The sequence below is a fragment of the Engraulis encrasicolus genome, chromosome 7, assembly GCF_034702125.1.
Source record: "Engraulis encrasicolus isolate BLACKSEA-1 chromosome 7, IST_EnEncr_1.0, whole genome shotgun sequence".
Classification (NCBI taxonomy): domain Eukaryota; kingdom Metazoa; phylum Chordata; class Actinopteri; order Clupeiformes; family Engraulidae; genus Engraulis; species Engraulis encrasicolus.
The window spans coordinates 52,088,412-52,158,986 of record NC_085863.1 but is presented as its reverse complement, the minus strand read 5'-3'; the positions used below and the strand labels follow the sequence as shown (position 1 = coordinate 52,158,986).

Here is a 70,575-nt window from a genome sequence, read left to right as displayed (position 1 = left end):
TGAGAGGGGCGCGATGTGTCATAAGAAGGTATCATTAAAAGCCATCAGAATGACCTGTAGTTCTTGTTATGCAACAGTCAAACAGTCACCGTTCTAAAGTATACTGGAGGCAAAGGTGAGGAGCATGCAAATACAGCTGAAAATACACGTCAGCACGCCTTCTCCTCTCCTCCGCTCTGCGCACCACACGTGCCTCCCAGGAACGTCCCAGTGACGTGATCGAACGGCCCATTGCGACACAGTTTCGCCGGCGTATGGCAGCGTCTGAGTACAGAACTCGCAGAACATTTTCTACCGGCAACAATGACACTTTCACTTCCAACAATTAGACAGCGGGTTTTATAGCAATGTTATAACAATACGCTACCATACCATTAAGTTAAGATGCGTACATAATTTTAATTACAGGTAAACACACACCAATTTGAATATGCAACGATGGCTCTTAGAATAAACTTGTGCAATCAACTGTAAAGAAAAGAAAAAAAGAATACAAAAAAGTCGATGCATGCCAAGTCATGCCAAGATTTTTTCTAGTCTTTGAACAAAATACACCCTACACAACAATAAATGCAATGATATTAAGTCAGCTCGATCAGAAGCTTCCATCAGAGGTCGTTGTTTACTGTGTAATAAGTGTATGTGAGTTCATCAACAATCAGATCACACATGGCAAGACCGACTACTACTTGTATAAGTATTCTAATCAGATACTGTACAAGTCAGATAGCCAAAGCTCAAAAGGAGTTCAAACTTCATTTTGAACGCCAACGTTGAAATCAACCCAAAATTGCACATTTCAAATTGCGTTTCCCCCATAACTCTCCGAATGCATAGTGCGAATGTATACCGTAAGGTCGCCAACTCCATACAAGTTTAACACTTCTCAGTTAACATATTTTTCGGTGCTTTAGCTATCTCGAAAACTAGTTCTAGAGCTGGGCTAATGCTTGCAGGGCTTCGACTGGGTGTCAACTCAAAAGCTGGCTACGAACATTTACTGTCTGCAAACGATACATCTACACACCATCGGTATTCGTTACACACCCAATGACACCACAGTGTATCGTCGTAGTGCCTTATGGTATGATTACTACATATTAATGACAGTTCACAACATAACCAGTAAGAGCGAGGGCCACATACTCAACATTACTGAAATGGTCTCTACGTGTCACAGAGGAGCCAAGCTGTCGCTAACTAGCAACGCCGACACTAGCCTGCTGAGTTGTGACATCCTATGTTTGTAGTCATTTTTAGAAAACGCCAAAACTCAAGTTAAATGCTACCGTACACAGACAATTCAGAGCAACACAAAAACGACATCTATGTATTCCCGTGTACGTGTTCAAAAAACAAAATTACAACTAACTGTATGCTAGTTGGCTAACTATCGCCGTTAGAGAAATCAAAGACCATTGGCTACCAACGTTATACAATTAACTAGCTCGGGTTAGCTTGAGCAAAGCTTCCTCTCCAAAACTTAGCAACTCGATTAGCCTTCCACACAGTCACCAAAGAATGATACCACAAGATCGTTGTTCAGTGTGATTCTTACCTGTTATCTAAGAGTAAAAAATACCTAGATATGTGCGTTTAAAACGACAAAAAATGTCTCCTGAAAACACGGTAGCTTCAACCCAGTGCCCCTTTTCTGTCTTCGTGTTTTGTTCGGCTACAGAGCCACGACACAGCTATGGCTGACAACTTGCGACCTGCCCAGCCGCTTCCGGTTTCTGTAGCTTCGTTATCTGTCCGATTACAATAAAGTTAGATTCACGGTTGATTACAGTGGATTCATGTCAAATATACCGGCCGTGTTCAGAGACAGCAACAAAGGGGAACATTAAGCTATCCGAATTTCGTGAAAATTACATCTAGTTCTCGAAATTAACCGACTAAGTGAATTTTAAGTGAGCCTGTTTTATTTACACAGGTCTTTAGAGTATCACTGTATAGAAAAGCCACTACATGTGAAAAGTGGGTTTCATACCGACTCCGGGGGTAACAGTGTTTTTAAAAATGAGTTTGTAATGACCAGAGAAATGACTTACTTTAGGAAACCACTCTAGGAAAAAACTGAAATTGCTAAATATTTCCCCCCGGCTGGTAAAAGTTTTGCACAGGAAATGCCACGTGTACCAACTGCGCATGCTTCAATTAGGATTACGTTTCCTGGTAATGTGATGTCGACTTCCTGTGGAAGAACCGAAGAAACTCACGGCTGCCTTCTTGACAGGGCCTGAACCCTAGTAAGACAGGGATCGGCCTCAGCCATGGTCCTTTAGTAGGAATTTGTGAAGTTAGCGAAATAACGCTTTTAATAATTTAGCTGAGGGAATAAGCTCTATATGAGACGATTGTTAATCATCCGTCAGGAAGTCGATTGACCAGGTTGCTTGCCAGGCAGGTAACTTCGCACTTTACTCTGTGAGGGTAGTTAACGTTAGCCATTCAACGAAGCACCTCTACAATTTGATCCTGGTGTCTATTTCAAGATGTCAAATGCTGGGTTCAGTTCTCAGAACGGGGCAGGTGGACAGCCGTACGCAAATGGTAAGTAATTCTAAAGATTTGACAATTTGCTAAAGTTCAAGTGTATGTGCTCCCCAAGTAGCTAACGCTACGTTATCTTTATAGGGTTAATGTAACCCGTTTAGCATAGCGTTAGCTAGCTAGCTGTGGATAGCGAAACTTTTCTCAGGGTTGTTGTGGATCTACCCTATCTAGGCTGACTGTTGTTAGCATGATAGGCGGTTCTTTAATCACGGACATTTCTCTGATTTGCCCAGTAGATGTGGCAGAAAGAACAGAAGTGATTTAGGCATGTGTTATGGAGTAGAGACGCTGTTGTTATTAGTGGATGGGCTACGTAGTTCAGAAATACACAACAGTTGTTAGCTGACGTAGCGGTAGCTTTCTACTTGGCTGGTTTACGTAAAGCTAATCAACTCATGAACGGCGAATGTGCATCTACAACTCATCCGCCGGTGAGATATTGATGCAATTTCATGGGCAATTTATAATGTGAATTTCGGGCTCTTGTGTTAAAGCATCTACAAGTCAAATGCACCTGTTGTTGATTTAATTAAATGATAACGTTCTGTGGTCAGAGTCCTCAAATCTTGAATGATTCCTCATTGACCATGCTAGCTGTCTATCACCTAGTCTTGTTTTTTCTGAACTATCGTTCGTGTGTATAATCTGCCTATAAATCAGTTGACGTTTGTCAACATGGGTATAGCGTAATCTTCTCTGATTGATGGTGATCAGTTTCGATCATACGCGAAAAGTTTTGGGTCATGTGTCATTGGACGATACCCACCAAACTGTTCCTCTAATCTTGTCGCTACCATTAAATCCACCCATGAAATCGCTACGTTTGCATTTTACCAAACTGATGCCAATATACTCGTTTACTTGCCAAGGCTAGCTAGCCGAATTTGTTAAGATGTTGTTTTTGATAGTAACTGTTGCACTTTAGTGTTAACATGAATTACAATTGTTGCCACTAACAACAACAATGACCTCTTCAGTCTTGCCGGTAAATGTTAAAACCTGAAGATGAATCTGAAAATCTCTTGAGCAATGCCATCAACGGGAGATCCCAGATTCCCCCCGCATTTCAATACCTTTCCCTGACGCTCTTGGCGCACTTCAGCAGTGTACATGTGGCACATTTTTGATCCAGTTGTTTTGAAATCTTTCCAAAGGTTAGGCAGGCAGCACCAACTCCATGCTTATTTCTCTCTCTCTCTCTCTCTCTCTCTCTCTCTCTCTCTCTCTCTCTCTCTCTCTCTCTCTCTCTCTCTCTCTCTCTCTCTGTTGTAGGTTAAATTTAGCAACATTTATGGGCCCATTCAGTTTAAGTTGCCAATGGAACTAAAATGTCTTTTGTTTGTCAGCTCGGTCTTCTTTCCACACTGGTCCCTCTGCCGGTGATACCATGGCTTTGGTGATCTTATGCCCTTTTATCTATGGACCTAATTATGACTTTAGGGTTTTAACTGACCTTTGAACTCTGCAGCCACATAGGGCTTTGCCGCACACAGCACTGATCACTGGCAAATAAATGAAAATGTGGGGAAAAATAAAGTTGTCTTTTCTCTGTATGTCAGGATCAGCCACTATTAAGCTTCCAGTGAGTGTGAAGTACTGACAAAACAAGTGTCATTGGAAAAATAGAGTCAATAGATTTCAAGTGCGTTGCTCTCCATAACTTGAATCCATTTTCTTTATTGCCCTCACGTTCTGCGCCAAAGCCACAGTGTGCCATGCTAAAGGTGGTTGGTCGGTCAGCCCGGGCGGCTACCACTACGCCCAGCCCACGACGGAGGCAAGGCCCACTTGGCTCTAGTGAATGAGATGAAGCTTAAGCCTTGGAGATTTTCCCGCAGGCCCGGAAGTGCAAGGATTACAGCCTTTGGCAAAGAGAGTTGTCTGATAATCTCACCGTACCCCTTGCCTGAGCTCATCTCCTTAGCCGGTCATATCAGAGTACATAAGGACGCCTTTAAGTCAATTATTGCCACAGAAGAACATTGACTGCCAGACTGGAGATTTCTTGATTTGCATGGTTCTGTGCACAGTTGTGCACATGTTTTGGGTTTATTAGAGCTGTCGCTTGTCTTGTTGGTCACAAAGTTTGGCAGTGGCTCTGGTGTGGTAGACAAGTTGCACTGGTGCAATTATTGAGGCAGACATAAGTTGCATCACTTATGTCTGCAACCTACCTAGCCTATGACACACTTTCATATGTTTTACCATCCAAATACGCATGTTGTGTACCTTTATTCGCAGTATCTCCGATGGAAAAGCAGTGTGTGCTTTTCGCTGTGTGCCTGTGCCTTCTAGTCATTTTCGACTCTGAATGACACGTGTTCATCTTTTCACTTTGAACTCAGATAGTGAAGAAAAGGAGCGTGGAAGGAGAATATCTTACTTTTCTCTGTGTGCCGTTTCCATCCCTGTCTGGAGAGGTGTGCATTTTGGAGCACCTGTTCACAGGTGTGCTGATGCCGCGTTTGCAGTGCCCTCTGGGGATGTGGTCATGCGGTGTCCGAACTCAGTCACTAGTCATACTGTTCTTGCTCAGGGAATAGAGTGGCAGTGTCGTAGTCCACAGATGGGGCCTGGACAAGTGAGGCGGATACATGCGATCCAGAAGGGAAGTTGGTGCTTCATCGTGGTCTGGACTCGTTTCATGTTTCCACGTTTTGGGAAAATTACACTGTTCATCTGAAGCTCACTTTGGGTACTGTAGTGTAGACACCGAGCTTGCGAGTTAGGACTGTAAGATATGAATGAATCCAAAGAATAGCATGGTACAGCAATCCAAAATGCAATATTGTATATTGCCTTGTAGTAAAATAATACACAATGCATATACGCTGAAAAATGAGTTTCTTCAGGGCTGGTATAAATAGCATGTGCAAATCAGTGCATCAAATCTCATTTGAATGCAGGTATTGGATGACTCATTGCAAAAGTCAAATGCAAACATGAACGGCACAGCTGGGAAAGCTGCTGAGGTGTAGGCCAACAACTACATTTTTAACTTTTAATTCAGTTGTAATGAAGCTCCTTTTAATATTTTGTTGTCTTTTATTCTCCTCTCTCCATCTCTAAGGTCCAACACAAGGCGCGTTTCCAGTGCAGCCGGTGAGCCAAGGTTACGGCTTACCTGGCCAACTGGGTTACCATAACCAGGTGCCCGCCAAGGGCCCCATGCCACCCGGCCCGGGCCTCTACAATGCTGCCCCCCCGGTCAGCGCCTACCAGGGTAGCCTCATGCCCCCCACCATGCCTGTCAGACCGCCCATGGGAGGGCCACTACCACCCCCCATGCAGCCCGGGCAGACGCCCCCTCCCTCCCAGAACTCTGTGCCACCCCCCATGGCAACGACAAACAGCTACTATCCCAATGCCCAGAACCCCCCGGTGTCCAGCTGGAACTATGGGCCGCGCCCGCCTCCACCCATGGGCATGGCGACGCCTCCGCCTGGGAACCACGTGACGTCGTCCCCCAGCCCTGTGCCCAATCCGGCCTCCCAGGGCTTCAGTGCTCCTCCCCCGGGCCCCAACACGTCAATGGCACCCGGTCCCCCGCTGCCTCCCTCATCACTCAGCAGCTGGTCTCAGCCAGGTAAGCAGGGGATGGGCCTTGTTTTCCTGACTTCAAGCTCCTTTGGTTCAGTGCATTGGAAGCAGGTGTAAATTGCATCCGGTGGCATAGGCATGAACATATGAAAACTGAAAGTAATGTCTGATGAAGGACATGCTGCACGAAACAGAGAAAGGGGAGATTGGTTTGTGGACTTTATTTTCCGTTTTCATGTGACTTTGCTTAGTCCTGCACCCAAAACTTTTTTGAGACGGATGTGCGTGTTTTTTCTTTGTTAAACATAGGGATAAACATACACACCACTGTTTTCTATGGTTTTGTGCGTGAAATCAACAGTCATTTGTACCTGTATTGCTTCAAAACTTTTTTTTTATGTCATAGCAAAAAAAGGCGATTTGACCCACGTCCGATGCTGTGATGTGCTGTCTTTTGCTCTCTTTCAGTCTGTCTTTGTGAAACTGAAACTGAAGCTCAGTGAAACCCTTATACTCACACCTGTAGATGAATCCTCTTAATAAAAATGTACTGAACTTCTTCTGTGGCCTTCTGGAAGAATGAGCGGAAAAGTATTTTGATAGACAAGGCATTCTTGCAGCGTATTAACTTACTGCTAACACCTCCCTTGAGGGAATACTCCCTCAGTAACCTACGGTACCAAACAACCACAACCTCAACACAGACCACAGCCTTAATAGATTCGCTATAGTACACACTACATGTGCGCAAAGCAAACCCTTTCTTGCTGTGGGCACTAAATGAAGATGGGCCAGTGTGTATAGTCGGCTCTAAGTCTGTAGGTGATCATGTGGCCGCGGTGGTGACTGGAGCAGCACCCTCATCTCCCTCTCTCCCGCTCATTCGTCTTCCTGCTTGGCATTCCCGCTCACCGAGTCAGCAGTGTTAGCACCTCAGCACCCATGAGGCTATAAGGTTACTGGGGCTTGGGTTGCTCTTTCCCAAGGTTGGGTTAACCATGTTAAATAGGGATAAACCTGGAGGGCTGCCATGTCGGGGGTGGGGGTGGGGTGTGGGGGGGTATCCTCAAGCATGACTGGAAGTGCTGCTAAAACAAGCCTGAGATGGAAAGGTCTTTGCATGCTAGCTGTAATGTGTGTCATGACTGTGTTTATGTGCAATCAAACATTAGTGGAAAGATTTATTGCAAGTAAATTAATTATTAGTAGAAAGAAAAAGCTTGGAAACCCAACCTAATGAGAAGCAGCTGTGGCTTTAACCAATCTTGCACAGTATCTCGTACCAAGAGCCAACATACCCAGAATCAACACATGTAATTTGGACTTTGTTGTAAACAGTGAGATAATGTTAAGAAAACGGATTAATTTAATACGTAAGACATTACATTACACTTAGCTGACCCTTTTCTCCAAAGCAACATACAGAGATATTTTCAGGGTATTGGTTACAGGCCCTGGAGCAATGTGGGGTTGGGTGCCTTGCTCTGGGCACTTCAAGCATGGAGGGAGGAAGAAGGGATTGGTAAGGGTGGGGATTGAACTTGCAACCCTGTGATCTAAGGTCCATGCCCCTAACCATTGCACCTCGACAATTGGATCAGGTTTACAATTGACTTTTCCGAAAGTAGAGAGATTGAGAAGCCTGGAAAAACTGTTCCTTGCTTGGTGTCTTGGTGTCTCTGTCTCTCCTTCCACTGCGGTCGTCTGTAATGGAGAACGCACTAAAGCGTAAAAACTAAAACATACAGGTCATAGTTCAGATAAGTGGTAACTCTTGTCTGAGAAAAAAATGGGGGAGATGTCTCCTCCTGGTACAGATGTCACATAATTCACTGGCAAGAAGAGCTCACACAGAAATAGAGTTTAACCAGAAATGGAGAGAAAGAACTTTACTTTTTACTACAGATTATAATTATTCGTACAGATTAGGATAAGGATGAAATAAGACAGAAAAGAGATGCAGATTGGCAAAGACATCTTAATCAGCTGTATGTATTGTGTTAAATCAAGTTTTTACAGAGATTTATTCACCGAAAGTTTGTGGCTGAAAACATAACTAAGCATAAAAAAGTGAGTTTAGTGAAAGTAAATTTAAAAGAGATTGGCGTAAAGGTCCAAAGCATCCACACTGTGGTAAAGGTTTAGGTCACAGTTTGATTTTACTCCAAGTGAACCTTAGCCATAGTAGAACTCCACATCATAGCCCTCTTGATGACACATCACACTGTGCATTGTGTGTAATCATTCAGTCATCAAAGTAATGAATGTGATTAGACTATGAGTGTGTTGGCAGCGAATGTCAGAAGTGCTGACCTTGATGGCCTTGGAGAATTGCGTCATACAGTGGAAGTAGCTGTAGTGCTCATCGGTATCAAACCACTTGTAAGATTAATTCACTTTCTGGTCCCTATCCATCAAGATGAAACTGCACACACCTTTACAAGTGCAACCATCATATAATAATGAAGTCAAGCCTTGAATCATGAAATCATGCCTACAGTAGTTCAGGAAAGCTGCAGCTGCAGTATCCCATCGTGCCGGTGCCACACTGACCCTGAAAAGTCCATCCTTTTATCAGAAGTAACAGCACTTATAAGGAATTATGAATATGGTAGTAATATGGTATAAAACTGTTATGGTACTGTTATAAGATTATTTTGGTGCCCCCAAGATTCAATCCAGGGCAGCGGCTGACATTCCTCCCGGGTTCAGACAGTAACATCTCTGCCACAATTTTTTCTTGCCAATTCAATGAACCAGCTGTTCGAAATGACCACAACCTTCATCCAGATTCGATTGATTAGCTAGTTCTAATTGGTTAAATTAGCTGTGTGAAGAGAAATCTGGCAGGGCTTTTACTTTCTCAATACAGTGTGTCCACCCCTGCTCCTGAGCAACAAGCAAGACCCCATGTGACAAATACAGCCTTTGGTCGGTAGACCCTTCCAACTTCTTCACGTAACATGTGATCGGGAGAGATGATGAATATACCACGTTTTGTCTTCCAGGCTCTGTTCCACCTCCACCCATGAACGCCATGAGCCCACAGCCCTACCAGTACGGACCCCCGCCCACAGGGCCACCGCCACCAGCCATGAGACCAACACCACCCCCCACCATGCCCCCTGGCACCGCCACCCCTCCCCCTGCCATGCCACCCCAAAATGAAGGTAATCTCACACTCCCATGATGCTCTTTGGTGTGCTCTCATTGCTACATTGAAACTAGGGATGCCTAAAACCTTAGCTCTGTGAAACTTGTAGAGAAGGGGACTAGAATTGCCTTGCCACGACTTGAACCCAGGTTTCCTAGGAGACATGGGTTTGAATCCAGGCAGGGCAACTGTTCTCCCAGTTGTTACAATTATAATGTTATATTATAAAAAGCATTATAATGTTATAATTATAAAGCGGTACACTCAACCCAATATGGACATTGTTAAAAAATAGACCTTTTCTTTCCTTCACCACGCCAGCCGGCCAAAGCGCACCGGCCTTCACTGACGTAGAGAACTTGGAGTGGAATGGTGATTCGTCAGGTGTGGTTTGGTGGATATACTACGTACTAGCGGTTCTGTGATCTAGTGCTCGTCCAGTGGCTAGCGGTCTCGTGATTTTAGTTTGTGTCGTAGTAGTCCGTGACGTATCGTATTGTACCGGTGTTTCATTTCTGTTTCATCTCCATGTCCCTCTGCATGACTCCCATCTTCCCTGTTGCATCACGTTATCATCAAGTCTCTCACTCAACGCATTCTTATCACACTCAACGCATTCTTATCTTGGGGACTATTTGTCATCTCTGGAGCCATCGGGTTTTCCCTCTCTCTTGTCTTCTGTTCATTGGTGTACAGTAGTGCGTATTCTATGGTTTCAGTGAGTTGGGATTGAGGTTGTTTTCCTGTGCTCAATATGGTTTCTGTTTTTTTTTTTAACCAGGAATGAGACAAACCCACACGCCCACCTCCCAAGTTCCCAACAGCTTTGAGGGTGGCGAAGGAGGCTACAGTAAGTAGTAATATTAGTAATAATACATTTTGCAGAATATTAAACCCCAAGGACCCACTCACAAAATAGAATGCTAAAATGGCAGTAAAAAAATGACAACACAAAATGTCAACACAGAACAAAGGTAAAACGCAGGAGGATGATGCTTTTTCCTGTTGTCTTCTGCCCTGTGTCCTGGAGATTGTAACCCCTTCTGTCTTCCGCAGCGCACCCCCCCACTTCTCAGCCCGGCCCACCACTGGGGAGGCCAGGGGGCCACGCCTACCCTTCACTACCACCAGGCTACCAGAACACGGCCGCGCCCTCCGGCATGCCCCCCTCACACCTCGCACCGCCTTACAGCGCCGGGCCCTCCGCTTACCAACAGGTAAACACACCCCCACTCATGCTGCTGGTGTTGTGCATATACAGTGCCCTCCATAATTATTGGCACCCCTGGTTGAGATGTGTTAAAAGCCTTAAAATAAATTCAGTGTTTATTGCAGAAGAATATTGTCACACTGAAAATTGTAGGAAAATGTAGCCTTCAACTCAAATGAATTGTAGGAAAAAAAAAAAAATCCCTGACTAAAAAATAATTATTTTTCATTAAATCACCTGTTCCACAATTATTGGCACCCTTAACAATTCCCAGGAAATAAATATAATTGAAGCATTTCTGTCATTTCTACAGTAGTTTACAAAGTTTATCAGAGTATGTAGGAACATTTAATTAGTAATTCATCACTTCCTGTTTCCCTGGGGTATAACTATGACGTGACACCGAGGCCATTTCTCTTATCCACTCTTAAACATGGGAAAGACAAAGGAACACAGCATACAAGTGAGGCAGATGTGCGTCGACCTTCACAGGTCAGGCAGAGGCTACAAGAAGATTGCCACTCAACTGCAGCTGCCCATATCTACTGTGAGAGGAATAATTAAGAAGTTCAAAACAACTGGAACAGTGGTAAACAAGCCTGGACGAGGACCCAAGTTTATTTTGCCACCACGCACAGTGAGGAGGATGGTAAGAGAAATCAAAATATCTCCAAAGCTCACTGTTACAGAATTACAACAAATGGTAGCATCCTGGGGTCACAAAGTCTCCAAATCAACCATCAGGCGCTGTCTACACGCCAACAAGCTGTTTGGGAGGCATGCACGGAGAAAACCTTTCCTCACCCACAATCATAAACGCAAACGTCTGGAGTTCGCCCAGCGGTATTGGGGCTTCAACTGGGACCGTGTGCTTTGGTCAGATGAGACCAAGATTGAGCTTTTTGGCAACAAACACTCTAAGTGGGTCTGGCGTGCCACGAAAGATGCGCATGCTGAAAAGCACCTCATACCCACTGTGAAGTATGGGGGTGGGTCAGTGATGCTGTGGGGCTGTTTCGCTTCCAAAGGCCCTGGGAAGCTTGTTAGGGTGCATGGCATCATGAATGCTTTGAAATACCAGGACATTTTAAATCAAAATCTGTTGCCCTCTGCCAAAAAGCTGAAGATGGGTCGTCACTGGGTCTTTCAGCAAGACAATGACCCTAAACATATGGCCAAATCTACACAGAAATGGTTAACCAGACACAAAATCAAGCTCCTCCCATGGCCATCCCAGTCCCCAGACCTCAACCCCATTGAGAACCTGTGGGGTGAGCTGAAGAGGAGAGTACAGAGGAGAGGACCCAGGTCTCTGGATGATTTAGAGAGATTCTGCAAAGAGGAATGGCTGAAGATCCCTCTTTCTGTCTTTTCCCATCTTGTGAAACATTATAGGAGAAGATTAGGTGCTGTTTTGTTGGCAAAAGGGGGTTGTACAAAATATTAACAACAGGGGTGCTAATAATTGTGACACACATTATTTGATGTCAAATAATTATTTCTTTATGTGGGATTTTTTCCCCACTGAATAAATGCACTTGTATTGAAGGTTGGATTTTTCTCTTTTTTTCCATTAAGGTCCCATATTATTTAGAGAATAATAATAATAATTGGAAGCTAAAAAACACATCTCAACCAGGGGTGCCAATAATAATGGAGGGCACTGTAGCATGCACATAACAGGACATTTGTTGTAACAATCGATGGCTATTCTGGTTACCACAATTATCCATAACTAAGGACCTACATTAAACAGAATTTTTGGGTTTCTGTTATTACATGTACCCAAATAAAATCTGGTACTTGAATTGGAAAGTGTTTCATTCTCAGATCCTCAAAGAGGAATGTTCAAAAGAAGTGTTTGACCATGTTTTCATTGTGTACGGATGCAGATTTAATATCAACTAAAATCCATGATCATGACGCTCCTTTCTATAATAGAGTCATTGCATCTTGCTGCTGTCTCTCTGTGTCCTGTCTTTGACGTCTACTGTTTTGGTCTCTGGCAGCCGTCGATGGGCGCTGCCCAGCTGAGTCCGTCTCTGGCGGGGCTGAGTCTGCAGTCCCAAACGCCGGACGCCCTGCGTGTGGTCAACCTGCTGCAGGAGCGCAACCTGCTGCCGCCCACTGCCATCACGCCCCCCACGCCCCCCCTGCCCCAGGACATCCAGAAGCTCAACTGCCACCCAGAGTGAGTGCACTGCTGCTCACCCTTGACTGCCCTCCCTTTTATTCACCTGGGATGCATTCTCGAAAGCGTAGTTGCTAGCCAGGTAGCAACTTGGCAAACAACAAAGTAGCTAACATAGTTTGTAGCTGTGGTTTGGAGAAATGCATCCCAGAGTTGTATAAAGTAGAAGAACTCTTACAAATGTAATTACAGCACCAGTAGTATGATGCTAACATTTCTACTTTGTAATACCATGCTACTAGTGCTGTAATTAAGTCTTTAAAGGGGCTTAAAAGCATGCTACATGGATACATTGACTTTCACTAGCTTAGCGACATATTCCCTCTTTTAACTTGTCTTAAAGCAAGACAACGCTTAACATGAAAAATAAGACACTTTACCACCTTTATAAACCCTGCCCAACGATTTTAACTGTAATAAGCCCCAAAATAGTGGCATACCCCTTTAAGAGTACTTCTACTTATTACAACTTCATACACTTTTGGGCCCATTCACACACTACCTTGCCTAACATGTGTCAGTTTGTTACGTCTGCATCTTTGTCTGTATGTTCTATCCGGTAATGGCTTCATGTTTCCGTCTGTATTTTATGTGGCGGCATTTTTTTAGTCGTGATATTTTTTTATCCGTACTCTCCAATTTTGTGCCAAAATGTGCTTCAAATCAATGGATGGGACGTGTTAAGTGCTCCACATGGAGCCATACCTGTTTCACATGCAGGCTATGAAGGGGCCATATGTCGCATTCCCCGGCAGTAGGAGCTTCCCAACATACAGCCAGGAGGCAGCTACCTACCACTTGAAAGCATTCCAACCAGCAAGTCAAACGTGAACTATTTCTATCACTGTGCACGCATGCTGTGCGCTGTCATTGCTGTGTTGACGTCACAATTTCGAAGTCGGGGTACTTCGATTAAGCTCCAGCTCGCGACTTGAATATTCCACTTCAACAGGCGTTCCAATGCATTTCAGCATGTAGGAGGTCAGAAATATCCCATCTCCCACCCTTGGGGAATGCACCATTAATACTGACATCTTCCACTGCTGCTTACCTTTCATGCTGGCCACTGGCCTGCAGTACTAGCCCTCACCACTTGCCCACCACTTCTTCCCACTACCCACTGTGTATAGGATTTCATCAGTAATTATAGTCATAGATTTTTTTTAAAAAAATACAAATGCTCTTAGCTATGTTGTTGAGGGAGGAAATAAAGAAAATATCTTGCACTTGAAATTATTTGACTGCTAATCAATCATGCTCTTCACAGAAAATATTCCTTGTACTTCCTGCATGCTTTTAAGGTCTCCACAGTCATGCAGCGTTTACCAGTCAAGGACAGGAGCATCAGATCTGGTTGCAGCCCAGACTAATAGCTGCCAATATCACTTTCCATTTATCAAGCGTGTAAGAGGGTAACACTGATGGATGCACCGTTCTCCAGCCGTTCATTACTCCTTTGACGGATTCCATCAGTCTAGTAGATTATTTTCAGGCACAAAGGGAGTGTTTGGAAGGACAGCTTTATCAGGAAGATTGCGGTTGAGCAAAAATAAGGCTGTTGGGTGCTAATCGTTGCCATGACGAATGGCATATCTCCTACGTTAAATGGGGGCAAGTTAGATAATGGCATATCAAGACGCCTAGATGCCACATTCAGATGCCTAGTGTCTATAAATAAAAACGAGTGAATTAAGTAGAATGTGTTTTATGGGGTGCATTGTGTAGCAGCCTACACTGACCCCCAAATGCAAGGTCAAAGTGTCTATTAGCAATTTGTGGAAGAAGAAATCCGCACTCACAAACTGCGTCTCATTATTTATTTATATTACCACCATGTCCAAAAAGCAATTTGTGTTCACAGTAGTAGTCCACATGGGAACTCTTGTGCTGGGCCTCAGGATCAATATCAAAAAATAAAGTTAAATAAAATGAAAGGGATTAGGGAATAGTAAAAGTCCATTGAGTTCAGATCTTTTACTTTGCCATCAGACTGTAGTTTTTCTCTCTCTCTCTTTTCCCATGCTTTTCTTTTAGTAGTGATGCAGAGATTCAATGCATATTATTACATAAAGTACATGATGTTAATGCTACAAATATACAATCATGTTTAACCATTATCTCAGTGCAGCTGTTGAACATGGCATGACCATGACATTACCGTTTTCTATAATTTTGTCCCTCTGCTCTTGCTGTGTGTGTGCCTGTGTGTGCGTGTGCGTGTGCGCGTGTGCGTGTGTGCGTGTGTGCGTGTGTGTGTGTGTGTGTGTGTGTGTGTGTGTGTGTGTGTGTGTGTGTGTGTGTGTGTGTGTGTGTGTGTGTGTGTGTGTGTGTGTGTGTGTGTGTGTGTGTGTGTGTGTGTGTGTGTGTGTGTGTGTGTGTGTGTGTGTGTGTGTTCCTGTGTGTGTGTGTGTGTGTGTGTGTGTGTTCCTGTGTGTGTGTGTGTGTGTGTGTACAGTGTATTCCGCAGCACTCTGACCAGCATCCCCCAGACACAGGCGCTCCTCAACAAGGCCAAGCTGCCCCTCGGCCTGCTGCTCCACCCCTTCAAAGACCTCTCGGTAGGATGCAAAGAGCACACACACACACACACACCCGCACACACACACACACACACACACACACACACACACACACACACACACACACACACACACACACACACACCCGCACACACAGGACACACTGCTTTTTGTGTCGGTTGAGTGGTTTGAGTCTGTTGAGTGGTTTTAGTGCTAACTGCAAAGTGGCTCCATGTTGCTTTCCCAGTGGCCTGCCTGAGGAGTTTGTGTACACACACATTTTTATCTTTTACATTCTTAAGGGTTACTCTCAAGTTAGAAATCCTCATCTATACCCCAACCAAACCATATCTTTCAATTTCATTTTTTGTATTTTTTTATGTTTTAGTAATGAAACCATGACCTAGAAAGATACTGTTAAGATTACTTGGAACCAAAACTAGTTTCCAATATGTGTCTGCATGACCACACAATCACTCTCTCACTCTCTCGCTCTCTCTCTCGTTCGTAGTAACTCATATGCATATGTTCTTATATTTACATATTACACCTGGCCTCTTGAGCTTCAGCGAATGATACAGAGATTGTATGCAAAGTATAAAATGGCCTATTAATCTTAATGAACGCACCCCCATTTGAAATTCATTCTAGTGTGAGAACAAGATGTCAGACACAACACACACTGTCAAGTAAATTGACTGACTAACCATTATGGTCAAGAACATGACTAATTAACATTGTGAATCACAGAGTAAGATTACCGGTACTTTATTTACACACAAAAAACTATGCAGGACACAGCATCCCTGATGATTCATACGATGTGTTTTCTGTATCTGTGTCACTCTGCCTTTAAGTTAGTTCATACAATGCGCTCTCCTCTTTTTATCGTTTTGCTCCCTGCAGCAGCTTCCAGTGGTGACCTCCAGCACTATCGTCAGGTGTCGCTCCTGCAGGACATACATCAACCCCTTCGTCAACTTCCTGGACCAGCGGCGGTGGAAGTGCAACCTCTGCTACCGGGTCAACGATGGTCAGTTCACGTGCTTGCTATTGCGGTGGTGATTGATTTGCATGGTAAACAATCCATGGCGGTGCGACCCTGGCTGCGCACTGTTCAACCTCTGATTGTTGGAAACCGCTGTCGGTCAAAAAATGAGCTCACGTGGTTGGCTGCCAGTATCTTGCCCCTCCTCACAACATCAATGTTTGTAAACAAAAAAAAAATATGTATAGGCTCTGCCAGACATAAGTATGTTTCTCAAAAGCGTCCATGCTAACTTAATTAGCAACTTACTTGGTTGCAATGCAATATTCCATTGGCAACCTACTTAGTTGCTAACTGGTTAGCTACGATGCTTTTGGGGTCCAGAGCGTTTTGGCTGTTCACAACACAAAGATGTTGGTATGTGGGAGTTTATATCTGAAATTCTCTCGTTGGTTAACTGTTGGTGAAATAGATATACTGTACGTACATTGTAATATCTGGTAGCTGGTCTACTGTGTGTCTTGAAATAATCATTTGGCAAGACTTTTTTCACTTTGTTACACCACGATACCCCCTTTTAGCGGTGAGCTGTGTGCGTTTTGCTTTGGCGGTTTTGTGCTGGTTGACTGGTTTGAGTGTCAGCTGGAGTGTTAACCACAAAATGCTTATGTTCCCCACAGTGCCCGAAGAGTTCATGTACAACCCAGTCAGCAGATCCTACGGAGAGCCCCACAAACGACCAGAAGTCCAGAACGCCACCATTGAGTTCATCGCTCCCTCTGAATACATGGTAATAACGGAACGCATTGACCTAGTCATACTGCATGACTGATGTCTGTTTAATAGGTGTGTGTGGCTGTTAAAACCACAGTCAGCACTTCAACTCGTGCACTGTATATGTGTGACAGGGCTTGGCATTGGCACCTGCCAAGCGACCAAATGCTAGTAAAATTTCTTCGCTGTGGCTAGTAACAATTTCACTCTCACTCGCCACTTTGACGGTTAACTTACTTTTTGGTGTGACAAATTGATGTTTAAATCCAAGCATATTCTAAAGGAGAAAAAAAAAACAACAACAAAAGATAGTTAATGTCACGCCCTAATGTGTGTCTGCGATTCTCATTGCAATGTCTCTGCCATGTCTCCCCCGCAGCTGAGACCACCCCAGCCCGCTGCTTACCTGTTTGTCCTCGACGTGTCCCACAATGCCGTGCAGACGGGATACATAGACGTTGTCTGTCAATCACTTCTCGAAAACCTCAACGCGTAAGTCAAACTGGCGCAGCAGTCAGGCTCTTTGTTGTGAATGGTAAGATGAGGATTTAATTAAGTCCATATGATGACGCGCCACTGCACTCTTGTATGTGGTGTGTGTTTGTGCTCGGAAGATACTTACCGTTTCAATGTTCCTGCAGGCTGCCAGGAGATACGAGGACGAAGATCGGCTTCATCACGTTTGACACCACCATCCACTTCTACAATCTCCAGGAGGGCCTGTCTCAGCCACAGATGCTCATCGTGTCCGATCTAGAAGGTAAACATTACATTACACCTAGCAGGTGCTTGCACACTTTGTGTCCTACTCTCAAGGGACAGTGAACTTTATTTTAATTGTTATCTGACCTTTTTTGTCTTGCCCCTGCATTTTGGATGTGTGCACCACTTCCTGTTAAAGTCAGCTTCTTATCAAAATATGAATTTTTGTCCTTTTTAACACTGACAAATAATATGGAGCTGTGATTAAGTACAATTCCAAAGTACAATCTCTCAACTGTAAGCCATTGTTTTCTTTCTGAAATTCTAGAGATTTTTGACACTTAGATTTCGCAAGCATTTGTATAGTGGCTGGAGTGAATTAACCTTCCTTGTACTCGCAATGTGCCAGCCTGGCTTACCTTAGTGAGTGACCACATAGGGTGTGCAGTGTTGGATGAAGGACAGAAAAGCCAGCAATACTAGCTGTTTTTTTCTAAAATGTTGTAAAGAACTTGTGGCCTGTTGTTGTTTTTTGGTTGTGGTTGGCTGTTTGGCACTGGCATTTTGGTGTTGTTGCTGATTCACATACATATGAATGCTAACATTTTAAAAGCCATCTTTCCTGTTAACTACTATAGTATTTCACATGTCTGTTCCTATTTGTTTCTCACATGTACATCACTTCTGTTTCTGCTTAAACTCTCCTTAAAAAAAGATCAGCTTCCTCATTTTGAAATCTAGGTCAAGGCTATAGGACTATTTCCTTACAATTACTTTAAAGACATAAATTATTTACACTAATGGTATTAGACAACAAGATACTAATTATAAGTTTCCAAATAAAAATATATTCTTTCTGTTCTTCTGCAGATGTATTTTTACCCACACCAGACAGCCTTTTAGTAAACCTCAATGAATGCAAGGAGGTAAGTCAAACCTGCACAACTTCCAGAGGAATTTGAAGCTTTTTGCTTTGCATGTATTTTGTTGATTTGCCTGTTTTTCTATGTATTGTTTATATCTTTGACCAAATGTGCTAACCTCTACCGTGTGTGTGCATGCGTGTGTGCATGTGCGTGTGTGTGTGTGTGTGTTTCTCTACCCAGCTGGTCCAGGATCTGCTGAAGAGCCTGCCCCAGATGTTCAGCAAGACCATGGAGACCCAGTGTGCCCTGGGCCCGGCGCTGCAGGCCGCCTTCAAGCTGCTGTCCCCCACGGGGGGCCGCATGTCCGTCTTCCAGAGCCAGCTCCCCACTCTGGGGGTTGGAGCCCTCAAGTCCCGGGAGGACCCCAACCAGAGGGCCTCTGCCAAGGTGAGGGGCCACGGCCTTCAGAAGAATATTGAAATACTCTAGATTAGCATTCAGTGGTGCGTTTCTCAACAGCGTTTGAACCACTTGTGGAACTACAGTACGGTACAATAAACCTTTTATTAATCCTCCCATGAGCTCCAGATTATGGTAGTGCCGTAGTGGCTATTATTAGTCATTCCGTAATTCTGGCTTTGCAGTAAAAAGAGGCTTCAGAGAGAGGAAAGAGGCCCAGGAAAAGTTTTACCAGTAAGATAAAATTTCCCTCCTCTAAGCCTTTTAATGGAGCAAGTGAATGTCTTTCTATGAACAGATTTCCCCGTCTTAAGTTCTCAATTTGCCCAATTATCGGTAGACACATATTGTATAATAGTGTTGGTAAAAATGACATGTGAAGTAGTGTTTGTATTTTATCGTTGTCTAAAGATTTGTTCTTCTCCCCTTCTCTGTTTTGTGGTCTGCAGGACATTCAGCATCTGTCTCCTGCCACTGACTTCTATAAGAAGTTGGCGCTGGACTGCTCTGGGCAGCAGGTGGCTGTGGACCTCTTCATGCTCAGCTCGCAGTACTGTGACCTGGCCTCGCTGGGTAAGGGCACACTCTTTACTCTAGTCGTGGTTCCTCAACTTTTTTCCGCAGGGACCCCCTTTTGGATCTAGAAATGTTTTTTTGTCCGTTAAATGTTGCTCAATTTTGCCATCATAGACATGTATATATTATGTAATTGTAAACGATATGATATGATGCAATACGATAGGAACCGGGGCCTGGAAATAGAAGCCCAGTCCCAGATAAAGACAGACAGAGGACGCAGGCCTATGCACAGACATACAGACATGCATGCCATCTCTCCACGATGGTAATGTTTTCAAGTTATGTGGGTTGTATGTAATGTATGCATGTAGGTATGCTTGCAATACTTGCAGGGGTCCCGACCCCCAGTTTGGGAACCACTGTTTACTCAGTCTGCATCCACATCACTTTACACAAAAGGAGATCCCCTGTAGTGTGGAATGAATAAGGCAACATAAAAACAAAAAACACTTCATATAATGGTGTCTTGCAGTCCAGCTGTTCACAGAATTCAGCAATGGATTTGGTTAGCCAGCCAGCCAGCCATCACTGTTCTGGCTGAGATTCCCGGAGATCATTTGTGAGCTTTTTTAGATGTAGGACACGTAGACTTCCATTTTTACGCTCTGTTTGGAGCTTTTTTCATTTCTTTCCCCCATGAAAGCTTTTTGTGTCTACCTACAATACTCCTCTTAGGTGCAGAAGTGTCCCTGCTTTTCTCCAAACTGCCACTGTTCCACATTACCAGTCTGTAGTGCTGGTAGAACTTCTCTTGTACAACAGCAGCCTATCTAACGCTGTACTTTGTGTGCTTGGGACACCTGGTACTCTTCAGCCGCAACCATGCATCTTGCTGACGGCCAAATCTTCACAGTTCTGATATTCTGTACATAATGGGTTTTTGTACATGTTGGTGTGTCCTTCCATACCTCATCTTGAAACGTCTCTTTTATGTCTTTCCTCCATTGTGACCTGATTGTGTCTGTCCTGTCTTTTCCTGTCCTGTTCTCTTGCCCAGGCTGCATATCGCGCTACTCCGCAGGAAGTGTCTACTACTACCCCTCGTACCACAACCAGCACAACCCCGCCCAGACCGAGCGCTTCCAGAAGGACCTCAAGCGCTACCTCACCCGCAAGATCGGCTTCGAGGCAGTCATGAGGATACGATGCACCAAAGGTAAAACAAACAAAATATATATAGTTATTTATTTGACATGCAAATGTACTTGTTTTGGTCATAAAATAACCATGGATGGATTCGCAACAATGGGCAATACAGCCCAAACATGAATAAAAAAACATAAAGATTAAGAGCCTTCTGGAAACTGCTTTTGACTAAACCATCCCACGTGAAGCTTATCTTTGTTTCCTGTGATGCAGCATACTGTATAACACATCAAGTAGCGCTGCAGTCAGTTTGTGGCTGGGTGGAACCTTGAAATAATGCTCCCCCTGTCTTGCCTCCTTTCCTCAGGCCTCTCCATACACACGTTCCACGGGAACTTCTTTGTGCGTTCGACGGACCTGCTGTCGCTGCCCAACGTAAACCCGGACGCCGGCTTCGCTGTTCAGATGTCCATTGAGGAGAACCTGACGGACATGCAGGTGGTCTCCTTCCAGGCCGCGCTGCTCTACACCTCCAGCAAAGGTAACGCTGCTTTATTTTTGGAGGAGTAGGAGCAGGTTCGCACACTAAATAAGACACTAAGGTCAAGCGCAAGGAGTTTTTTTTATTTTTCTCTTTGAGTGTCTTTAGTGTGCAAACATGCTCCTACTTTGAACTATACATTTTGGGTCCACGCACCTACTTTATTTTTCTAAACATCTGGAGCGCAACAACACCCATGCCTCCTTATTTTTTGGAGGAGAAAGCCAACGGCACACCAGAAGTTTCGAGGTGCAGGTAGCGGGTACTTGTTCACTTCAGAGGGGAAGATACCGCACACTCTTAAAAATTTGAGAAAGGGCCACACTGGCCGAAACGTTGTTTGTTTGATAAAATTCAGCATGATGGACAAGAGTGTGCGGTATCTTCCCCTCTGAAGTGAACACTGCTTTATTTATCTGGCAGCCACCACTGACACCCCTCAGTCAGGATTCAACATTTAGGGGTGTCAGTCTTACCTTACGCATGCATTGTTCATATGGTACAGGCTGTTAAAATTTTACAGTTTGAAGTCGAGAGCACGGGTTCATCCAACACTTTGCAACTGCCGGGTTTAAAAAAAAGGGATACGTTTTTGACCCAAAAGTTCTGAAAAATAAAATCACTGGGAGCAATTTCTTACTTTGTTATGTGTTATGATTTAGCAAGGATTAAGGTGTTTGATGATTGAAACACTTGTTTGTTTCCATGCACAGTAGATCAGAGAAGCTGTGATTTATGTGTGAACGGACAAGTGTACTGTGGAAGTTGTTTACAGTGAACTGCGATTTACCATGTGAGTTAGTGTACCAATTATCTATTTCTCTCTCTCTCTCTCTCTCTCTCTCTCTCTCTCTCTCTCTCTCTCTCTCTCTCTCTCTCTCTCTCTCTCTCTCTCTCTCTCTCTCTCAGGTGAAAGGAGGATCCGAGTGCACACCATGTGTCTACCTGTGGTCAACTCGCTGTCTGACATCTTTGCTGGAGCTGATGTGCAAGCAATCACAGGCCTCCTGGCCAGCATGGGTGAGCTGAGCTCCCTCTCTACATTCATACACTTCAACTTGTCCAGTCTGGGGTGGATTTTTCAAAACCAAAGTTGCTTACTACATTAGCAACTTTGTTGTTTTCAATGCATTTTCCCATTGGCAACTACCGAAGTTGCTGACAGGCTAACAACTTCTCCTTTGAGAAACTCACCTGGTCTGAGCTGTAAAAAGCAAGCACATCAGAAATTTCTGGCATCGGTTCAGCAATCAATATACTGCGTGTAGAAGTGAAATTGACAGATTAGTCGGCCCTGCCGTGGCCTAACGGTAGGACACTGGGTTACTATGTCGGCGACCCGGGTTCGATTCGGACCCGGGTATATTTGTCAGTCCTTCCCCATCTCTCGCTCTCCCCACTCGTTTCCTGTCTCTCCACTGTCCTGTCAAAAATAAAGGCACAAAAGCCCTACAAAATATCTATTAAAAAAAAGAAATTGACAGATTAGTGATGCATGATCTGTCACGCTTTACACTGCAGCAGCAGCTATTTTTAAAATCCTGCCTCTTTTGTGTTTTAGTGGTAATCATTTTTTCCTCCTGTCTCTTCTCTACAGCGGTGGATCGCTCTGTGGCGGCGAGCATGAGTGACGCCCGGGATGCGATGACCAATGCTGTGATCGACTCGCTGTCCTCGTACCGCACCGCTGTGCTCACCATCCAGCAGCCGGGCCTGCTCACGCCCAACTGCCTGCGCCTCTTCCCCCTTTACATACTGGCCCTGCTCAAACAGGTACACGCACGCACGCACGCATGCACGCATGCACGCACACACACACACACACACACACACACACACACACACACACACACACACAGCTGCATGCACCTCTCCTCCCTATACATTACTTGCTGACACTCGCACATGCACACACTCACACACAGCTCCCTGTGCTTCCCCCTCTACATCCTGGCCCTGCTGAAACGGGTACACACACACACACACACACACACACATGCGTGCGCACATGCAGGCCTGCATGCACAAGACACACACCAATCCTGGGCCTGCTAGAACACAAGGGCCTGTTCCCCTTCTACTTCAGGGATGGGACGTGTTCATTGACTGAACTGGGTGTTCAGTGTTTTGTCTAGACATTTCATCACCCAGAGTCCCTAATATCCAGCTGTGTGTCTGTCAACATCATTAACCCTCCCTCTTCCTTTTTTCCCCCATTTTCCAGAAAGCGTTCCGGACGGGCACCAGCACTCGACTGGACGACCGCGTGTTTGCCATGTGTCAGCTGAAGTACCAGCCTCTGGCTTACCTCATGCTCATGATCCACCCAGCGCTCTACCGAGTGGACACCCTGACCGACGAGGTAAGGGCCAATCAGGGAGCCAGTAGGGCGGAACTTAGTGCTCCTTCCCATTGTGATGCGTACTTAAGACAACATATAAGTTAGTGAACAGACTTTTTATACTCCAGTTATTCAAGGTTGATGGTCATTTTTCAGAAGTGCATTTTTCGAAATCATACCCTACTACCCGTTGGCAATCGTGTTGTTGAAAGTGTTGGGGTGGGGAAAAAGTTGAAACTGGCTAGCAATTAGGCTACGCTTTCGAGAAGAGTAACCTAGACTGGTCGAGTAAAGATCTTGGTACGCTGAGAATAGTTAAATAGGAAAAGCTTGTCATGGCTGGAATGTCGTCATATTGGAACACAGGAACGAAGCTTTTCCCCCTCAGCTGAGACGTTAGGCAAACATTAAATATTTTTAATAGTAGTTATGAGGACCTGCTGTAAGCACAAGTTCATGCACAGGATGTTTTCCACCATCAGCCGCTCTGTACTCCTCAAAGCATGTCTTTGTAACCCACTGGGGGGCAGAGTAGTAGTAGAGTGGGCCGATGCTGATGTCTATCTGGTGGAGGAAATGAGCCGAGGAGAAGCTCAGGAAGTGTCCTCCAAGGCTAGCTTGTTTGTGTGATCTAGTTCATGATTTCTGGTGCGATTATGTACTAGTGCTTGAGGGTAAATAGTTGCCTTCTCTGTGGTAGCGTGCTTGCTCTCAAGTGTAAACACAACAGTGTCTCTTTAGTGCATATACAGTCAAGTTCACTTCATTATCATTTTATTGGATTACATTACCGCTTTGGATAATAACATCTGCTGCCAACTTGTGTAATGTCAAGTGGAGAGTGTTAACTGCCGAACTTGTTAAATCACTGTGTGTGTTCACCCTTCGGTCCACAGGGGGCGCTGAACGTCAACGACCGCACCATCCCCCAGCCCGGCGTGCTGCAGCTGTCTGTGGAGAAGCTGAGCAGGGAAGGAGCCTTCCTCATGGATGCCGGCACGGTAAGCTAAGCGCTGCACAAGCACAAGCCCGCCCACTCACTCACTGGATACCGCACCGCACCACTCTATTGCTCACTGATCACTGCCATCATGACTCGTGGCCTACTGTACTGTATGTGTGGAAAGACTGCACAGATGCTAGTCTCTGATGGATGGATGCATGGACGGATGAATAGCAGGCTGGGTGGATAAACGAATAGGTGATGGATGGATGGATGGATGAGTGGGTGGATGGGTGGATGGATGGATGGATGGATGGATGGATGGATGGATGGATGGATGGATGGATGGATTTACTGAACCTCATTGATCCCAAGCTGTGGAATTTAAAAAGTTTATCTGAAACATATCCATCATGGAGTGTGTTCTTTTTTCTCTCTCTCTTTACCTCAGGTGATGTATCTGTGGGTGGGGAGGAATTGCAACCCTCAGTTCTTAACCCAGGTCCTTGGGGTCCCAAACTACCCGGCTGTCCCTCAGAGCATGGTAAGATCGACAAGGACAATTCTCCTTCCTATGCAGCCCATAGACCTCAACAGAAATTGATGCTTGACCACTAAAGATTGCTAAAAATGAGTAGAGTATAATGTATTAATCCAGAGGGGAAATTAAGGTTTGCAGTAGCCTACACGCATAAATACAGAATACACAAGACATTACACACATCATTACACATAAATAACCATATTTAGCTCACTCTTGCATACATTCAGCCAAATACTCACTCACTCACTCACTCACTCACTCACTCACTCACTCACTCACTCACTCACTCACTCACTCACACGGCTGCGGTTGGTGATGATGAGTATAACAGTGATTCATCACATGTGTATTCTACTGTAATAATGACTGGATGTAGCATGTTACAATGTAACAATAGGGTAGTATTGTATTATATTAGGGCTGCACGATTATGGAAAAAATCATAATCACGATTATTGATTTTTGCAGATGTTTTTTGAAAATTATAACAACATGAAGTATAACCAAGAATGAATTACATACGGGATGAGCAAAATAAAATGAATTGTAATGGGCAATAGCAAAATAATTGTAAAGGCAATAGCATGAAACTTAAGTGGACAGATTTCTGGCCAGAAACACCAGCCTGTCAGTATGTTCTGGCTTCAAGGACACTCTCAAAAGTAGGTCACTATTGCCACGATTAAATCACGATTAAAATCATGAGTTCGATTTCACTATTTTATCACGATTTTGATTATTTTTCGATTAATTGTGCAGCCCTATATTATATATTGTACTTTTGTCTGGGCATGGTGCATTATTTTTTTCAGTTTAAAGATAATAGGCAAGGCAGTCTTTTCTACTATTTATCTTGTGTTGGTATGTTTTGCTGTAGTCACAACATGATGTTTTGTCCTGTGTCCAGACTCAGCTGCCAGAACTGGACACGGCCGAGTCTACGCGGACCAGGGCGTTTGTGGGCTGGCTGAGGGAACAGAGGCCATTTTATCCCACCCTGCACGTCATCAAGTACGTCGTCACAGCTGATGGCTTTGTTCATCACTACCCTCACGTCATCATTTATTTCAAAAGATGCTTTGTCTTGTGCAGTCAGGCTTACTAACCAGCTATCTAGACACAGCCATTATGTGGTCGTATTGTGTAAGGAACAGTTCAGTGCTACACTACTGCTGTTGTCTAGTAATTCCTGTTTATTTGGGGGGGGGGTTATGCATTTTATTTACAAATTTTATGCATAAGCTTATGCAATACCTGTTGGTAACTGACATTTTTGCCTCATCTTGAAAGATTTTCTCTGTTTCCATATTGCGTCATTCATTTTGTCATTATTACATTGAAACGTATCCCCCCCCTATGCCGTTGCCATTCTTGCTGTTGGTTACTTTGCTACTGTCCCTTAGTAACACGTTTAGGAGCAGGAAAGCCAACTAGCCAACCATTCACAAAGTGTAGTACTTCAGTTCGCGAACACATTACAATCAGGGCATCAGTAAAATGATTTTCCCCACAAAACTACTTGACACACACACACACACACACGCCGACTGTATGAATAACATGTCATTGTTTTTATTTCTATAATGATCTATAATAGATCGTCCACAGTGATCCATAGGGTTTTTCAGTTTGTCGTGTGGTTGCATTGATCCATATCCTCCTATATGCAATTGCTCTAACACATATGATGATTGTTTTCATTTCCTCGTGTCCTGTGCAGGGATGAGAGCCAGCTGAAGGCCAACTTCATGCAGAACATGGTGGAGGACCGGACCGAGTCGGCGCTGTCTTACTACGAGTTCCTGCTGCACGTACAGCAGCAGATCTCCAAGTGATCCTGGAGGAGGCCATGAAGAGGGGTGGAGGAGATCCCTGGAGGAGGAGGAGGAGGAGGATCTGGATCTGGCAGTATTGACAGGGTTGGGGGTTGGATGTGGGGAGGGGACGGAACGGGAAAGGGAGGGGTGGGAGTAAGGACAGTGGGTGCATCCCAATATGTGACCTTGCCTCCTCCACTTGCGCTTGTCTCCTCGTCCCACCTCCTGGCCCCTCCTCCGTGGAGAAAACGATACGAAGTTTCCCAGCTGTCAGGATCGCCACAACAACTTTTGAGGGACTGTTTTTCATTCACCTTCCCAATTGCAAATGAGAAAAAGACTTTACAATTGAGCTTTTGCAAGATATTGAAATATAATGCTGTTGTCAGTGATGTCATCATGACGAGAAGCAAGTGGAGGAGGCAAGTTGAGGAGTCAAGGTCGCATATTGGGATGCACCCAGTGTGCCGTGGCAAGAAAAAAAAGGCTCTGTGGGTTACTGACATGCAGACTCCGAGCCCGTGGCTACCTTCTGAAGGACCGCAAAAGTCGTCTGTGTGTGTGTTGAATGTGTGCGTGTGCGTGCGCGTGCGCGTGTCTGTGTGTGTTTCTCTGTCATCCGTTCCCTCTTTGGAGACAAACAAACAGACCCCACCGGCTGCTTTTACTCAATCAAACTTTTATACTCAACAAGTGGAAGATGGAGAACACCTCACCTGATTTCCTGGTAGCATGTGGAAATCACTGTGAAGAGGGGAGGGGGAAACCTAATAAAAAATGCATCCGTGTCAGTTTGGAAAAGAAAAACAAATTATCATGTTTGATCTTTTTGGGCCAGACATTGTGAAGACATTCAGACGAGGAAGCACAGATGTCCTTGCTTAATAATAAAAGTATGTATATCACACTAAAAGTCTTTTTGAGCTTGAGTGCTCCTAGCCCAATCTAAAGGGCTACCGTGATGCACGGTCAGTAATAAAGTTAATACTCTGTGTTTGACAGAATGGCATAACATATTACCCCCTACTGCAGTCACTGCTATTGTCGAACAAATGTGGAGGTTTGCTTGTGATGGAGAAAGATGGCAGTTAATAGAAAGACAGAGCAGATTGTCGGCCATGTTGTAATTTCTTGCTGTGAGTAGGCCTACGTTGATCAAATGGAATGCTGTCTTTCACTCTGTGGTTTCCCGGCAGTCACTCTGTGAAATTTTTTTCAAACTTTTCATGTTTTTATTTTATTTTTTTCTTTCCTTTTCTTTCTCTTTTGTTAATTTATGAGAATCCCAGTCTAATTAAGTCTGTATTTGCCTTGTATGGGAACTCAGTTTTTTTAGGCTTCTGTTTAAATGCAGACATTATGTATATGAAATGTTTTAATATAATAGGATATGGGAAATTTCTTTAACAGACATTACAAAGCCATTTTGATCTTTAATCATGCTTTATTAAAAACTTGTATATTGAAAAGTACATTATAATGATTAAGATGGATTTTAGTATGACATTAAGGTGAATTTATGATAAAAAAAAATAAACTGGTTGGGCCTTTTACATGGTTGTCATGACTGAAGATGTTTTTCTGTTTAATTATGTGTTAATAGATCGGATGTGTCTCTCAACACATTTTCTATTATTAAATGGCTCTTTGAAAGTAATCTTTTCTTTGAAAGTGTAACAAGCTGTAATTTAACATTGAGTGTCCAAGAAAATAATCACGTAAGTAATTATAGCTTTAGCGTTTGCTTTCTATTAATGCCAAGTCATTCATTGTGGATGGTAAAGGGGCACAATCAAAGAATCAAGTCAGTTATTGAAAGCTTGCATTTGAAACTGACTGAAACTGAAAGTGAGCTTTAAGATGCTGGATAACTCTTGGATGGTATTATTATTCATATTTATAAACCATATTTATATATCCAGAAGATAATGGGGTTCTTTTACATCTCTGTGAAAAAGCAGGTCACAGACATAAAGAAAGGCTCATAATACTACTAATACAGTAAGATGTATGATCAGATCCACATAGTTTGCATAGAGAAGAGGGTGGGTAATATTTTCGTGACGTCATCATCAAGCGCCCATTTCATGCAGAGCTTGAGCTTGGTGTAGCCTCTGTGTACCATTGCTCGCCCTTACATTGATTGAAAATATTTTATCTTGTTCAAACAACCGAGCCACTGTTTTACCACTGAAACTGTAATAATTACATGAAATAATACCGAACGTGTTAGAATGGACTCCACTGAGGATAACACAGCTGGCAATTCGGAGGAGAAAAGTAACGTGCCCCTGTCTGCTGCACAAAGGAGAGCTGAAATTCGGAGACGAAAATTGTTGAAGAATTCCGAAGACAGACTAAATAGAATAGTGGGATACACCAAAAATGAAGACAAAAGTCGTAAGTGAAAACTCATATTAGCCAATGCTTTGTGTGTCTCTTCGTGGGTTCTTTTAAGCAATAAGCGACCCAGACAATTTGTGCGTATGCTAGTACTGCGTGTTGTCAGGAGCCGTGTAATTCAATGAGTAGTCGATGGCCAAGATTAGCTGACAGCCCTGCGGACCTCCAACAGTGTTTTGGACCAAGTCAATCAACATCCCTTACCTTCGAAACACGAGAACTCTGTATGTGTAATAGATTTGAAGATATTCAATTCCGTCGATTGCAGCGAACCTGTCCGTCTGGTCCTAGATAAATCATGTCGAAATAGCCAAGGGGACAGCTCTAGGCACTGCCCATTGCTTGCGCCTTGAATATTTTTGCCTTCGTAACAATCTTCAATATAGGCCAAAAATGCAGGGGAATATTCTGGTTTGAAATAGTGCGGCCCTCTGAGGACTTTTATGGCGCTCAGATGAATTTGAAGTGGCTCTTCGAATGAAAAAGGTTCCTGATCACTGCCTTAGTGCTTGCAGACTCTGTTATTAACTTATCGTTACCAAAATGGTAATGACCAAGTCTTAATCGGTTACTTAAGACTCTCTGCATTGTAGAGTAGTAGAGTAGAGTACTTTTATTGATCCCGAAGGAAATTAAGGTGTCTGTCAGCTTACATAAATACACAAATCCAAACGTACACAAAGAACTTACACACATAAATGCACATTACAGTAAAAGTATATCGCCTCACACACTCTCTCTCCCTCCCTCCCTCCCTCCTTCCCTCTCCCCCTCTCTCACACACACACACATATCCTCTCTCTCTCTCTCTCTCTCCCCCCCCCCCCACACACACACACACACACACACACACACACACACACACACACACACACACACACACACACACACACACACACACACACAATGACTTTGCGTTGACAGAATGAAGGGGTAAAAATAGTGTAGATACTACTATGTCCGAGAGTTGGTTTTGTCGTCATTAATTTGTTTACATTGGTCATCTGCCTCTGTGTGGCCGCCTGCGGTGTGTCTGGGTCTCCTGCAGGGGGAGCAAAACTCGCACCGTGTCATAAATACTTCTTGTAGCCTGATAAACCAGCCTAAATGTGTGGCGCTCGTTTACTAGGCTATACTTCGTGGGTAAACTCACACACAACAAAACAAGGGGGCAGGTTGCCATTTTTGAACGCACTTTTTTCTTGTGTGTTTATAGAATCTCCCAAGCGTGTGGTGGAGCCCCGGTTTCACCTGGACTTGGACAGAAACGATGCCTGGACCCCCCCTCTTGGAACCGCCGCAAGACTGTCTCCCTACCTGTCCGACCCCAGCAGCACCCCGGAGCGCAGGGGCTCCCCACTACCGGACCTCAACGATGACCTGAGAAGCACGGTGCTCCTGGACGACGACGACATGGCCGAGTTGGTGAGACAGAGGCCGCGGGGGGAGCTGTCTTCGGACGACCGCGCCCGCTCTCGCTCCCCGCACAAGAAGGGGCTGCAGAAGTACCTGTCTCGCTTCGACGACGCCATGAAACTCCGCGGTCAGCTGGCCAACGAGAAGGCCGCCCAGGAGAGCAGTGCGGAGCCAGAGGAGCTGGACTCCTTCCGGCTGTTCCGGCTCATCGGCAGCATCATCTTGGCCGTGTTCGTCAGAGTCTTTGTTTGCAAGTACTTGGTAAGTTGTTGACTTGTGTTTGTGTGTGTGTGTGTGTGTGTGCGTGTGCGCGTGTGTGCGCGCGCACACGCGCCCTTTGCACAGCATACTCTGATGCATGTGTGTGGCATCAGTGCTTAACACAAAATAACACCTGTATGCATAGCAAAATCAAGACAAAAATCCCTTCTGAACACTAACATGTATATCCTGCAGGCAAATACCTATTTGATGATGGAGAATGAAAGACAAACTTGGGAATCACACGCAATGCACATTACGCATAATTCAATTGCATTTATGTCTCACCTGTGCAAGGGGGCAGCCCAAATGGCACCCAAGGGAGCAGTGCAGCAGGTACTTACCTTAGGGTACAATGCTCAGCTGGTACAATGCTCAGGGTACCTCTGTCATGGAATAGGATGGGGAGAGCACGGTTGCCGTGCAAACAAAAGACACTTTTGAATAAATATAAATATATTTTGTCATTTCCATTTTGTCATTCCTCGTATAAATGGCCTCTAAATCAGGTGCGCAGAGCCCAATTATTGGTCACAGACTGAACATTTGTGACATACATGATATCAGATACAATCTAAGAGATCAGACAACACAAGGGACTAGACTAAGCGAAACACCATAAAATGGTACAGTTGACTACTGAGGAGACCGGATAAACACCAGGGCACACTGAGTAGACTGAGTAGAATAGTCATGCTTGTGTCTTCTGATGCTGTTTCTATTCACCCTTTTTACCTCTTGTTTCAGTCCATCTTTGCACCATTCCTTACTCTGGAGCTGGCCTACATGGGATTGCATAAGTATTTTCCAAAGGTGAGAATCTGGCAATCACAACACATTGACAACATAATGTTAGTGACACCACGGTAGAATACAACTTGGTTACATGTAACTTGAGTGATCATGTCGAACGGGTAGTATGAGTTGGAATATGAGCATTAAGATGATTATTTTTTTATTCATTACTATAATTTGTTTTGTTCATCATTTACTGGTTTGCATATGTATGTATAATGGAAAGGGTTAACGATGACTCGTTACAAAACGAGCAGATTGCACGTCATGGCCAAAATTAGCAGACATTTCAAACCTCAGCAAATTTCATCCCTCCCACCTATAATTGGTGTTATCAATTCAGCAATTCCAGACACACAAAATTAGTACGACCGCATCGTAAGACCAGGCTATAAATAGATGTGACTTCACTCGACCTCAGTGTAATCCAAACATACACCCAAACATTTCCTTTGTGTCAACTGAAGCGAAGTGTTTGGGTTCTTCTCTAATATGCTAACTCCCGTCCTCCCTTGCTCACTTTCCTCCCTTGTGGCCTCTTGATGACATCACTGGAGACAGAAGTGTATCTCTTAATATCTCGCAACTAATGTCGCTTTCTCATTTACAATCCGGGATGGTGAATGAAGAATAGTCCCCTAAAAGTTGTTGTGGCTAGGCTGACAGCGGTGAAACTTAGTTGTTTTCTCCACGGAGGCGGGGCGTCAGCGAAACACGAGGCCACAAGCACAGGCCAAGGACGGGAGTCCGCATATGGGCCCCCCGTCCATTGCCCAGGTGGAGAGGCCATCAAGAACCAGGATGCTTCCAGAATGTCACTTGTATCCGTAGCCTTTTACTGCAGACATCCCTGTCGACGGGCCTATTCACTCTTTGCTGAAAACACTCAACTACATCATTACATAGCGTTGCATTTGGCAGACACGTTTTAACCAAAGCAACTTACAATCAAGGACATAATCATAGTCAACATCACTAGCAGATACAAAGTGCACAGGAAATGTACAGAAAAACAGTAGCAGATGCGCATCAGCAAAAAAGAGTAGGGTCATCATAACTACATTGCTTTGACAATTTATTCTTACTGGACTATCTCAACCACTGAAAAAGCTACTGTGAACTGCCGTATTTTTATTTTTTATTACTTTTATTTTTTAACTGAGGGACTTCTACAATGCACAATCATTAGAACTATTTTGGCTCTTTTATGTGTACTGAACACTTTTATCTTGACTTTTTGTGTATATGTATGCAACATGATGCCCTACAAGAACCTTGTGTGTGTGTGTGTGTGTGTGTGTGTGTGTGTGTGTGTGTGTGTGTGTGTGTGTGTGTGTGTGTGTGTGTGTGTGTGTGTGGGGAGGGGGGGTTAGAGAGAGAGAGAGAGAGGATATGTGTGTGTGTGTGAGAGAGGGGGAGAGGGAAGGAGGGAGGGAGGGAGGGAGGGAGAGAGAGTGTGTGAGGCGATATACTTTTACTGTAATGTGCATTTATGTGTGTAAGTTCTTTGTGTACGTTTGGATTTGTGTATTTATGTAAGCTGACAGACACCTTAATTTCCTTCGGGATCAATAAAAGTACTCTACTCTACTACTCTACAATGCAGAGAGTCTTAAGTAACCGATTAAGACTTGGTCATTACCATTTTGGTAACGATAAGTTAATAACAGAGTCTGCAAGCACTAAGGCAGTGATCAGGAACCTTTTTCATTCGAAGAGCCACTTCAAATTCATCTGAGCACCGTAGAAGTCCTCAGAGGGCCGCACTATTTCAAACCAGAATATTCCCCTGCATTTTTGGCCTATATTGAAGGCAGAAACCTTAAAACAGACCCCACCTTCTCTAGGTCCCCTGAATATAACTTAAAGGGGTATGCCACTATTTTGGGGCTTAATACAGTTAAAATCATTGGCCAGGGTTTATAAAGGTGGTAAAGTGTCTTATTTTTCATGTAAGCCGTTGTCTTGCTTTAAGACAAGTTAAAAGAGGGAGCTTGTCGCTAAGCTAGTGAAAGTCAATGGATCGATCAATTGACTTTCACTAGCTTAGCGACATATTCCCTCTTTTAACTTGTCTTAAAGCAAGACAATGCTTAACATGAAAAATAAGACACTTTACCACCTTTATAAACCCCAGCCAACGATTTTAACTGTATTAAGCCCCAAAATAGTGGCATACCGCTTTAATTGTAGTGAAAATGTCATTTATAAGATTCATGTACAAAATACTGTATTTCATATTTCATGTGAAGCTGCATAACATTAAAAATATTTCGGGGGTTGGATAAAACGGCCTCAAGGGCCCTAAATGGCCCTCGAGACATAGGTTCCCCAGCCCTGCACTAAGGGGTTAATGATGTGCTGGTGTCCTGCCCCCCTTACTTGCCCACCAGGTGGAGAAGAAGGCCAAGACCACGGTGCTGACGGCCGCCCTGCTGCTCTCGGGCATCCCGGCGGAGGTCATCAACCGCTCCATGGACACCTACCGCCGCATGGGGGACGTCTTCGCCGACCTCTGCGTCTACTTCTTCACCTTCATCATCAGCCACGAGCTACTGCTGCTCTTCGGCCAAGCGCTGCCGGAGGCCGAGGCCACTTAGGCCCGGAGTGCGTGCGTGCGTGCATGTGTGTGTGCGCGTGGTTGTTTCAGAGTATGAGACTACTATGTTTATGTGCAGGGCGCAACCCAAGTAATTGCCCTGTCCCACCATCCTGGGGTGAGGTGAGGAGTGATTTGGTATCGGGAGGGGGAATAGGATCGCTACTGTTTGAATGTTTGAATTGTACTGTTGTATGAATGTGTATGTGGCCTGTTCAGATGGGTTGGGCCGCTAGAAAAGATCAATGCTTTGGCCTCATTCCCCCCTTTAAGAACCCTTGCGGTTTTCAAACATCCAGGGCTCTCCTGGCGACTTGGCCCTAGAAATATTTCATGTTTATTCCCCCACCCCTCTTACATACAGCCTTGACTCTGTGTCTGTGTGATGTATATATGTGTGTGTGTGAGAGAGACTGTTTGTATGATCAAAAGTTGGTTGAGGTGAGTCTGGCCTGAAGGCGATGGTCCACTAGTATTGCAACTGCCCTTGTCTCTCTAGTCTAGTGTCACTGCTTTTGGTTGAGGCTGGCCTTATTAGCCATGGTCCACTACTACAGCTACTGCCCTGGCCTCCCTTTCCCAACGCCACCCTGGGCCTATACCACAAAGCTGGTTCAGGAGTAAACCAGGTTAAGTTAAGATGTAAATCATCTAATCTAAAATGAGTACTCCAGGCTCTTCTTCTTAGATGATTTACCTCTTAACTTAACCTGGTTTAATCCTGAACCAGCTTTGTAGTATAGGCCCCCTGTGTCTTCTGTTGTTACTGAGCATGGGCCCATGAACACAAAAATATCACCCTCCAAACTGACACTAACCTGTCACATTTCCGTTAAAAACATTTACAACACACACACTCTTTCTTTCGGTCTTTCTTTCTTTCTTTCTTTCTTTCGGTCTTTCTTTCTTTCTTTCTTTCTGTCTCCCTGTCAATCTCTCTATTGCTATCCCTATTTCACACAGGCATACACACGGTTACAGTTCATTGTCATGACATCTAAGGTATTTAAATGTAAATTATGCTTTCCCCCACCTCATGTGCACTCATGTATGAAGCTCTAGCCGGATTTTGCTTACCTGTATGCTATAACACTGTGTGGTACTCAAGTCCTTTATGAATGTGAAATGACCATCTCACGGGTGTTCGGTCCAGTGGATTGGATAGTTAGGGTTTTGCGGTCGGTCCTCTGTCCCTTTATAGAGCTTCAGTGTTCGTGGATGGCTATGTTTTAACCTTGGACTGAGCTTTGGTGCGGTAGGGAACAATTTTAGGCTGTTCCGGTGTCTTCTCTAATCCTTCCTCAGACATTCTCAACCAGTCGCATGCTCTTTCTGTCTCTGTCTCGCTCAGTGTCGAATTCATTCATGACCTACATTAAATTATTGGATTTTATGTCAAAGGATTTTGAACACATGCTGCATACTTGATTTTGTTTGTTTGTGTTAATTTTATGTATTGTGAAAAGTGATGATGAATTGTATTTATTGTTCCTATTTAACATTGACATTAAAATATGATTCGTATTTACTGCTGTGGGAACAACTAAGAATCTTAAAAGTAATAAAAAACAAAATCTGTCATAACATCAACACTGTATGTTCAGACGTATAAAAAAGAACAATGTGTCATAGTTTTTAAGACTGATCCTGTAGTAAAATGGCATCTGCATCATGAACTGGCAGGGGGATGTTTAGTGTTGCCAGCTCCCCCTAGTGTTTGGAAATGTCACTACATGATGATGCAAGGCATTCTGTTACCTGTTTGATAACCAGATTAAAGGCAACAGCTTATGAATAAGTGAGAAGCAGTTCTGTAGCAGAGAAAACTTTTTTCATTGTTGCTTGGCCCATTATGGTCTGCTATGGTTTTGGACCACAATCCCCACGTTCAATATGTACCATTATGATGTAAATGATCTACCTTTAAACTTTTGTGGAAACATGTTTGTTTGTTTCACAGAAAGTTGTATAACCTTCAGGCAAAATGTTGATGCTTATTATGAGACTGTCTTGTCCTCTATCTGCCTGTAACAGTGGCACTGTAAAGCCTCTTGCCTGTGATGGACAATCAGTACATGTTAACTGAAAGGGTTAATGCAGCTTAAATATCCAACAGGGCTGTTGGTCTAGAAAAGCAAAAATGTTCATAAAGTTGTCTCATGTCAGAATGCATAATGCATAATAAAACAGTAAACAATTATTTTGAGCCATTTTATTTCATTACGTCAAGAAAGGAGAGGCCATGAAAGTTTGTCCATGCTTGTATCCAGCATTCAAACATGTAGGCTTTACCCTTCTTTTCTTCCAACACCAATGACTGATGATCAAATGTGTGTCAGGGTTTTTACATTTCTGAACCTGTGACTGGCGTCTGTGAATCTTTACCCTTGAGAAGTGCGTCATGCCTGGCAATGAATGAATCCAACAGAAGTCACCTACGCTGGAAACCTAAGGCATCAGAGAAGCCTGGCCTGAGTCCTACGTAAGCTGAAAAGGTTTAGTTTGCTGATCGAGAAACTCCTCCACATTTAAGCCGACAGTCATTATGAGACCTTGAGTGTAGCCGTACTGCGAGGGTCCAGCTCAAACTCCCACCTCTCATCCTTATCTTCTGCTTGCGGCCTCTTGCCTCTACATCGCCCACGCCTCTGTGGAGATTTTCCCACTGCCAACCTAGGCAGAGCACCTAGCAGGCTTTCCCTCCCATTCAACATCCCGAATGCATTGAAGAAAACGTCTTTCCTGGCATCCAAAGGCCACAAGCAACAATAAAGGATGGGAGGTATTAGGTTAATGTGTACTGTCCAAGTGCAGTCGGTCTCTCAACCTTTTTTGTTTTGTTTTAATAAACGCCCCCTGGACCTCGTTGTAAGCCTTCCAATGCCCCCTTGACCTCATCATACGCCTGCCATCACCCCCCTTATTATTAAAAAAATAAAATAAACAAATGCACCCCAATGGTAACTAAGCATCACCCCTCTCCTCCTCAGGGGTCCATAGTGTCTCCAGGGGGCTGTACAGTCCCCGTCGAGAGACAGTATCTAGTGTCAAGGTCCCCTGCTTTGGCTACTCCCCCTGTGTATCATCAGACATGTCATATCCCCTTTACAGGAGCTTGGCATTGAGATGCAGCAGTGGATCATTTGATCTCCATATGCAAGAGAAGGGATTAACTGCAACTCACATGGAAGACTGGCTTAAAATAAAAGTCAATTGGCTTGAAATATTCCATACATACAGCACAAAAACAGGTTAAACAAACACAATAACCTAATAACAAAAGACTCTTGGATGTTCTCTCTCTCTCGACACCTCCTGACACAGTCCTTGGATTTGCAAATGCACATTTAACACTAAAGACATGGAGGCGCAGATGCCACATGCAACATTCTACCACACCAGATGGATTGTCTTCTTCCATCAATAATGTAGGCCTATAAACATGTTAGCTGTGTATTTAGTATGTGAGATAACATCACTCACCAGAGAAAATAACTGGAAATACTGTATACATTTTAAGATAGATAGATGGATAGATAGATAAGTTTATGGATAGAGTCAATAAACACACCAATTGTCACATAACCAATAGTTTGGCTTTATTTAAGGAAACAAACACATTTTGTCATTAAGACTTACATTTTGTTTGAGTCGGATGACCCAAAGAGTTTTTAATAAAGTTGTTTTTTTGGTTAACATTTTGTCATTTTTAAAACAACTTCAAAAGCAAATGTGTTTCATTCAACAAAGAATAAAACAAACTACTACTGCATGTTCACAACACAAGACTGAAGTGGTCAAAACTCACTCTGATAACCCTTTGAACGGTGCAAAAACCACGTTACAACACAGCTCAACTTAACTTTGAGGACACAAGAGATCTGCACTATTTCACAAATTGGACTTTTTTTTCAGAAGCGCAATTATCATTTAATTAATAGCAAACATCAAGAATATTGTTTTGTTCCGGTATGGTTATCCATTAGTATTAAATCTCATAGTTCCTGAGGATAGCTGGGGTGGGGCGAGGATATGTCCGCTGGTTTGTAACCTTTTTCCATTTTTCTATATTCTACACGCCAGAGTTCACAAACCCTGAAACCAAGTTTCTTCTCGACAGGTAAACAGGAAATAAACCAAATCCCAAAGCCCAGAAGCCTCCATTCTCTTAGATGGCAACCGGAAGGTTAACCCGAGCACTGCTGCCGCTGCTTCTTGCAAATAAAAAACGCTACTAACATTTTTTCACCAGCACAGAGTGGATTCTGTAACAATCTACTTCAGAGTGGCAGCCTTAAGGTTCCTCGTCTCTGACAAGACATGCACTCGCAACACCTAGAATCACAGAATCAGTAAGGCTGTGAGGTTGAGAGCCAGGATTGAGAGGAAACAAACAAAAAAACAAAAGCAAAAATAAAATAAAAATACACCCCATATTCACCACATGCTCTTACATAATCATATATTTATATGTCTATATTTATATTTATACCTCTTCATTTGAATAGAAAATTCACTTCAGTGTCTTCAGTGGTTGCATGCCCACAGCCATTTCTCCTGCTCAACCACCAGATTGAGTGCATTCTGACATTAAGAAGAGTTTCTTTTCTTTTTTTTCCTTTTCTCCTCCTCCTCCTCCTCTCTCACCTTGAAAATGCCTGCCCTATCGTCATGGAAACTCATTCTGCATCACCATAGTTATGAACATGCTGCAGCATCTGGTGTGTGTGTGTGTGTGTGTGTGTGTGTGTGTGTGTGTGTGTGTGTGTGTGTGTGTGTGTGTGTGTGTGTGTGTGTGTGTGTGTGTGTGTGTGTGTGTGTGTGTCTCTCAAATAGAGTATGTGTGCGTGTATGGGTGCACGCAAATGTGTGTGGGCGTATTCAAGACACAGAGCAAGAATAATACTGTATATAGCTTAGATACATCTACAGTAAAAAAGAAAGAAAAAAAGATCACTTTAGCCCAAGTGCTAAGGGGGTGAAACGGAACAAGTAAACATTTCCTAAAACACTGGGGTTGGCACCAGTCCCCATTGGGCTGGTCTGACTCTATAAGCTTGGGGGGATTCCGCAGGGGGAAGAGGGTACTGTATACCGGCTATATACTGTATCTGAAAGCAGCGCCACTTCAATTCTCCATATTTACAGAGATGTTTCAACGCATGCACACAGCCGAGCGGTGAGCACACCAGATAGATAGATAGAGAGAGAGAGAGATAGGGAGAGAGAGAAAGAGAGAGCAGAGTGTTCTAACTTGAGTGCCGTTGCGTTACAGAAGAGAAAAGACAAGAGGGATACAAAGTCCTTGTTTGTTAGGTGTCTGTGCCCAGTATAGGGAAAGCAATTCCCACGGGCTACTCTTAGTAACACACAGTGTCACTAATATTTATTCCATTCGTCTTCTCTTTGCTCTTTATTTTTTTTTCTTTACATAAAACTAGGATTTTTTTTATATGTGTGTGAATATATATATATATAACTATATATATTAGTGATACTGTACATTTCATAAATATTTTTTGTACAATCAAGAAATAGATACAATTTGTATCAACAAACAAAGGTCATTTCAAGACATTTAAGGCTTGGGAGCTTGCTGCAGAGTTTGGGAGGAAGTGTGACAGGTGGGAGGAGGGTAAACAACGTGACCATGTGTTTAGTTTCATCCATATTACTGGTGTCAAACAGTTGAACATGCGCATCAAGCAACAACAGTCAATAAGCAAAAATTATCACTAGAAAATAAAAACAAAAACAGAAAATAAAATGAGCATACATTAAAAATTCAGTCATCTTCAGTCACAACTGAGACATTTAAAAAAATAACAATAATAAACTAAAATCAATAAAGCACAAGCAGGTAGGTGTACCCAGTTCAATCAGCACAAGTCCTACTGCACATGGCCACAGAAATGTCCGTTTCTGTCCCATTAAAGAATCTCTGAAGCTTGGTCTTAAGTTGGACGTCAGATAAAAACCACAAGGTCAGATGCACTCGCATCGTAAACGTCCCGCAAAGTGAGACTTCACCTTCAGAGGAACGTTCAGAGGAATGCAAAGGCAGTTTGTACACAACAAAAGTGAAGATAAGGGTTGAGGGTCATTTTAGTTTGGCATGGGTTGAGATTTAGGTTGGAGAGGAGAGGAGGTAGGTAGGTAGGTAGGTGTTGGGGTTGGGGTGATGAGGAGGTGGGGGTGGATCACATACGGGATTGTTAGGAAAGGAGCAGCAAGCCATCGGTAAGCCAAATGTCCGAAACAACCCAACGACAGCCTCTCGTCCCGAGTGTGTTTGTGTGTGTATGTACGAGTGAGTGTGTGTAGTGTGAGTCTCACTGGGAGAAACAGGTAGGCAGTGTGTCACACCTTCTCATGAGGTGGCAGTGAGGGGGGCCAAGGCCACCACACAAACTCATGAAAAACAACAAAGACAAACAGGAAGAGAGAAAGAATGAAAAAAAAAAGATTGATAGAAAGAAGGAAAGAGGGAGAGACAGAGAGAGAAGAAAGAAAAGAAATCCACGAGACAAGCGAAGATCCTCTGGACTGAGAGAACATTCAACAGAAGTTAAGACTGGATGGAGTCTTTTTTAGCAGGGCGAGAGGGGGCAGGAAGACAACCCTCAGCATCAATAAGAATAGAGTTGCTTTTACACTGCAAAGCTCTTTGCTGACCGGCCTCTTTGCTCTACCGACGCCTCCCCTCTCCACCCCACCCCACTCCCTTCCCCGTTTGACTTAAAAAAGAAAGATGACTCTACTCGCTGACACATCATCACACAGCACCCCGCATCCTGAAGCACTCTTTTTAAAAGACTTTCACTGCACTGCACGCTGGCTGGACAAACCGCTGTGGCTAGCCAGGGGCTGACCACTTGTCCAGACTCAAGCTCAAACTTGTCAAACTCAAATTTGTCACGCCACTGCCATTAAAAGCTCAAGGCCAACCAGAATGATAATGCCATCATCAGCGACCTTCTGCAATCATACCCAATGCAGATCAAAATACCCATCCTCAACAAACTGCATGGCTGCTGCTGGGAAAAAAAACACCTACCCAAAGTAACAATAAAACTCCACATCACGCTCTTGATTTACACATCTCTTTTTTGGCATTGCTTCAGCAGCGTACAATTATCCTTGAAATGGTTTGATATGTGCCGTTATGTGGAGTGAAGTGCGTGTCTTTGTATGTCAATGTGAATATTGAGGCTTTCTAAAGTGTGTGCGTGTGTGTGTGTGTGTGTGTCTTGCTGCCTTTGTTGAGATCAATTAACGCACATACAGGCTCCCAGGAGTCTTAAACACTTGCTCATAATCAAAGGCAGAATCTCGACGGATCAACAAAAAAAATAGATCATTCTAAATACTGATTGATTTTTAATCGAGCGGAACATGTACTGTACATTACACACTTTAGGAGACCTCTCTTGAATGAACACGACCGACACGTCTCGGGGGAGAGGTCAGTCCCTGATAAGGCAATTACAGCTCTCGGTAATAAAAGAGTTCATAACGTACTGTAGCATCTGACGTCATGCTCTACATGAGGTACAACCGCATTCCTGGCCCTTCCGACTTGAAATGAGAAGAGAGAGAGAGAGAGAGAGAGAAAAAGACACGTTCCTCCTAGGTCACGAAACGTACCTGCAAAGATGCTGAGCGACTTTGCATATAACGCGCGCACACCTCTATTCAGGTCACCGCATCCCACATTTGTCGTGTGGATCTCAGCGGCTCTCCAGACCGACTCTGCCTTCCCTTGTCTCCACCCTGGAGAGTGCAGGTGCAGAAAACGGGGTCACACGCACCCGACTCCACCCCAACGTCATGCTCAGTCCAGTCCTCCTCCTCCAGGCAGGGAGTTGAGCTGAAGGCTCAAATCTGATGATAATGCAATTTGGCTCTAGAAACTTTTCAAAAGTAATCGTCAGCGCATGATATGCAAGTTATCATCGTCATCACACTGCTGTATGGATTGACATTTTCAGGACATGCAAGGAATATTCAATATTTAAATGCTTCACAGACCTGGTCTGGCAACTACACTGCTCTGCGTCTGAAAAACCACGCTCCTTTTAAACCTGCAACTGCACGCGAGACGGGACCATTGCAGTAAAGCGTAGTCCGAGTCTTCACATGCACGGCAGAGCACATGGGTATGTACTGTGCACTCTCAATGCCCTCAGTCAGAAGAGAGCATCAGAGAGGAACCTAGTGCATGGCCACGTACCTACACCACCTCACTGCATGACCTCACCCTCATTGTGACCTTCATGATCCAAAACGTGTTATCAGCTAGAAGGTGCGCTTCGGCTCCACTTGTCTCTTGGCTCCATTGAGCTTTTCCCTTCTACATGAACTTGCAGCAGCGTTACTCCCAGCCTGCTGTGTAACCTTTTTTTTATTATTGATACGTATGGACCACAGCAAGGATTATTATGAGGAACATCTAAAATAAATTCGGTTCCATCATCAAGCTCACTTCTTTCCCAAAAATAACAGGCAATCTAAAGTTTGTGTACACATCACACTCGTAAATCTACAAACTCTTTCCCTGCACAAGCACAAAACCCTAAATCCTGCTATTTTTTTCATTCTAAAATGTGTTCCCTCTTGCCACGTGAAGGCAAAAAAAAAAATCTGTATCAATAAGCAGGCACAAGGGCGCAATTCCCAGTTGTCCCATCGTCGCCATCATGACCAGGCAGCCATCTATGAATTTAGAACAAACATCATAGTCCACTGGTATGTTCAAGAGTGCCTCAACGACCACCACAGCTAGACAACGTTTAACAAACCTCTTAACAGGACGAATCCCTACATTGCAACTCGCTCCGTGGCGACCATTTTAATACCCAGAAGGGTTCCGACCTCGTCTTGTCAAAAGCTGTAAGGCAAATATCGACACCGTTTTGCAAAAACTGACATAAGAATCGACACCGTTTGCCAAACGTGCAAAGAAAAGAAAAAAAATACACCCTTTGCCAGTTTTCATTTCAGAGACATCAAAAATAGATCATGATTACATCTGTGTGTCTAACAAGACAACAAATTGGCCTGTGAGCTCAGAAAAAATGAGCTACCGTAGCCTAGTCTAAATTCTCTTTATAGGTGATTGTGGCACTAATGCAAAAATGCTGGGCATGCACATTAATACTCAAAAAAATACTCGTTGGAATAAATACAAAATACGATTAAGGTAATTTACATTATTCCACAGGATTACTGATCTGATCTGTTGCACCCGCCCAAAAGCAGACAACAGAGATTTCAGTCCTGATTCTGGAGACGAGTGTAGTGTACACACACAGGTGACATACTGTATCATATATTATATATACCTGCGGTGGACATCTCCTCCAAAATAAAGCCCAGGTGCTTTGTGTATTTGCCAGCAAATCTCTTGCATCTCGTCTTCCTACCCCATCTGGCCTACTCTGATCTGGTCTCCGCCAACCCGTCTTGGGCGGCGGCCATCTTGGATTGGATCAGTGATGGACATGCTGGGTTTTACAGAATAAAAGTCCTGCCAGGTATTTGCTCCGGCCAATTCACTCACTCCAGCTGATTCTATGTAGCTAGATGAGCCGTAATCAAGTGACCACGTGTGTTGGGAGAAGAAATACTGTACATGGCAATACTTTGTACTCTGTACTTTTTAAGTTTCGGCCGTCCATCTGTCAAAGGTCAAGCAATCCGGTCACCATCGCCAACCTCATCCGTCTCCCGTGTCTCTCTCTCCGCCTCAGTGTCGCAGCTTAGTGACGATGAGCGCGGCCAGCTGCTGGGGGTCGGTGAGGTGGGGGTTCTTCTCCATGACCGAGTGCACCACGTAGGCTGGGAAGATGTTGCAGAGGTTGCGGTAGGTCTGGTACTGCTGCTCGGGGATGGGGTGGCGCTCCTGCGGGTGGTCCAGCGAGTGCGCCCCGCCGTGCGGGTGTGCCAGCGACGGGGGAGGCGGCGGGGTGTCCGACGGAGACCTCCAGATCTGTTCCATCTTGTCGGGCATGCTGCGCACCATGACGCGCTCGCAGCAGGGCATGAGGCCGCCGCCCGCCAGCCCGTAGGCGTGGTAGCCGTAGGGCTGCTCGTTGCCGCAGGGCAGCGGGTCCCAGCTGGCGTGCTGCTCGCGGCACAGCGGCGGCCGGCGCTGGCGCTGCGGGTTGCTCTCGTACAGCCGCGAGTCCGAGATGCTGTCCATGCGCGTCATGCCCAGCGAGCGGCCCTGGGGGGCGCCGCCGCCGGGGCCCATCATGGAGCCCGAGGAGGGCAGCACGTTCTGGGGCAGCAGGGGGTAGTCGCCCGGGCAGCTGGAGCGTGCGCCCACTAGAGCGTGCTGCTGCTGATGTTGCTGCTGGTGCTGCTGCTGCTGCTGCTGCTGCTGTTGCTGCTGCTGCTGGTGGTGAGGTACCAGGTGTGCCGACGTCTGCTTGCGCAGCCCACTGGGCTTGGGCGAGCCCATGTCGTCGGGACCGTAGCTCTGGACCCGGGTCAGCGCGTCGTGGTGGAAGCCGTGGGCGAAGGCCTGCAGACGGGCCTGGGATGGCGACTGCGTCTGGGCCAGGGAGGGCGGCTGCCCCTTCATGCCTCCTCCTCCTCCGTCGTCCATGGAGCCTTCCATGGAGCTCAGGTAGGGGTCGCCGTAGGAGGAGAAGGAGGAGGAGTCGGAGGAGTGGCTGCGGCAGGGCTCGGGGCACAGGCTCGGGGGTCTGCTCGTTGCGTAGCCCCCCGGCCCCTGGCCCGGCTCGGGCTGCTCCAGGCTGCAGAAGCTGTCCAGGCCCGCCATGCTGCCCAGGCTGACGGTGGAGAAGTCACTCAGCATGGAGTAGTAGCCGTGGTCGCTCACGCTCACCGAGTCGTACTTGGGGAAGGGCTCGCCGTAGGCCACCGAGGCGCCGTGGCTGTTGGTGACCAGGATGGGCGGGTACTGGCCCCCCACGCTGCCCGCGTGCTCCAGCAGGCTGTGGGTGAAGTGCATGGAGCCCGGCACGGGGCTGCTGGCCGAGCGCGTGTTGAGGGCGCCCGCCGCCGCGTGGCTCTTCACCAGCGTGGGCATGGTGGGCACGCTGAGCGCCGTGACCAGCGAGGGCACGGAGCTGGCTTCGGCTTTTCGCGCCTGGCACAGGCCTCGCGGATCTTCTTGCTGCTGCTGCTGCTGTTGTTGTTGTTGTTGCTGTTCGGCGGCCACGGAGCGGATGCTGGGGTCCGACTGACGCTTGGGGGCCACGCGTTTGGCCTCGGAGCCCCCGTCGCCCTTGGAGACGCCCCCCGCGCTGCCGCCGGTGCCGCATTTGGCCAGCGCTCCCTCGCTCATGGTCTTGACGGCGGACAGCTTGGCAAAGGCCCGCAGCTCGTCGGCGACGGAGCGCTGAGGTTGGTTGGCTCGCTCGGGGTGGTAGTATTTACACTTGTGGCCGTACGTGCATTTCTTTCCTGCAGAGAACAAAGACAAGAAGAAGGAGATAGACGGGCAGACAGGTTAACACAGATCTGTACCATAACGAGAAGGGCAATAATAATTATGGTGAAAATTACGAATGATCATTATAGCCAATCATCGTACATGATCTTAATCTTAATTTAATTAGCTACACTGGGAACGTATAATGAAGAGCATTAGCAATAAGCAGTGTACTGTGACCGTGTTGTACTCTAAGTGGGAAATAAAAATCACAAGAGACTTCATCAGGCTTCAACATATAACCCATTATCTTGGGATACTTTCTCCAGATCATTTTTTTGAAACCCATCAATTCAGTAAACACAATTAAGAGCTTCATTTTCTTTTTATCTCTTTTGGCAAACTAAATGTCTACTAAATCAGACAACTACCCTTGCATTTCACACTTGTACAGAAAACAATTATTCAATCTTATGTTTGATACTCTTGAACATTTACTTTTAAACCCTTAACACAAAAACGTGTGTACTTTATTGATTAAATAGCACAATTATTTTGCATCTCTTTAAATCTTTGAAAGCTTTTCCTCTGCCATGTGTAGTGCTTGTGTGTCTGTGCTGTCTAAATGATAGGATACCATAAATACAATTTTCACTAATACTGATTCAGACTTTGCAAATCCACCTGCTCTTGTTTCTTTACAAGAGCTATATATATGTACCAATATAATAACAACAGCACACAGATCTGTGATAAGGCATGATATATTAAGCAGTGAGATTTGATAGAGATGTTGATTGTGGTTTACTCGTACCTTTAGTCCAGGCTGTAAGATAGGGAGGGAAGCAATATTAAAATGAAGGTAACTTTGTTGTGCTTGTCAGATAGAGATGATATTTTTAATACACGTAAATATTGTGGTAGCAAGACAGCGTGAAGGACGTTCACATGAGAAATGATTTGGCCTAAACCATTTCGGAAGCTGCGTGCGAATGAAATAGCTACGACAACTCAATGCCAATGGATAGTGTGCTATACTCAGGACTCCGGACGAGTTATAATTCATGTGACATAACTCCGGGCTCCATGATCTCATTCATGTCAGCTGCCAAAAGAGTACGACACTCAGCCTAGCGACTAGTCCCTCCCATTAAAGATGGGAATGAAAAATCGTATAAGTCTGACGCTAATTGCTTGCTGCATTGTTTTTGCACAGCGTGCATGGTTTAACCTGATCCTGACGCGTAGTTAAAAAACCCAGACAATTTAACTGCTATTGAAATGAAGGACGGACAACTTATGGACAACGTCATACTATTACCGGGACGTACGATCCATAATGCAATCATAACTGTTAATGTTACAATACGGATAGGAGAATCAAGAATTATCGCTATAATTATAATGAAGTTCAAATCACTCAACAGCTTTTTAAGGAATAATGTACCATAAGGTGCTGACATAGTAGCCATCAGCAAAAAAAAACCACCTGTCAAGATATCTCTACGGGATTCCTAAATAATAAATGAACAGTTCAGACCTATCTTCTCTGGAAGAAAAAATCTTGGCTCACGAAATGTACTGAAGGAAAAATCTGTCATGTCACAAGAGCCATCTAGAAGCAGGCAAAGCTAGCATTTTTACAAAGTCAGAAAAAGGATCTGCACATCATACAGTTCCCGCTGACTAAAACCTCGAGATCTTTGTGACTGTGCCAATCTTGTTCTGACTTATTCAGTCGCAGTATGCACTTCTGTTCAGATCCTGCATCTCCCTATAACAAGTTGTGGAAATGTTGTGGTAGGTAGGGTATTACACAATGGAGGTTACAAAGCCAACGTGAAGTCACCACCAAAGCAAAGGCCACAGACAGACTGGCGGACCACACAAAGACACAGAGACAGCATACAGGTGCTACAGTACCGGGCAGATACTCACCGTAGGGACATGGCTGCTTCTTGTGCTCAGGCACCACTGGTCTCTTCCGCAGGAAGTTCTCTAAACTGGGCCCGTGTCTTCCTAGAGGATCATCAGGCGGCATAAACCTATGGACAAGAATAGATTGTCAAAACTCACCTTCAGTGTTTGTAAGGATTGGTTAAAGCAACAAAGAAAGGCTTACAATTTCGTTTTTAGTCGTATCTGCTTGCATCAACATAGTACGTACACTGTGTGCAAACCAAACCCTAACCCAGTGGTTCTAAAACTTTTTTAACCCTCAAACTTATTTAATGCCCCCCCGCCCCGACTACGTCATAAACCTGCCAAGGCTCCTTGTCCAATGCTTGTCCATCATTCCAACAGACACAGTTAAAAAAAACAGGTAACCAGCATCATTAAGCAACATTTTCGAAGTTGAAGAATCAAAAGAAAAGTCAATACATGGTTTAAAAAATGACTCATTGCTACTGAATGACCAACCACCACAATAGAACAAACTGACCTTTACTTTATAGAGGATACTGATAGTGGCTACTGTACCGTATATTAGTCAGAAAACATTCAATCCTGATGGAGGTTAATCAGAAAAATCAACCAGAATCTGCATAGTATTTCTTTATTTACTGTATTGTATTGATACAATTACACAAAACTCATTGTTAGAGATACTGTCTGATTGTCAGGGACTAATAAGGTTACGTCAACACATACGTCATTAAACATCTTCCGGTCGTGGCCAACAGAGAGAGAGAGAGAGAGAGAGAGAAAGAGACAGGGAGGAAGAGAAAGGGAGCTGGAGAGACGAGGCAGTAACCGTGGAAACTCGACGAGCAGAGCAGAGAAGAGAGAAGAAGAGAGAGGAGAGGAGCGGGGCTTACTTGTCATTGACGAACGAGTACATGAGGAGGCGTTCCTCGATGAACTTCTTCCACTCGGGCTTCTCGTTCTGAAGGTCGCGGTAGTTGTCATTGGAGACGATGATGCCGTCAGAGTCGCAGGCCAGCTTGACGATGAAGCGGTCGTCATAGCAGACCACCCGGCGGCCCTGCACGCGTCGCGACGGTGTGAACACCAGGATCTTCTCCTTCTCCAGCTTACGCAGGATCTCCTGGTCTGCTCACATGCACAACACCACACACAGACACACATTCAATCACACACACGCAAGAGCGCACAGACATGCACACAGACACACGCATAAGCGCACATGAACACACACACACACACACACACACACACACACACACACACACACACACACACACACACACACACACACACACACAGAAACAAATTGTTAGTTATAGTTAAAATACTCTTTATTTGCATTTTGCTATTTGTTTTTGGATTATACTTTTCTACAAAGTGTCGTATGATATACAGTACACGGTCACTCACAAAGAGAAACAAATTAGTCACACAGTGAGCACTTCGGTACACACCACACACAACAAAAAATAGTAATCGAAATGATTCTACCATTCAGACTAACCAACAGTGAGTTAAACTTCTGACCAAAATCTGGGTTGATATAATTTCGATATCCCCATATTTGAAGTTTTTCCTGGCTCAAATCAAACACCATGGTATAATTTTCCAGAGATCTGTTCTTACTTTCATCACTGAAGAATGTGGAAAGACTGCCGCATACGACGTGGTTTTTGAAATTCTCCAACAGTGCGCCATTGCCAAATGCTACATGCTTAATCATGCATCAGTCTTGCAGTCCATGACTCAGACCATTGATTGTTATCGATCAAAAGGGTGAGGAAATTCTTGTTACTATTCCATTATTCTTACACATGTCCAGATTATTAATTGGCATGATAACCTTTGCAGAAGAATCTAAAATATATACATTTATATCATGCATTCACTACTTTGACCATAAATATGCCATACCAGTAAAATTCCCTTCCCGCAATCCTGCAAGTAGAGCCTGTCTCCACTACTCCCATTTTTCAACTACTTTGAGTGCTATAGAATGAGTTTGCTGTTTGGGTCAAATCTGGGTTGCTATAAGTATAAGCATGTAAGGATAGAAGATGATGTGATTATTTCCATATATTTATTTAGCTTGAAGCCACTCCAGTGTTGTAGTACCTGTGATGGGGGCATCGGGCCTGGACTGCTCTTTCCTCCACGCAGGCACAAACACGGTGATGTCTTTGTGGCCTTTCTCCAGGAACCAATCCACCGCCAGCTGAATCCCCATGCAGGAAAAAACCTCTTTGTTTCCATGGCTACAAAACATCACAGGACAAAATTACATACTGACATAGGCTGCACGGCACGCACGCGTCTTTGCACAGATGGACGGAAAATGAACTAAATGTAATGACCCTAAAAGTCAAAAACTGGGTTAAAAAAGTATTAAAATAGTGTTGTATAAGGGCGCTTATGAAGAAAGCTGACAAGAGAACTATACTCGCTCATCTGTTGACGTTGCACAAGCACATGTTGTTGTTACAACACAATTACAACAGCCAAACCAGAGCTTGCAATACACTGGGTGAAAGTGCGGCAAACTACAACAAAGTGATGACTTCTTTTAGTCTTGAACAATCCTGTACAAATAAAAAATGTTCATAAATCCTGTTCAAGATTGCATTTATGACTTGTATAACACCCAAAATGTTGAATCTTCTCCAATCTAATGTAATCTGTGCCATAAAGACACAGGTTGTGCTAAATGTCTTTATCGTGGGGTACGTAATCCAAACAACCGTCTCGCCAATGTTTTGCTAGTCATTGAATGTATGGAAGTTCTTGGCAACTTTGCTGCCATTCATTTTCAAAAGCAGAAGTACTGTAAATATGGCAAAGACTGAAGAGAAAAATGTCACACCAGATGTGATGGCAGCAGCAGCAAGCCGCATTGGGTAGGTGAATCCACTGTTTATCCTCACAAAGACAAATGCCCGTCAGGAGAGACTAGCAGCTACCCAGTTACGCCATCAAAATTAGTACTGATCCAGGCATTTTTTTTCATTCAAATAGTTTACTTTGAATCAACTGGACTTCTTATTGGTGTGAAAATTAAGTTTCTCAATTTGAACTCGGAGAGTAAAACAGCGCCTATGTAACAAAAAAGACATTATATCTCCATTTCTAGGGGTAAAAACGGCTATTTTTAGCTAAACTGATGGGACGGAGAGACCAGACGAGACATGAGTGATTCCAGCGCCAGAAGTAATTGACTTTGTATTGAGTTGCTAGCGACAGAAGAGACAAAAGCGATTTGGGCGACTAGAGGCAATTTAAGCAACAGTTTGTAGTTTTACGTCAGCAAATATTATGCAAATGAGCTATAATGTCGTTTGGCAACAGCGCCCACAGCCAATGGGAATGTTGGAATGCTTGCATTCTGCTTTTAACGGACATACTCTGCCGCTTCTATCGCTCGTATCGCTCTTGCTACAAAGTCTAGCAATTCTCTGTCATGTAATCTCGTCGCTGTCTGTGTGTTCGCCCAATAACCCTTGCTTAGCGTGGGCTAATTTGGGAATGGAAACGCCTAGAAAACTCTGGGCAAAAAGCTGAGCCCTGCTATGTGTCCGTAGATTTAACAAAAAATATTCTGTGGCTGTTAAAAAAATGTTGAAAATTGTCTAGCATGCCTGGCACTCCAAAATTCGTAACACGTGTGCCATTCAATGTGTTAATCAGGTTTCTCACAAAATGCCAGCAGCATTCAACAGATAATGAATATCGGTCTATTCAGTTTACATGAGAACTTGCATAGTAATAGTGAAAAGTACCAAACAAACAAACACGTACCTCATGGCTACATTGGAGCCGTCTATGACGATGGGTCTGAGGTTGTCGTAGCATTCACCGGACTCCTCCTCCAGCGAGGCCTCAGGGCTGACGGCCTCCTTCCCACTGGGGCCCCTGGGGGCCAGCATGGTGGCAGGCCCCTGGCCTCCTCCTCCTCCTCCTCCACCACCACCACCTCCTCCGCCGCCAGCGGCCTCCAGCTCCCCCTTGTTGCCCAGTCGCACCAGCTCAGCCAGCAAGTCGTTGATGAGAGCACCGGAGCCCAGCTTGCTGAGTACTGACTCCACCTGATCACACAAACACAGTCACACACACAATATGAAATAACTTATGGTTAGGATTGTAGTAAGTAGTAACTGTAACACATTATAAAAAGTAACTTGCAAAAAATAACATTCCACCTGGTGGCATACACATTACAGACACACATGATGAAATATAACTTATTTAGCATTAGGCTAACTTAGTTATAGTTAGCTTGCTAAGCACTGACTCCACTTGATCACACATTCACACAGAAGGATATTATAGTTATTGTTTGTAGTTACTACACAGCACATTACAAAAAGTAACTTGGAGAAAAAAAGTTCAAGCAAATCGTTTCATATTATGTAGTTTGATATGGTCAAAAAAAGGTTATTCTGAAACGTAAAAGATAAATGGCTGGTAATCAGTAAATATCCAAGTAGCAAGTACTAGGTACTAAGTTCAGTTTGTGGAGGTATTAAGTATATTGCTTGCTTGCTGAGGACTGATTCCACCAGCACACAGTGACAGACCCACAATTATGAAATATTGTTGGTACTGTCACCAGTCACTGTAAAACATATTGCAATAAAAAAGTAGCAGAAAAAGACATTACATGATATTTGTGGAAGTGCAATCAAATCATATTTGGTTAAGTCCAAAAAAGTTATTCTGATACACTTTAACTGATAAACGTCTGGTCATTCTCAAGTATTTAAAATGTAAAAGTACAAAACAAATTAAGTGTAAAGACCAAACAGTGCTTGAATTCAAATTATTCCACTACTGATTGAAAACAAAAGTTGTTTTTAAGAGTCATCACTGAAAAATGCTGAGTGTCAAACTTCACCTGTTCTCCGGAGTAACCCAGCTTGAGAGCGAAGTCCATCTTGGACTGGTAGTCTCGTTCGCTGGCCTGCCGCACGGGCGCTCCAATGGGGGCCCCAGGTGGTGTTTGGGCCCCTGGGGGGCCACGGCTGTCGTCGGCCCTCAACTCCTGCAGCGTGCTGCTCTGGCTGAAACTGGGCCGGTCCAGGCAAGGGGAGCGACACAGCTGCCGGTGGGGCTTGGTGGCAATAAGTGCCTCTCCTCCCCTCCTCCTCATGACTCCACCTCCTCCTCCTCCTCCTCCTCCTCCTGATACTACTACTGCTACACCTCCCCCACCAAGCCCCATTCCTCCTCCCCCATCTCCTCCTCCTGCTTCTCCGTCACCGGCTTGGGCCTGCCTGTCCTGCGCCTCACTCTCTGAACTACTCCCCTCCTCCTCTTCCTCCTCCTCTCCTTCCTCCTCCTCATCCTCCTCTTCTTCTCCTTCTTCCTCCTCTTCCTCCTCCTCCTCCGATTCTGCAGCAGCAGCAGTGGCGGCCGGTGTTGGCATTGGCGTGCCCGTTGTTGTCCCCGGAGGGGCCTGCATCTGTAGCGTGGACGAGGAGCCGGAGATGGAGGTGGAGGTGGAGGAACCGGAGGAGGGGGTCTCGGTCCGGCGCGCAGCGCCCGCTGCTCGGGACTCCATCCTGGGCCGCTGCAGCATGGCCCAGGCGGCGCTCACCTGCGCCTCGCGGGCCCCCTGCAGCACCACAGCATGCTCGCGCAGCGTCAGCACCGCGCCCGTCTCATACTCGATGGCCCAGTGCAGCGTCTGCAGCCGCCGGTGCAGCGACAGAGTCAGGCGCACGCGGCGGCAGTGCGCTGGCGCGACCAGGGACACTATGTACTCCTGAGAGGTGAGAGGGAGAGGGAGAGGGAGAGAGAGAGAGAGGTGGTAGGGAGGTAGGGGTGTGGTGAAAGGAAGACAGGGAAAGTAAAAGGGCAATAAAGAGGAAAGAGAGAAAGATAGACATGGAGAGAGAATGAAAAAAAGAGTGAATGAGATAGGGAGAGAAAAAGGGAGAGAGGGAGAGAGGGAGAGAAGGAGAGAGGGAGGGAGGGAGAGAGAGGGGGGCATAATGAATTACTTATCAGCACTTGTTAGAGTGGCACCACAGCAATAGTAATGACACCATCACTGTGCTCCGGCAGCGGTCAATCATAATCAGGAGCGTGGCAGGCTCCCCGTGGCATGTAATTGGCCGAGCGGCACAGGACAACCTGCTGCCTGTCCGAGAACATGTCCTGTCATCAACTGGCCACGATTACCCCGACGTCTAATGTGACTGAGAGCATTCAAATGCTTTGTGATATTTTTCATAGGCGTGAAAAAAGGGAACACACACACACACACAGGGACAGATGCGTGCGTACACAAACACACACACAAACTATTATCGGTGTTCCTGAACAGAACACAACATTGCGGAGGCACACACAAGTGGGGGGCCATCAAAAAATAGCCTGAACAACTGATGTGATAAAGCTCGGCCTGCACAGAAGTACTGGCACATCAGAAGAGTGTAAAATTGCCCTGTGTTATCTTATTTAGTCTGTGGAGCTTTTGGTGCAATCCTATCCTTATATTAAGTGAACTCTATGTTTATAAAACAAAACAAAAATACAAAAAAATACAGTGCTATCAACCCCCACTGAGAATAAAATGGGTACAGTTTTCTTCCTGATTCAATTTAACTGTGCCAAAACCTGCAGGCTTTTTTTAACTAACCAGAGTAAAGGAGATAATAGCAGTGCTTGTTGTGCGTGTGTTGGGGCAGCACATGTGCGCTCTACTCCCCCCCCCCACCTCCAGTCGCACGCAGAAACAGATACCGCCATCTAGCACTGAGGGCTCTGCTCATGACACTGGTTGCCTAGCAACGCTGCACTGTCATCAGCTAACTGCTTTTTAGCAGTCACGACTAACACAACACACACACACGGGCACATGCACACACACACACAGTCAGGCACATAGTCCACGGTTCTCTAGGCAGTCCTGGAACACATGCACGTGCACACACACACACACACACACACACACACACACACACACACACATTTTTTTCTCTTGAGCTTTCTTAAAAACCAAAACAAATGTCCAGTCCACATCAAATAAAAAGCTTATAAAAGCAAGAGGCAGACCTTACACCCCCCCCCAAAAAAAAAACAAACAAACCCCAAAACAACAACAACAACATATTTTAGTTTGTGCAATGTGGATGGAATTAGTGAGCTTCAAAGAGGGGGGATAGAGACAGAAAAGAAGAAAACAAAACAAAGATTGCTTATGGAGAGAAAGAGAAAGCACATCAGGGGAAATCACCAGCTTACGACACAAGCACAAGAACTCCCCCTCAACTCGCTCTCCTCTTCTCTTCTCTCACTCACTCGCTCTCTCCTTCCCTCCCCCTCTATCTTTTCTTCCCTCGCTCCTTCTCTACTGAGAGAGCAGGAGAGCGATCGCGCGAGCGAGAGAGAGAAAGAGAGAGAAAAAAAAATATGCGGCATGCTGAATAAAGGAGTTCCCTGAAATCGTGACACAGCCTGTGCGCCGGGTTTGCTTGTCGTGCGCCAAGCCAGAACAGCTTACTAACACTATGGAAGTCCCTACAGTGTACAAGTCCCTCTGGCACCAAAGAAAAAAACAAGAGCAAGACCTGTCAAAAATGTTCAACTGCTGTTAAAAAAAAAGTCACTCCCTCTTTTGCAATGACAAGGGTCTTCAATCACAACTAGTAGTGGACCATCTTCCTAAACGCACTGCAGTATGGTGGGGGAAAACTCATGAAAACTTAAGTGTGTGGCTCTAAGAAAGACGTGGGAGGCTGTTCGGCGCCCTCTGAATTCAGAAACAATTTTTTAACAGGTAGATTATATAATCAATCTGTCCTACGTGAAATTCCAACTGGCTATATCCTAGACAACCTTTTTAATTGCACACACATCCACACACACACACACACACAAACAGCGATGTTATGCCCATTCATCACAAGTCTTTGTGTAGGAGTCCATCTCTCTTAGTAAATGGACAACACAAAAAAGCGCTTCTCCTTCTCATCCTCCTCCTCCTCCTCCTCCACACTGGTAGACCCAAACCACTGCATCAACAAACAACAGCTCGCTGCCTTTATGTAGCTAGTGCTTTTCAAGGCAAAGCAAAGCCTTTCACAATGACGGGGGTTGGGGGAGGTGTGGTGGTGGTGGTGGTGGTGGGGTGGACCTCGCTAGCTAGCCGCCCCCGGAGTGAAACACCCACCTGGGTGATGCACCGCAGCCATTATGCATCTGAACATTCATCACTACCACCACACCACACACACACCACCAGAGCTGGAGCTACAGAGCACAGTGAATGAGGGGATGAATCAGTGAGCAAGCACCTCGTCATCACGCGTTGCAAAACCGCAACATCTCTTTTAACAAAACACCTCATAGAAGTTTTCTCCCTTAAACATTTTTTTTAAAAGTAATGTGAAGTTTTCTGCTGTGACTAACTGCTTTTTTGTTTTGTTTATTGTTGTTGGACCACATCTATGGTGGTTTACCTTGTCACTACTCTTAAGATGTTTCTCTCCTCCCGTTCCTCTTTCAGCATCCATTAAACCACATCTATAGCTTAAGGACCAAGCAAGGACACTGAGCTTTCAAGCACTCTCCAGAACACGCAAGCACACGCACACGCACACGCACACACACACACACACACACGTTTCATAGCAACAAGTGCACCGTGAGCCTCATTGAAAGTACATGCTTAGATACATCAACACAGGCCCAGGTAACTTAACCTGTGTGCGGGTCCAATTTCCACAGCAGCAAAGATCAGGATTGATAAACGACTGTTTGGCCAGAGAAGTAGAAGAACTACTACACTTTACACAGAATAACAGAAATGATGCAAGTGAAGGTATATTGGTTAAGGACTAGATGGTGCAATTAAAATAATAATCATCATAAAAACTTGCTTGTACCCATACATTATGATAAGGAAAGCAAGGAAGTAATCTAGTGTGATGATGCATAAAATGTCAAAAGGCCATGACAAACATGGAAAAGATTTTAGACCATTCCAAATTTAAACTGCATACATTCAGCAGCTGTTTGGGCAATTAAACATTGATTTGACATTGCAGTAAGTTACAGGTAAAAACCCTCGGGAATGACCACAGCTTCCCTTTGAGGTAGGTTGTGCATGTCACAACAACACGTCAGTACTCAGCTGCATCTCTTTATATATATAAAAAAAATACAACTTCCTCTACAAAACAAACAAAAGTAAGACTGATTTTTTTTAAAACTCAGAGTCATATCAATGGATGACATCAATCAAACATCACGATGCCCGTGGTAAACAAGCTATCAACTGTCAACTGAGATGCAGTGTTATTAATTGTGGTCGCGCAGAACACAATTTCCAAAAGGTGACCACTCTGTTGACAGCACTAGGTTACTGGTAAACGATGAGGCTTGCTTAGCACAACAGAGCAAATTAGGATACGGTTGAAAACACAAGTCGTGAGCATCGTGCCATATGAATAACGTTAGCTGTCGTTGGCTAATGATACTTTGAGCTAGCTCAGATTTGTGCATTCTTCGTGTGCATTATCAGTCTTTAAACACAGCAACTCCTCGTAAACTGTTGATACAAGTCCATGGTGGACTATGCCGCATAAACCCGAATAAAAGTACAGCATGTCCCGTTAAGCAGCATTCTTACTCTTCTGATGTGCCCAGTCTAGCTAGCAAATAACTTGTTCTACAAAGGCAAGCAATATTGTCTGGCTAACATTAGCCAGCTAACTATGAGCACTGAACAACGTTATATTCTGTTGGCTAACTAGCTAGATCTAGCTAGCTTCACAAATATGCAAGGGGCTAAATGTTCAAAGGTAAAGAACTCTTTTCAGCATGCTCTTACTTTAGCCTTAGCGCAGTCATCCTCGGTGCCGTCCTGGATGATTACAGTGATACTTTTGCTTTGGTTGCTCCCATTAGCGCTGTCGCAGTTTGATTCGGCGGGGCAGTAGCTGACCCTAACCCGGAAAACACGCTCGATGTGCGGGATGGAGCGCTGTAGCAAAGGGCCTGCACTTGCGGGCGCTGCAAGCTCCAAAACCATTTATTATAGTAATTCAGCTACCGATGGTCACAGCGCACACCTGCGATGTAGCAAACGGGCTGTAGCGTCCGATTTCCCGTGCCAGATCTGAAGGAAATAAGTGAAATCAAGTTTTTATAATCACCAACATAACGGCAAACAAATAGCGCTGCTGAAATATCATCCATCATCTCCTCCCTTCATCACTCTGGCTGCCTCCCCACAGACTGTATCTTAGCGAGACTCACTAGTTTGACGCCCTCTCGTGACTTCACATGGTAATCAAACATTTCAAACAAGCGATTTAAGGTTAGGGTTAGGTTTAGGGTTAAGGTTAGGGTTAGGGTTAAGGTTAGGGTTAGGTTTAGGGTTAGGTTTAGGGTTAAGGTTAGGGTTAGGATTAGGTTTAGGGTCGTATGACGTAAGCGGTAAGTCACGAAAGGGCGTCGTTCTAGTGAGTCCCGTATCTTAGCAACAAGTCGGACGCCCCCTGTCGCTGTGTGTTCTAGAGGCAAAGGGAGTTGTAACAGCGAGAACTAGATGCGTGTGCAGGCTCGAGGCTTCGAAAGTAGCCAATCCCGTACAGCTACATTGTCGTTACAATGTAACTACCACATATCCGCAGAAGCACACAATGTAACCGTTTTCTTAATACATACACAGCTTGACAGGCACCGTGCATGCGTGTGGACATTCGCAGCTGCCTTCAAACTAGTTTAATAGCAATTAAGTTAAAACGTGGTTAATGTAACGGCACTGACGCTCATAATGAAGTAGCTTGCCCAGCCTAAATGCAGCAACTATGATAGTTTTACCCTGAGTATATATCCATTCAATATCACTACACATATCTGTTCCAGAAATGGCAGTGTAAGCGGGAATAATATAATTAAATAAAATAAAGTGGCGCTAATGCACCCACCCACAATACGATTATCTTTGTACACGTGGAACACAGCAACAAAGGCAGAATGTTGTGATGGAGAACGTCTGTTCAACCGAGGTGTCACGCTTCGGTATTCCACTTGCTTGCCGCAGCTGGGTGCTGCTAGCCATTGCCATTGTCTCACTGGACTAGGAAATCTGTGCTGCTTCTGTCCCCCCTGCCAACAACTTCAGCCTCCTCCTACAATCATGGATGATCAAGACATTATGTATAAACTGGAAAACATAAGAGAAATCAGGTAAAACAAGAATGCATGCAGATAATCAGTAAATGGCTCCAAATTAGGGAAAGTTTCGCTTTGAACTTCTTGGTTTTCACATCTGGCTAGCCTATGTGGGTGGCCGGCGAGTTAGCTAGGATAACTTCCAACACCATTGTACACTGCTGACTTAGCTTGGCTTAGCTAATGACATTATTTCCAGTGGGCTTGGTTCTTTTTAGTCATTTTTGCTGAGAAGTAATTGAGGCATGTTTCGATTGTTCAACTGGTAATAACTCTGTCATAACTAACCACTTCGTCAGTAATTCGTCCAAGCAGCATTTTCTGGCATGAAACCTCACACTTGGAACAAGCCCAAGGACTATTATTAGCCGCTAATATCGGTTGTTTTGCTCGAAGTTTCTCCCAAAACACAAAGCCATTCAAAAATTCCCACTGGTATTCCATTCTGTGTTTGCTAATGTTACGGTAGGTAGCAAATTCGATTTGCCAGGTTTTTGTAGGCCTGTTATAAATTAGCTTACTATTGTAAGGTGAAAGCTATCTCACTAAACGGTGGTCTGGATTTAATGTAGGGCCTATTCTTACTGTTTTTGAAATCACAGTGTCAAATACTGGAAGCAGAACCTAATCAACCTGCTTGGACCTCTTGTGTTATGGCACACACACTGTAGTAGCCATTCATTTGCAGCAGCAATTCCACACTGTTTTTGCGTTACAATAACAATACCATACGGTTGTATTTCTTTGACATTCTCTGTCTATGTCCTTACTGCTAGTTTGTTTCCTTTGTCCGGGTTTGTTTTGTGACTGTTTGGTCTGTTCAGAGATAAATCTACCCAGTTGGAGAAACTGAAGTCGCGGTTGAAGACTGATTTCGACGCCTTGGAATGGGAGGAGAAACATCTAAAGGAGTACAAGCAAGAGATGGAACTACTCCTGCAGGAGAAGATGGCTCATGTTGAAGAACTTAGACTGATCCATGCTGATATTAATGTGGTAAAAGTCCAGTCTCTCATTTAAATAATACAGATTAAATGATCTAAATACTATATTTTAAGTTACATTTATAGATCTTGTGTCAAATTATGGCAATATGTCATTATCCTGTTCAGCTGTAGGACTTAAAGTGTTTATTCCATAGGCCAACTTTGGAAATTCAGCTGTGGAAGGCGCTGTTCATAATTTCTAACAAAATACTGTGCGTCTGCTTCGCTGAGCCTACTGTCATGCAATGTATCCACAGATGGAGAACACCATAAAGCAGTCTGAGACAGACCTGAACAAATTGCTAGACTCAACCAGAAGACTCCATGAAGAATATAAGCCTTTGAAAGACCATGTTGATGCACTGAGGAGAACTCTTGGCTTGCACAGGCTTCCGGAGCTTAGTGAAGGAACGGAAAAGTTGTCATTGGAGTGAGTTGAACTTGTACATTTTATCACAACTAGGTGTTATAACGCAGCTCCACTCACAGAAGGGGACTGTTCAAAATGGAAGGCATGTAGTGTTAAAGGTGCCGTGAGTAATATTTAGGTGTTCACAATTTGTGTTGCACATTCACAAACATGTATTTTGTGTGTACGTAAATATTTATCAGCACTATCAATTTCAAATAGGGTTATTATCTTTCCATTTCAGATGTGTATGTACATGAAGACGAGGCCTATCCTCCATATTCATGAATCACCTTGACCAATGATACACAATAATCTCACAGCAGCCATTATTGCACTGCATGTTCACTTTCCCTGCCTTGGCAAGTTTTCATGTTTGGAATATCTTGCACAGTGGACCTTTAGCGGTCTGTCTACTGCTCACTGTACTGTCTACTGTTCAACCAATGTCTGCATCCCTTGATACATGGCTGACTGTCCTTTATGAATGTGCTTTGCCTTGTGTTTTTGCTCATTGTGTCTTTGATGTTGGGGGATGTGCCAAAACAAATTCCCATCAACCGCGTTGACATGGCGATAAATTATATTGAATCTTGAATCTTGACAGCTGCCCTCTGCAGCTTCGAAGGTGTCCACTAAGATGCCTGTCTGGAAATGCACATCGTCATTAAAATGCCTCCCATGCTTTGAATGCTTTTCACCCCAGTGCCAGCAGTCGATACAAACGTGAATATGTCCTCTGTGCAAAGTCAGATTTTGCGTTCTTTAATCAAAACTTTTTGTGACCACTTTTTTGTGTTTTTTCAGCTACTTTGAGAAGCAAAAAGCTGAGTGGCAGACCCAGGAGCCCCTGGAGCCTCCCATCCCAGAATCCTTGGCGGCGGCTGCTGCTGCAGCACAACAACTTCAGGTCGCTAGGAAACAAGACACCAGGCAGCCGGCCACATTCCGACAGCAGCCACCTCCCATGAAGGTACACCACCACTCATGCCTACATGATTGCATGTGCTGGCCATTGCATCACACAGTAAAACTGCAGTTAATTGAACACGTAGAGAGCACTCTGGGACTACTCTAGACACTCTAACACTCTAGTCTAGAAGATGTTAAATCAACTCTCACATTTCTTAATGTGCGGTTTTCTTATATGCACTGATTGTAGTGTCCTGCACACTATGAGTCACGGTCCTACTGATGCTTGCTGTGAGGATGGATGGATTGTGAGGAGGCTATACAGTAGCTATGACAAAGCCAGTGTTAGAGGATGTGGATTTCTCTGTTGGTGATCAGGCCTGTAGGCTTCTGTCCAGTATGCACTCTCCCTTCCTCCTCCTCATAATACCACTGCTAAATATAATCATATTTTGTAATAATACTTAATAATAATGTTATAACATATCAACTGAAATTGCATGATCATTCGCCACAAGTTCTGTAGGTCGCTAATGATGCAGGTAATGTCACACACATCTCAAAAACAATCAACCAGTAATCATATTTAGGGCCCGAGCACCGAAGTGCAAGGGCCACGCGGTGGCCCTTCGCCCTCTCGGTGCGAAGCCCTATTGTTTTCCTAAGGATTATTAGGGCCCGAGCACCGAAGTGCAAGGGCCACGCGGTGGCCCTTCGCCCTCTCGGTGCGAAGCCCTATTGTTTTCCGAATGATTATTATTATTATTATTATTCTCCTTAGTAGTCTGTAACGTTGGGCCATTTCTCGGGTACTTCCGGTGCTCGTACACTTCCGCCACTTGGTACACAGATTCGAGATTCCCCCCGCTACTCAGACGCCAAATATTAACCCCTGATGGAACACGGGTACGAGGCCACGCCCCCGAAAGCGTTTAGGGGCGGGGCCACCATATACTTTGAGGTAGAGACTCGGGACTTTTTTTAGGGCGTGTATCTCACTAAGGCGCATCATAAAGTCCGATACAACGATATGGCCACGCCCAACAGGAAGTGAGATATTTTGACTTTTTTGGCATTTTTTAGCATTTTTTACGTACTTTTACGTACTTGTCCTACACCGTACATCATATTGACTTCATATTCTGTGGACATGAGCTCAAGGCATTGAAGATGATATATTGCGAAGGAATTTTTCATATCTCGTAATTTGCCAAGATGGCGGCTCCATGAATTTAGGTATCTAATTCTAAAACAGGAAGTTGGCCACCATTTCAGTTTGGAGTGTTTTGTAACAGTGCAAACGCACACATGTATGCATATAATGAATACTAACTTTTCTATATGCCTGAAATGGAGGCCACGCCCCCAAACTGGTTTAGGGGCGGGGCCAACATCTACTTTGAGCTAGAGACTCGGGACTTTTTTTAAGTTGTGTATCTCACTAAGGCGCACAATAAAGTCCATATAACGATATGGCCACGCCCAACAGGAAGTGACATATTTTGACTATTTTGTCATTTAAAACAGGAAGTTGGCCACCATTTCAGTTTGGAGTGTTTTAAAACCCTGCAAACTCACACATGCATGCATATAATGAATACTTACTTTTATATATGCCTGAAATGGAGGCCACGCCCCCAAACACATTAAGGGGCGGGGCCAACATCTACTTTGAGCTACAGACTCGGGACTTTTTTTAAGTTGTGTATCTCACTAAGGCGCACAATAAAGTCCATACAACGATATGGCCACGCCCAACAGGAAGTCACATATTTGGCTTTTTAAAACAGGAAGTTGGCCACCATTTCTGTTTGGAGTGTTTTGTAACAGTGCAAACGCACACATGTATGCATATAATGAATACTAACTTTTCAATATGCCTGAAATGGAGGCCACGCCCCCAAACTGGTTTAGGGGCGGGGCCAACATCTACTTTGAGCTAGAGACTCGGGACTTTTTTTAAGTTGTGTATCTCACTAAGGCGCACAATAAAGTCCATAGAATGATATGGCCACGCCCAACAGGAAGTCACATATTTGGCATTTTAAAACAGGAAGTTGGCCACCATTTCAGTTTGGATTGTTTTAAAACCCTGCAAACGCACACATGTATGCATATAATGAATACTTACTTTTGTATATGCCTGAAATGGAGGCCACGCCCCCAAACACGTTTAGGGGCGGGGCCAACATCTACTTTGAGCTACAGACTCGGGAGTTTCTTTAAGTTGTGTATCTCACTAAGGCGAACAATAAAGTCCATACAATGATATGGCCACGCCCAACAGGAAGTTGGCCACCATTTCAGTTTGGAGTGTTTTGTAACAGTGCAAACGTACACATATGTGCATATAATGAAAACTAACTTTTGTATATGGCTGAAATGGAGGCCACGCCCCCAAACACGTTTAGGGGCGGGGCCAACATCTACTTTGGCCTACAGACTCGGGAGTTTTTTTAAGTTGTGTATCTCACTAAGGCGCACAATAAAGTCCATACAACGATATGGCCACGCCCAACAGGAAGTGAGATTTTTTTTCACTTTTTTGGCATTTTAAAACAGGAAGTTGGCCACCATTTCACTTTACAGTGTTTTAAAACAGTGCAAATGCACACATGTATGCACATAATGAATACTAACTCTTCTATAAGCCTGAAATGTAGATAAGGTATAGCGCCACCATGTGGTAGGCAAAGGAATGGCAGGAAAAGTGTAATTCTTCAATATCTTGGGAACTGAACGTCGTACAGACTCCATTTTTGTTTTAGGGGGTCATAGCGACATGCTAATCATGACAATGTTAATGCTAATTTTCAATGCTAATTCATGCTAATTACTTTTTCGTCAATATCTCGTGAACCGAACGTCGTACAGACTCTATTTTTCCTGGGGGGGCATAGCAACATTCTAGGTGGCATGCCCCGTCCCTGCAATGCATGTGTGCGAGGGCCCGTCATCGCCGCTTGCGGCTTTAATTATTATTTTTCTCCTTAGTAGTCTGTAGCGTTGGGCCATTTTCCGGGTACTTCCGGTGCTCGTACACTTACGCCACTTCGTACACACATTGGTGATTCCCCCCGCTACTCAGACGCCGAATATTAACCCCTGATGGAACACGGGTACGAGGCCACGCCCCCGAAAGCGTTTAGGGGCGGGGCCGACATATACTTTGAGCTAGAGACTCGGGACTTTTTTTAGGGTGTGTATCTCACTAAGGCGCATCATAAAGTCCGATACAATGATATGGCCACGCCCAACAGGAAGTGAGATATTTTGACTTTTTTGGCATTTTTTAGCATTTTTTACGTACTTTTACGTACTTGTCCTACACCGTACATCGTATTGACTTCATATTCTGTGGACATGAGGTCAAGGCATTGAAGATGATATATTGCGAAGGAATTTTTCATATCTCGTAATTTGCCAAGATGGCGGCTCCATGAATTTAGGTATCTAATTCTAAAACAGGAAGTTGTCCACCATTTCAGTTTGGAGTGTTTTGTAACAGTGCAAACGCACACATGTATGCATATAATGAAAACTAACTTTTCTATATGCCTGAAATGGAGGCCACGCCCCCAAACAGGTTTAGGGGCGGGGCCAACATCTACTTTGAGCTAGAGACTCGGGACTTTTTTTAAGTTGTGTATCTCACTAAGGCGCACAATAAAGTCCATATAACGATATGGCCACGCCCAACAGGAAGTGACATATTTTGACTATTTTGTCATTTTAAGACAGGAAGTTGGCCACCATTTCAGTTTGAAGTGTTTTGAAACCCTGCAAACGCACACATGTATGCATGTAATGAATGCTACCTTTTGTATATGCCTGAAATGGAGGCCACGCCCCCAAACACATTTAGGGGCGGGGCCAACATCTACTTTGAGCTACAGACTCTGGACTTTTTTTAAGTTGTGTATCTCACTAAGGCGCACAATAAAGTCAATACAACGATATGGCCACGCCCAACAGGAAGTCACTTATTTTGACTTTTGAAACAGGAAGTTGGCCACCATTTCAGTTTGGATTGTTTTAAAACCCTGCAAACGCACACATGTATGCTAATAATGAATACTTACTTTTGTATATGCCTGAAATTGAGGCCACGCCCCCAAACATATCTAGGGGCGGGGCCAACATCTACTTTGAGCTAAAGACTCGGGACTTTTTTTAAGTTGTGTATCTCACTAAGGCGCACAATAAAGTCCATACAACGATATGGCCACGCCCAACAGGAAGTTACATATTTTGACTTTTTTGGCATTTTAAAACAGGAAGTTGGCCACCATTTCAGTTTTGAGTGCTTTAAAACCGTGCAAACACACAAATGTATGCATGTAATGAATACTACCTTTTGTATATGCCTGAAATGGAGGCCACGCCCCAAACATGTTTAGGGGCGGGGCCAACATCTACTTTGAGCTACAGACTTGGGAGTTTTTTTAAGTTGTGCATCTCACTAAGGCGAACAATAAAGTCCACACAATTGGTGATGGGGCGCTGGCAATATGCCCCGGCCCTGCAACGTAGGTGCGAGGGCCCGACAACGCCGCTTGCGGCTTTAATTCTATTTACATCTGCATATGCCTTAACTCTTATTTCTCTACTTCCCTAGGCATGTCTTTCTTGCCATCAACAAATCCACCGCAATGCTCCAATCTGCCCCCTCTGTAAGGCCAAGAGTCGCTCAAGAAACCCCAAGAAGCCAAAGAGGAAACCGGATGAATGAGTGCATTTTGACTTCTCTACACTGTCTGTGTGAGCTCCTGTCTGTCTTGTTGCAAAAAGACTTGTAACACTAAAGAGGTAAAAAGGGGGAAATGAAGAAAAAGGGAAATATGTTTTTCAAATGTGTATGGTTTGTTTTTCACAGTCTGGTGTAGTGAAATTTTAGTTGATGGACTAGGATTTGTTTAATTTCCTTTCAGCACATGTGTTAAATCACTTGGTGTCTTGAAAGGTAATTCACAAGGCCTTTTTCAAGACCTTTTGCTCTAAGGTAATGAGATGAAATTGTAGCATACATTTTAAAGCTCTTTAAGAAATAACCAATTAGTTAGAGATGTGTGAGATACTCAACCTTTGCTTACTTGTTCATGTCTGCTTATTGTTGTTTTGTTTGTAACTGAAACGTGTTTGTGCTGTTCATTGATGTATTTCAGTATTAACCTTATCATTTCAAAATGTTCAAGTGCAATTTTTTTCATACATTTTTTAATAAATTAATTGATGTAAAATCAGAATAGAACACAATGTAGACCACAGACCATTTCTAATCTCAAATACTGTCAAAAGGACTGTGCCATTATTCCTGCCCTGTTGATTTTATTATAAACTATATTACTTTTACTATGCATTTCAATTCTGTTTTTTGTTGAAGCCTTTGAATGTTCTATCACAACCGTTTTTTTTATCAATGTAAAAAAAATCCAATGGGCCAGTTTTAGTAGTATACCTCCACAAATAAAAATGTATCATGCTCGTAAGAGTCTTATTTCTCTTTCTGGAAACGAGATAATATGATTAAAATCTAAGCATCATAGGGTTTGAATAGGATTTTAATCTTTCTGTGTGAAATGATGTTAACTTGATGTTAACAGACAGCGAAAACAGATACTAAAAATCTACTGTATCTGAAGTTACACAAAGACATAACCCACAGAATAATTATAAAGACCACTGTAGCTGTATTAGAGGGCAGGCAACGATTTGTGTTAGAAATTGATGATTAGCAGAAAACGTGTTATAACAAATGTTATATTTGTTGTAAAATGTGAACACAAATCAAACATCTAACATTGTACACCTAACATTTACCATGCCAGCATTATGTCATTTTAAGACTTTCATACCAGAATGGTGAAAGCACACCACACTAGTAATATGACGTTAAGTACCAAAATATAACAGTTGATGTGTATGCTCTGTTTTCCTCCGTGTCTAGAAAACTTCTGGTCAGCAGATGGAGCTCTAATACTCCAGGATGACTTCAGTTATGTCTGATTATGAAGACCAGACTGTCTGATATGAACACCAAAAATTACTAGCCTACATTTTCACTGTGACATTAAGACAAACATTTCAGTTTACTCCTGATGAAGTTATCACAGCCAGCCAGCGCCCTGATTGGGTTGGTGTGCAAAAACCAGCGGTGTGGTTTCAGGCTGTTAATAAGCTCTTGCGCATTTGCTTAGCCACCCACCAGGTTGCCTCACCAACCCCCCTCTTACAGCAAACTGAGGGCAAGCAAGCCATCCCCATCCCCCAGGTGTCAAGTAGATAATCTCATTCTCCCCTTCTCTCCATACCTATACTTATTCAGAGGAGCCCAATGGGGCAGTTGGGGAGATAGTTGAGCTTGCCTATTGTGAACCCTCTCACCCTGCTGTTCTCTGGCCTCCACGCAGCACCACCCCCACGTATCTCCTCACAGGCACATTCACACTTCTCATTAACCTCTGAATTTACTGTCCTCACTATAACAGTGAAACAGGAGAAAGTATATCAAGAGCAGTTGAGGTACATCATCATGACAAAAACAAACTGGGTAAAGCATAAATAGCAACACTTTATTCACAGTTTTACTGTACATTCGTAGAAAATAAGACATTTCATAGAAATGAATGAATACTTCGAGAAAGAAGTTAAGAGTAAAATGGTCATGCTTCTCAAAGGTCACTCAGTAGGCTCTACCCATTAAACTGGACTAAGTCCACACTGAAGTGTCTTCCTGCCAGGGCAGGAACCCTTGTTATAAATGAAAAAAAACCTCACAGAGGGGAAACAAAAAACAGTCTGAATTCCTCTCTCTTAACAAAATTTCAGTGACCAGTCACCATTTTGAAAATCTCAACTTAGTAAAATGTCTTTCAGTCAGCTGCCAGGAAGTTTCAGGGCTGCTGTCAGAGGGTCATCCCAGGAGGACAGATGGGCTCTGTGTGCATGGGGGCTTGAGGAAATGGCTGCCCGTGTTGTTGTCTGTACGCAGCGTGGGTGTCCAGAAAGACCGGAGCTGTGATCATGGTGTGCTCTGGTGGGACACTGTAGTTCAGGTATGGCTGGTAGAACTGTCCTTGCAAGTGGGCAGGGGATGCAAAGTGTTGGGGCTGCTGCAAACCCAGCGTCGGGTACATATTTCCCATGGGTGGGTATGCGTTCACGGTGCCATCGGAACCTGACGGCCTGGTGGTGGCTGTGGACCGTCCCACGGAGCTGCCACTGGAGCTGGAGTCTCTGGATGGGGTCAGGGCCCCTGGAGCTCCCGCTCCTCCCGATTCCAGTAAGCTGGTCTGGGTGGGGGTCAGGCCGCTGTGGTGGTCTGCACTCTTCGGCTTCAAACAATGGCAGCAGCACACCGACACCACCGTTCCGACCAGCACGAAGGACAGGAATGCGCCAACCACAATCACAAATGGCAAATATGTGGGCACTGAAACAGAGAGGGAAATAAACAGCATTAGTTAACATGACTTTCTAGTAGACATACTTTAAAAGGAAGCTCTGGTATAATGGAGCTGGCCATAGGCCTCCACTGTACATCAAGTTTTGAAAGTTGACTTACTCGTTGGTGACATTGTCCTGCCTTTGCCATTGTTGGTCGTAAAGTCATCCGCCTCGCAGGTGCTCTGATCCAGTCGGGCCTCGGCAGACGTGCAGCAGTATCGTAAGCTACAGGTCCCGCAACAATAGCGCGCTTCTACGCTGTCGTACTGCTCGGGACATGAGAAGCCTCTGTGCCAGGTGTTGTACGAGTCTAACCAACCATGGCAAAACTCTCCTCCTCCTTCCGCGGGCAAAGGTAGACACGAACCCAGCAGTAAGATCCACAAAGCGCAGGTCGCTGACTTGATCATGGCGAAGATCCGTGGAAAGGTAATCAGTCAACTGAATAAATCCAACTTAGTAGTGTCCAGAGTATCCACAAGTGAGCTCCAGTGTGCGTCCTGACCAGTGAGTGACCAGGTAACCCCCCCTGGCTATCTATTTATCCGTTCTCATCCCCCGCCCCCGACCGACCGACGCCCTCTCCAAATTGGCCACCATGCTTTGCATGTAAAGGTAGGTGTGGCCAGGCGAATACCATGCAGACAAATCCGTATTTGCTTTACGATTGGGAAAATAAAACCATTACATGATAACGTTCCAATTAACATCCGAGTGACTGGTCATGTTGACGCCATAACTTTTGGTAAGTGGTGTCAAAAGGAATTGTAGGCCTTGTCCCATATTTATTTATGGGGGCAATTAAATTATAAAATGAAAATGTACAGCTAGACAGATACTATCCTGCGTAATAATGCCAATGTACATGTACAGCAGGGGTGTCCTACAGGAGTTGTAAAGTGTGAGGCACCAGGCCAGGGCCATGTAGGCAATAAAGGGGCCCACACACAGTCCGATTTATGTACACTATATATGGCCGAGGGGCAGTGGTGTAGTCTACTTTTTATGGTGGGTATACTGTATACTTGAGCATATTTTGAAGTGGGTATACAGTGTATATATGTGCTATTCTAAATAATGAATCAATCAATTTTACGTGGGTATACTGAAACCCCTAAATTTGGAAGTGTTATACTGCGTATACCTGCGTTTTACGTAGACTACACCACTGCCGAGGGGGTCCATTGGAGCTGATTGTACATGGGCCCAAACTTTGCTGCTACGGCCCTGCCAATGTAGTAAGTCATGTCAGAATGCATCAGCATACCCTGCAATAACTATCATAGGCTGATGCAATTCAGTCTACAGTACACATACTGTATGAGATGTAAACCAGCAGCAGTGATTCCTTAAATTTCCCCCATGTGACTGAGTGAAGTGAAAAAAAAAGTTTTTGCTCCAGGAAGACAAAAGGGGACACAAAGTCTGCAATTACTGTTAATCTTCTTACAGCATATCCCCAATAGAACTGACCTTCAACTGAACTTTACCTATAGGAATGGGAACTTCACCCCTCTGGCTTGGGGACTTCTCTAAATCTGCCCCACATAACAGTGGGCTGCAAGGAGGAATGCACCTCCTGAGCACACTGTCTGGGAGAGCTTATCCCCACTGCAACTAGTTAGTGCCAATTATTCGCAAGTTAAATAGCAGCAAGGCAGGCTTCCCAAATTACCATCACAACCCCCGCGGAGCTGGTATTGTTGGTTGAATGCCGCTGCAACAGCCCCGTAAACAAAAGCAATTTACTGTCTTTGTGTGGCTACTAATCTCTGTTAATAACATGATGGCATGATCAGACCTACCCAGCTGCTTAGGGTTATCTCTCTTTCCCTCTCTATACAGTGGTGTGTGTGTGTGTGTGTGTGTGTGTGTGTGTGTGTGTGTGTGTGTGTGTTTGTGTGTGTGTGTGTGTGTGTGTGTGTGTGTGTGTGTGTGTGTGTGTGTGTGTGTGTGTGTGTGTGAGAGAGAGAGAGAGAGAGAGAGAGAGAGAGAGAGAGAGAGAGAGAGAGAGAGAGAGA

General features: G+C 44.4%; 6 protein-coding genes across 7 annotated transcripts in view; 3 read left to right on the top strand and 3 right to left on the bottom strand.

Annotated features, from left to right (window-relative positions):
- The window catches only part of sar1b (secretion associated, Ras related GTPase 1B), a 16,788-nt gene extending 14,638 nt beyond the window's left edge, over window positions 1–2,150 (bottom strand). Inside the window, exons 1-2 of one of the 2 annotated variants that reach the window (XM_063203908.1) lie at window positions 2,055–2,136; window positions 1,559–1,751 (exon numbers count right to left, since the gene is read on the bottom strand). The gene's annotated coding sequence lies outside the window, so the exon portion shown is untranslated. Of the gene's footprint in view, window positions 1–1,558; window positions 1,752–2,054 lie in introns of both variants that reach the window. The other variant, XM_063203909.1, reaches the window with a different exon arrangement.
- A 76-nt stretch (window positions 2,151–2,226) lies between these two features.
- sec24a (SEC24 homolog A, COPII coat complex component) lies at window positions 2,227–26,924 on the top strand. Its single transcript, XM_063203906.1, has 23 exons — window positions 2,227–2,556; window positions 5,630–6,145; window positions 9,108–9,269; window positions 10,035–10,103; window positions 10,310–10,470; window positions 12,473–12,654; window positions 15,110–15,212; window positions 16,080–16,206; window positions 16,842–16,951; window positions 17,315–17,427; window positions 17,577–17,695; window positions 18,508–18,563; window positions 18,744–18,950; window positions 19,412–19,535; window positions 20,539–20,697; window positions 20,995–21,168; window positions 22,078–22,188; window positions 22,766–22,941; window positions 23,393–23,530; window positions 24,406–24,510; window positions 24,904–24,996; window positions 25,904–26,007; window positions 26,717–26,924. The coding sequence occupies exons 1-23, from the start codon at window positions 2,499–2,501 to the stop codon at window positions 26,829–26,831; spliced, it is 3,282 nt and encodes a 1,093-aa protein (XP_063059976.1). The 5' UTR covers window positions 2,227–2,498; the 3' UTR covers window positions 26,832–26,924.
- Window positions 26,925–28,913: 1,989 nt separating this feature from the next.
- camlg (calcium modulating ligand) lies at window positions 28,914–35,811 on the top strand. Its single transcript, XM_063203905.1, has 4 exons — window positions 28,914–29,213; window positions 30,433–30,893; window positions 31,641–31,706; window positions 34,082–35,811. The coding sequence occupies exons 1-4, from the start codon at window positions 29,048–29,050 to the stop codon at window positions 34,286–34,288; spliced, it is 900 nt and encodes a 299-aa protein (XP_063059975.1). The 5' UTR covers window positions 28,914–29,047; the 3' UTR covers window positions 34,289–35,811.
- Window positions 35,812–43,928: 8,117 nt separating this feature from the next.
- zc3h12b (zinc finger CCCH-type containing 12B) lies at window positions 43,929–57,865 on the bottom strand. The gene is made up of 7 exons (XM_063203904.1): window positions 57,453–57,865; window positions 52,509–53,378; window positions 51,413–51,699; window positions 49,736–49,875; window positions 48,511–48,745; window positions 47,630–47,736; window positions 43,929–45,723 (listed from the first exon to the last, which is right to left on the bottom strand). Exons 1-7 carry the CDS (start codon window positions 57,651–57,653, stop codon window positions 44,036–44,038), a joined length of 3,528 nt encoding a protein of 1,175 aa, XP_063059974.1. The 5' UTR covers window positions 57,654–57,865; the 3' UTR covers window positions 43,929–44,035.
- A 719-nt stretch (window positions 57,866–58,584) lies between these two features.
- On the top strand, window positions 58,585–66,597 carry zc4h2 (zinc finger, C4H2 domain containing). Its single transcript, XM_063202643.1, has 5 exons — window positions 58,585–58,816; window positions 59,626–59,797; window positions 60,045–60,217; window positions 61,004–61,169; window positions 65,727–66,597. Exons 1-5 carry the CDS (start codon window positions 58,767–58,769, stop codon window positions 65,838–65,840), a joined length of 675 nt encoding a protein of 224 aa, XP_063058713.1. The 5' UTR covers window positions 58,585–58,766; the 3' UTR covers window positions 65,841–66,597.
- Window positions 66,598–67,716: 1,119 nt separating this feature from the next.
- On the bottom strand, window positions 67,717–69,048 carry shisa2a (shisa family member 2a). The gene is made up of 2 exons (XM_063202642.1): window positions 68,673–69,048; window positions 67,717–68,540 (listed from the first exon to the last, which is right to left on the bottom strand). The coding sequence occupies exons 1-2, from the start codon at window positions 68,962–68,964 to the stop codon at window positions 68,014–68,016; spliced, it is 819 nt and encodes a 272-aa protein (XP_063058712.1). The 5' UTR covers window positions 68,965–69,048; the 3' UTR covers window positions 67,717–68,013.
- Window positions 69,049–70,575: the final 1,527 nt, after the last annotated feature.

Coding starts and splice junctions, on each gene's coding strand:
- sec24a (XM_063203906.1), top strand. CDS start 2,499: ATGTCAAATGCTGGGTTCAGTTCTCAGAACGGGGCAGGTGGACAGCCG. Junction 6,146..9,107: donor CAGCAGCTGGTCTCAGCCAG/GTAAGCAGGGGA, acceptor TTTGTCTTCCAG/GCTCTGTTCCACCTCCACCC. Junction 21,169..22,077: donor GCTCTACACCTCCAGCAAAG/GTAACGCTGCTT, acceptor TCTCTCTCTCAG/GTGAAAGGAGGATCCGAGTG.
- camlg (XM_063203905.1), top strand. CDS start 29,048: ATGGACTCCACTGAGGATAACACAGCTGGCAATTCGGAGGAGAAAAGT. Junction 29,214..30,432: donor CAAAAATGAAGACAAAAGTC/GTAAGTGAAAAC, acceptor GTGTGTTTATAG/AATCTCCCAAGCGTGTGGTG. Junction 31,707..34,081: donor TGCATAAGTATTTTCCAAAG/GTGAGAATCTGG, acceptor CTTGCCCACCAG/GTGGAGAAGAAGGCCAAGAC.
- zc3h12b (XM_063203904.1), bottom strand. CDS start 57,653: ATGGTTTTGGAGCTTGCAGCGCCCGCAAGTGCAGGCCCTTTGCTACAG. Junction 51,700..52,508: donor TGGGTTACTCCGGAGAACAG/GTGAAGTTTGAC, acceptor TTGTGTGATCAG/GTGGAGTCAGTACTCAGCAA. Junction 49,876..51,412: donor GGCTCCAATGTAGCCATGAG/GTACGTGTTTGT, acceptor GATGTTTTGTAG/CCATGGAAACAAAGAGGTTT.
- zc4h2 (XM_063202643.1), top strand. CDS start 58,767: ATGGATGATCAAGACATTATGTATAAACTGGAAAACATAAGAGAAATC. Junction 58,817..59,625: donor GAAAACATAAGAGAAATCAG/GTAAAACAAGAA, acceptor TGGTCTGTTCAG/AGATAAATCTACCCAGTTGG. Junction 60,218..61,003: donor ACGGAAAAGTTGTCATTGGA/GTGAGTTGAACT, acceptor GTGTTTTTTCAG/CTACTTTGAGAAGCAAAAAG.
- shisa2a (XM_063202642.1), bottom strand. CDS start 68,964: ATGATCAAGTCAGCGACCTGCGCTTTGTGGATCTTACTGCTGGGTTCG. Junction 68,541..68,672: donor CAGGACAATGTCACCAACGA/GTAAGTCAACTT, acceptor TCTCTGTTTCAG/TGCCCACATATTTGCCATTT.